Source organism: Coregonus clupeaformis, chromosome 7 (assembly GCF_020615455.1).
Source record: "Coregonus clupeaformis isolate EN_2021a chromosome 7, ASM2061545v1, whole genome shotgun sequence".
Lineage (NCBI taxonomy): Eukaryota > Metazoa > Chordata > Actinopteri > Salmoniformes > Salmonidae > Coregonus > Coregonus clupeaformis.
The window spans coordinates 61,880,630-61,952,718 of record NC_059198.1 but is presented as its reverse complement, the minus strand read 5'-3'; the positions used below and the strand labels follow the sequence as shown (position 1 = coordinate 61,952,718).

Here is a 72,089-nt window from a genome sequence, read left to right as displayed (position 1 = left end):
CAACATGGTCACCCCTAGTTGACTCACACAACTGTATTGACCTATACGACACAATTGTCTGTCCCATGCCCTCCTGCACACTTCCCACATCTTGGAATCTCCCTCCTAAACACTGATGTGACATGACCATAAACGTTGCTTCTGAAACAGTGCAGTGGATTCGGCTCGAACAGGATAACTGATATATCTTAGCATGCCTTTGTCGGGTAGAGACTGACTCAGAAGGACTGACAGTGACTCCTGTTTCACCACGCTCCCCACCGTGTCTGCGTCACACCAAACGGCGGGCGTCACAAACACCAGGAATCTTCAACTTCAATTGCTCCACACTTAACAATAACCCAGAAATCACTATTTTCAATGGTGCCCTGTTCCTAAGAGCAAAGCAAGAAACCGATCTTGACGCAAGTTGCGTAACACGGAGTCAGGAAACAAGTGCAGTGTGAGTTTAATGATATCGAACCTGGAACGAATACAAAACAAGAGAAGCGACTAACAAGGAAATATAAATAATAATAATAATATAACAATACTACCTGATGACTGACAGAACAGAGTGATAAATGGTAAGTAAGGTAGTAATGAAGTCCAGGTGTGACTGATGATAGGGCGCAGGTGTGCATAAAAATGGTTGCCAGACGTGTGTAATGATGGGTTACCAGGTCAGGTGGTTAGTAAACAGGCGTTGTTGAGCGCCGGAGTGAGAGTAGATGTGACAATAGGACCTGTTTCAAATGATCACGTTTACACTCAACATAGACACTTTATATTCACTCCGGAATGGGAAAAATATCCTTTCTATTTTATTCAGCTAAATTCAATTATATTCCTCTTACTATGAAAATAATTTCATATAAAATAACATGACCCTTATAAGTATATTTTGTCAACAGATGCATATCTGTATTCCCAGTCAAGGGAAATCCATAGATTAGGGCCTAATAACTATTTTTTTCAATTGACTGATTTCCTTATATGAACTGTAACTCAGTAAAATCTGTGAAATTGTTGCATGTTGCGTTCATATTTTTGTTCAGTGCAGATGATCAGGACAGTCTAGAATACTATTTGCCCTAAGAGGTGAAGTTTTGCAATGAGCTATATGACTGTACTTCTGATTCTAATTCTCAAGAGAAAAGTTAAAACCCTCAGGCGTGAGGTCACCGAGGAGGATCAACAGTGGTGGGGGGGGGGGGATCGTCTGAAAGGGACTGACATAAAGGGATGGAATTTAAGGATTTTGGGCACTGGCCAGCAGACAACGACTTCTACTAGCCTGGGTAACATTCAGGTCCTAAATCTGTTGCATTCAATGTTTGTAAAGGCAAAAGTTATCTTCTGTGTCAGGCTAGTTTGGCACCTTTTCTACTAGCTCAGTCTGAAAAGTACTAGCCTTGGGATAGCTTATTTCCATCCCTACTGACATGTCTAACTGACTTCACAGGTCATTTGATTAGTAATGTACAGTGGGGGGGAAAAGTATTTAGTCAGCCACCAATTGTGCAAGTTCTCCCACTTAAAAAGATGAGAGAGGCCTGTAATTTTCATCATAGGTACACGTCAACTATGACAGACAAAATGAGATTTTTTTCTCCAGAAAATCACATTGTAGGATTTTTAATGAATTTATTTGCAAATTATGGTGGAAAATAAGTATTTGGTCAATAACAAAAGTTTCTCAATACTTTGTTATATACCCTTTATTGGCAATGACACAGGTCAAACGTTTTCTGTAAGTCTTCACAAGGTTTTCACACACCGTTGCTGGTATTTTGGCCCATTCCTCCATGCAGATCTCCTCTAGAGCAGTGATGTTTTGGGGCTGTCGCTGGGCAACACCGACTTTCAACTCCCTCCAAAGATTTTCTATGGGGTTGAGATCTGGAGACTGGCTAGGCCACTCCAGGACCTTGAAATGCTTCTTACGAAGCCACTCCTTCGTTGCCCGGGCGGTGTGTTTGGGATCATTGTCATGCTGGAAGACCCAGCCAAGTTTCATCTTCAATGCCCTTGCTGATGGAAGGAGGTTTTCACTCAAAATCTCACGATACATGGCCCCATTCATTCTTTCCTTTACACGGATCAGTCGTCCTGGTCCCTTTCCAGAAAAACAGCCCCAAAGCATGATGTTTCCACCCCCATGCTTCACAGTAGGTATGGTGTTCTTTGGATGCAACTCAGCATTCTTTGTTTTCCAAACACGACGAGTTGAGTTTTTACCAAAAAGTTATATTTTGGTTTCATCTGACCATATGACATTCTCCCAATCCTCTTCTGGATCATCCAAATGCACTCTAGCAAACTTCAGACGGGACTGGACATGTACTGGCTTAAGCAGGGGGACACGTCTTGCACTGCAGGATTTGAGTCCCTGGCGGCGTAGTGTGTTACTGATGGTAGGCTTTGTTACTTTGGTCCCAGCTCTCTGCAGGTCATTCACTAGGTCCCCCCGTGTGGTTCTGGGATTTTTGCTCACCGCTCTTGTGATCATTTTGACCCCACGGGGTGAGATCTTGCGTGGAGCCCCAGATCGAGGGAGATTATCAGTGGTCTTGTATGTCTTCCATTTCCTAATAATTGCTCCCACAGTTGATTTCTTCAAACCAAGCTGCTTACCTATTGCAGATTCAGTCTTCCCAGCCTGGTGCAGGTCTACAATTTTGTTTCTGGTGTCCTTTGACAGCTCTTTGGTCTTGGCCATAGTGGAGTTTGGAGTGTGACTGTTTGAGGTTGTGGACAGGTGTCTTTTATACTGATAACAAGTTCAAACAGGTGCCATTAATACAGGTAACGAGTGGAGGACAGAGGAGCCTCTTAAATAAGAAGTTACAGGTCTGTGAGAGCCAGAAATCATGCTTGTTTGTAGGTGACCAAATACTTATTTTCCACCATAATTTGCAAATAAATTCATTAAAAATCCTACAATGTGATTTTCTGGATTTTTTTTCTCATTTTGTATGTCATAGTTGACATGTACCTATGATGAAAATTACAGGCCTCTCTCATCTTCTTAAGTGGGAGAACTTGCACAATTGGTGGCTGACTAAATACTTTTTTCCCCCACTGTACAACAGAAGCACTCTGGAACAAAAAACGTTTCTGTGGTTTGTATGGGGAAAACATTCATCCCACAAGTCCTTTGTGAGCTAGCTATCAAACTAGTTAACGTTAGCTTACCGGTTATGTACAGTCGTGGTCAAAAGTTTTGAGAATGACACAAATATTAATTTTCACAAAGTCTGCTGCCTCAGTTTTTATGATGGCAATTTACATATACTCCAGAATGTTATGAAGAGTGATCAGATGAATTGCAATTAATTGCAAAGTCCCTCTTTGCCATGAAAATGAACTTAATCCCCAAAAAACATTTCCACTGCATTTCAGCCCTGCCACAAAAGGACCAGCTGACATCATGTCAGTGATTCTCTTGTTAACACAGGTGAGTGTGTTGACGAGGACAAGGCTGGAGATCACTCTGTCATGCTGATTGAGTTAGAATAACAGACTGGAAGCTTTAAAAGGAAGGTGATGCTTTAAATCATTGTTCTTCCTCTGGTTTACCATAGTTACCTGCAAGGAAACACGTGCCGTCATCATTGCTTTGCACAAAAAGGTCTTCACAGGCAAGGATATTGCTGCTAGTAAGAGTGCACCTAAATCAACCATTTACTGGATCATCAAGAACTTCAAGGGGAGAGGTTCAATTGTTGTGAAGAAGGCTTCAGGGCGCCCAAGAAAGTCCAGCAAGCGCCAGGACCGTCTCCTAAAGTTGATTCAGCTGCGGGATCGGGGCACCATCAGTGCAGAGCTTGCTCAGGAATGGCAGCAGGCAGGTGTGAGTGCATCTGCACGCACAGTGAGGCGAAGACTTTTGGAGGATGGCCTGGTGTCACGAAGAGCAGCGAGGAAGCCACTTCTCTCCAGGAGAAACATCAGGGACAGACTGATATTCTGCAAAAGGTACAGGGATTGGACAGCTGAGGATTGGGGTAAAGTTATTTTCTCTGATGAATCCCCTTTCCGATTGTTTGGGGCATCTGGAAAAAAGCTTGTCCGGAGAAGACAAGGTGAGCGCTACCATCAGTCCTGTGTCATGCCAACAGTAAAGCATCCTGAGACCATTCATGTGTGGGGTTGCTTCTCAGCCAAGGGAGTGGGCTCACTCACAATTTTGCCTAAGAACACAGCCATGAATAAAGAATGGTACCAACACATCCTCCGAGAGCAACTTCTCTCAAGAACAGTTTGGTGACGAACAATGCCTTTTCCAGCATGATGGAGCACCTTGCCATAAGGCAAAAGTGATAACTAAGTGGCTCGGGGAACAAAACATCGACATTTTGGGTCCATGGCCAGGAAACTCCCCAGACCTTAATCCCATTGAGAAATTGTGGTCAATCCTCAAGAGGCGTGTGGACAAACAAAAACCCACAAATTCGGACAAACTCCAAGCATTGATTATGCAAGAATGGGCTGCCATCAGTCAGGATGTGGCCCAGAAGTTAATTGACAGCATGCCAGGGTGGATTGCAGAGGTCTTGAAAAAGAAGGGTCAACACTGCAAATATTGACTCTTTGCATAAACTTAATGTAATTGTCAATAAAAGCCTTTGACACTTATGGAATGCTTGTAATTATACAGTCTGTCCCTACCATAGTAACATCTGACAAAAATATATCATAACACTTTGTGAAGACCAATACTTGTGTCATTCTCAACTTTTCACCACGACTGTAGTCACACTTGTTGTGACATGCTAACTAACGTTAGCCCACCAGGGCAGGGATATTTAGCTAGCTAGCTAACGTTAGCTCACCGTTTCCTTTGCGACTTGTGGTAACTCTAAATCAATAGTTGTTAAGAAGTCCGAAAACATTAACTTGTGTCGTATATGATGAATGGTGGCAATTATTGCTGTCAACAAAAGGAGTCGGCTCATACTGAACATTGATCATAAGGTTTATTCAGACCACAAGCTTCAGCATGAGTTTACAGACACGCGTGGTCCGGAGAGCAGTGTCGTCCAATTCTAATGTCTGCTCTGTCCTATCTTCTTCGTGTACCCCTATTTATAACCAATGCAACAAGATGGGCTCCCTCTGCTGGCCAGTTTACAATACACTTCCTGTCTATTATATGTTACCTTATACTAAATATTGCCTTTTGATACTAACATAACCAACATTCCATTTCGTCATGAAAAACATTTAACAAAGGCATAATCTTCAGATACGATATTCCCCCTTTCGAGACGAAATAAACGTCTCGAAAACAAACAGAATAAGATTATGACTATTAACCATTTATCTCCTTGAGTATCTTTAACATTAAACCAAACACATTCTCCTCTAGAGTGTAAATACCTTCCTATGAAATACCTGTTTATGAAGTGTGAATACATTACTATGACATATGAAGAAATCTCTATGGAGTGTAAGAGCGAAAAACTGTCCAGCAGCCATCCATCCATATCAATCAAGACAGTAAAATTCTCTCACGGTCCCTCTGCCCCAGGCAACCACCGTCGGTACTCCAGATAACCTCATTAACCATGTAAATGCATTTGAAACTATGATGTAATTAAATACACATGTAAACAAAATCCTATCCATAAATATCCATTGTACGGCTGGTCAACCCATCGAATCGTACAATGAATCTCTCCCTTCCTAGACCTTCTCTGTCCCTAAACATTCACCGAAATAAACAAAAGCATCTAAGATCCTCATCTGCATTCAATAACATCAAACATCATTCTACTAAAATCAATACCTAAGAATATGACACAATTATGTATTACACATCAAATATGTCTATATTTCATTGCAGACACTGGAATGTAGTCCACTACACTTCATCTCCCTGTAGTGTCCTCTTCCAATGGACTTGTTGATGATGGAATCAGCCACACCCTCCTTGTTTCATCTCCTCCAGTCATATTGTCCCTTCATATTGTCTTTGTTTGAGTATTCCAATCTCCACATGTTCTCCCAAATGCTTCTGGAATGACAAGAAAATAAACGACCAAACAGTATCTTTTGCAAAACCACATTTTCAAATTAAACCTCAACATCAATTTAAGACCTATAAATGATGTATGAATCACATTAACCTATCCCCCCCTTGATTCATAAATCATACTAAAATCATACTAAAAAAAATGTTTTCCTTGAAACAATAAAAATAAAATGATCAAATAATCAAAAAGGATATTTATCCATCAGTTCCACTTGTCAATCTTTATCCAGATCAGGAACAGTCAACACCGGCATCTGAGTGTTGTCTCCAGGCACCACTTCTCCAACCTATCTCAATCTCATAACTTTCTCAAAAGTCAGTACAAACATCTTACACAGTGTTATCAAAGCTGAAACTAAAATCTGACCCATCACTGCCCCTACTGGCCTAACTGATCTTGCAACCAAATCCTATCAGATCTCCCAAATGTTACACCATATCATGGAAGAGGTCCCCCCTTCTCCCTTAGACTCATTCTCCAATGGTAGGCTTGAAGACTATGACATGTAGCCATGTCACCCTTTTAACCCTAGATTTAGCTGTGTTCGGTGCTAACTCTCTTTTAATAGTAAAAGCCTCATATGGAAGCTTCAATGTTGACATGTAACCAAATCCTGTCCATCCCTAATGTAAGAATATAGATGCTTTATCACCCCCAAACCCCCTAAATATCTCTAAGATTCCCCATAGTCACATTGTCAGTCAAAAGCTAATCATTTAACCATCAAAGTCCTGCTTTTCTTACTACCTGATATATAAAAAATTACATTATATTTGTCATCTCTAACCTTATGTTAATGCTTATCCAAAGTTATCATATAACATCCCAATATAATATTCCCATAAACATACCCCCTTACCTCATATGTTTTATTATAACAACAATAACTTTTAGCCCTCAATGTTTCACCTGAATACTTCAGGTTTCCATTGTTACCTGACCTTACTTTCCATCTAACAATTCCCATAGGATAATTCATTTACCCAAGAACACTTAAACCCTACTGTTCTGACAACTACATTATTTTATCTGTCAATGACTGTTGCCGATACCACAGTCATGACAAAGCATAACCCTGACCCGCTAGAGGCCGCGCGACCGTCCAACACGTCTTGGGCTGGCATCCCCAACAGACATCAACCTTCAAGATTCCTCACTGATTCTTACCGAATGAGTTAATCTATCTCTAATTTTCACAACAGAGGAACGAGCAGCACTGATCAGATGCCCCCCCTCTGTCATCAAAATCAAAAGACCCCATCCTGCAGCTTCCATGATGAATCTCTCTTCTCCATTTCAGATTAACCTATATTGCTCTCTACTACTATCTGCTCTACTTTTTAACCCTATTCGTAGTAACCTAAACCCCTGAGTCTCTCTTGCTGCCTCCTTTAATTTCAGAAAAGTTGTTGTCATCCTTCCTACATTTGCTATTACCATCGTATCATTAATCCCTTCCCAAAGTTACCATTAACGTTGTTGATTTAGTTGATGAATTAAAACCCTTAATTCCCTCTAGTGGGAAACTACCAACATCCTATTCGATTATTCCCTATTGGAGTGACTACTGTAATAAACTTATCCTTAACTCCCTCTGTGACTGTGGAAAGTTTTACAGACTTCAAATCTTCCATTATAAGCATCACCTTACAAATTACATAGCCCTTTAACCAATAATTCTTAACCGGAACAAATTTCTATGCTTTCACTAGATAAGTACACATATTCTCCCTGATCTTTATCTGTAACCTTACGCAAAATAAGGGAACAGTCACTCCTAACCCTCTTCTAAACTATACCTCCTTTTACTCCTGGTCCTGATAACAACACTTATTCTCCATAATTATCTCTCCATATGAGAGAAACGTCCCCATCCTAAACCCTAATAAGTGTTTTCCCCCTAAAATTGGTGCTGTATTGGTTCCCTTATAATCAAATGCGATATATTTATGACTTTAATACCTATCAATGTTGAAAGAGTTAAATTGCTTCTCTCTGTTGTTCTAATAGACTGAAGTGTTAATGTCCTTATTTACTCCTAGTTTCCCCCCAGTTTTCCCCTAAAACTTTGAACTCTTTCCTTGTACTTCCATCCATCACCACTAGTGTCACTTTTTCCCCAAATCTCAGTCCTATCTCTAAATCCCTGACTTTCAAACTTTTGATTACACAAAGTACACCTATAATGACCTTGATCTCCCTGCTGGAAACTGTAAATATAGATACTCAATCACCCTCAAATCATTCAGCAACACATACTTTCTCAATGCATCTGCTCCTAATCGATTTAAACTCCTACCATATCTTCCCACTAAACTTTAAAATGTCCTTCCTCACTGTTCTCTCTCTGTCTTACTACTAACTTTGAAACTTAGCTCACTGTCTCAGAGTTCCTTCACCCCTAGTTCTCCTAACTTATTTTAATCTAATCTTTTTCTCTCATAACATTTAAAACCTTTTCCCACTGATTTATTGACAAAATTCCTTCCCCACCAATTTTTAGAATACGTGATTGGGAATTCCCCACCTGCTCCTGACTCCTTTACACAGACTTGGCAAAACCGACTAAACACCTTTTAGCCTAACCTCAAATCTCTTAGTGTAAGAATATAACCCAAAATAACAGTCACCCCTATTAAGTTTTTTTTCCCAGACAGATTGTCTAACAGGCAATCTAATACATTATCATCCTTCCTATGATATTATCTTTTAAGCAAATGATTCCCAAAAACCCTACTTCTTAAAATATTCTACCAGACAGTCAGTCATTTAGTGTGCCTCTGATTGAACCCTTCAATTTAAACCATGCATCTCTTCCCACAATATCCTTGATATATTGTCCTAATATTAGTATGTCTATTGTAATTCCTATTTGACTTCTATAACAGAGCTCAATTGATTCCCGAAGAGTAAACTGTTTTACTACTTCAAATCCCTATCCTAACCTAATTAGTTTATTTTACAGAGTGATATGTTTAACCTCTTTAGGCTGAACCCAGATAAGTTTTTCCCCTATTCACTATCACTTCTAATGGTCGGTTGTTTTTACTTCAATTGTTGGCTATTTTCTCTTCTTCTCTAATCGATGCTATCAGCTGATACCCCCCTTCTGGATATTCTAGGCACTCTAGAATATTTAGTGTTCACCTGGAGAACAGGTGATCTTGAATTGCCCCTGTATCTTCCTTAAAAATGTTCTCTTGTTTCCTCCTGACTTGTTGCTGTGGATAAGGAACATCTGGTACCCCCCTTTGGCTGGTACAATTGCATTTGATATTGTTCAGTTGAAGCTGTGACAGTGATTGTTGATTTGGTTCACTCTGATTCTTCATACTTTTCTTCTTCTCCACCACCAGTTATAAGTTGTATTTGATTGAGTTTTCTTCGTCCAGTTCTTCTCGTTGTGGACCTATCAGTATTCTTCAACAGGTTATCTTCTAAGTTCTGTTCTTGAAATATCATCTTCCATCATCTTCTTACTTTTCTTCTGTGCCAGTCCTTGTAGGACAAACTCCTCTTGAAAATAAAGCACCTTTAATCTCCAAATCTTCATCGCTTTCTTCATCTTCAACTTCCATCAGAGATCAAATCTCTAGTATCCATTTCTTCTTTCCTCTCTTGCCACTTCCCTCTGATCACAGAGTCATATCCACCCATGCATAACCTCTTCATCATCACTCATCTTCTTTAACTTCCCCTTCTCCTTCACATTCCAGACATCTCCTATTGTTGGGATCCTTTTCTTCATCATCTTCTCTTCTCTTCATCTTCATCTTTCTGAACCTCCTTCTCTTCGTTTCCAGACATGTCGGTTCTTCTTACTTCTGGAGTTTTGAATTCATCTTCATCGTTGTTTCTGCTGGTACCCTATCTATTATTAATCTATATTTCTGATGCAATAATCACTCCTGGATGATTATTGTAAACTGAGAATAAACCTCCCTAAACTCTACTTTTTAAACCTATCTTATCGCTGACATATTTTATCAATTTCTGTTTGAGAATGAAGGGCAACTTTTGTTTCACTTGCCGGATACCCTAGCAACACTTTAGTTAAAGGATTACCACTATGCACTATATCAACCAATGTACTGACTTTCATAGTCCTGATAATTTTTACCCACTTGTAACAAGCCTTTCTATTCCTTTATTGTGAACTATCCTATTTTAAACTATATAGGTTATGTAGCCTTCTTCCCTGTAATTCTTAATATAACCTAACAACTCCAAATAAATCCCAATAAGTCCATTAAAAATCATGAATAATTAAAACCAATTTTTATTCCTATATCCTATGTCCCCAATTTATCCATTAGTGTTGACTATATTACCACAACCCATCAAATGCAAATAAATTAGTCAACTCCAAAGCAATCCCAACACAAAGCTTTTAACCCTTCAATGAATGATACAATTCCCATCAAATGCCAGTGATACACAGAGCATCCAAAATGCAATTTTTAATGAAATGATATTTGCCAAGCCCATGCAAAATCGTCATAAGCTCACATATCTTGTAACAGTAACCTGTTTGATGACTTGATCCCTCCACCGCGTCACGTGATCACTTCCTGTATCTCCTCGCCCCCCCTCTCTCCTGTCTCTCATGACAAGGGACAAAGACACAGAAACAGCTTTTAATAGTTCATGCCATCACTGAGTATTTCCAACCATTCAAAATTCATTCGTTCTACATTATTCACTCTAAGACTAAACTCAGGACTAATTATAGATCGCCCAAAAACATTTTGCTTTTAATCCGTCATTTAATTATTTAATTCACTCTATTATAATCCGTTACCATATATTTAATTTATAAATTCAATAGGTCCCAAAACAAGTTTCATCTTAACCCACCACCGTTTAAACTAGAATCATCGTGTTAAAATCTCCTTGTGCCTATTTGTTCCGTCTGTCTGTGTTCCTCTGTCTCCCCTGCAGTTTAACCAATGTGTTGTTTTACAGAATTCCACGCATGCGCAAATATCATTTTAAAATTAAACGCATCCCCATACATTTACTACATAGATCGCTCCAAACCATTTCATTTAATTTTAATCGTCTTATTTTAATTAATTATACTCCGTCAACATATATTTGATCTATAAATGTACTACATCTCGCCAAATAGTTTAACGTTCACATAACAGTTACTTTAACGATTTTAAAAGAGTCGTGTTCACCTCTCTTCTCGATAGCTCTTAAACCCCTAAAAGAAACCCCCAAACATAGGACCTTACGCCCCCATTTTGTTTCTTCGACCGCATGTCGTAGATTTAGTGCCGTAAACCAAAAACGTGTCCTAATCTCGTGTCATAAACTCCAACTCCCACGTTTGGTACTGTAGTGTCGCAAAATTAAACGCATGCGCGAAATATCATTCCTCAATACAATTTCACCGTGAAAGGAAGATTCTCTACTCTCTCTCTCCAAACAGAATACCAGTCCAGCTGTAATTCCCCATTTCCCCCTTTATAGTCAAACAACATTTACCAACGCTCACAAAACATATAACCTGACTTACAAACACATAAACAAGTTTAAGAGACTTTCACCCGTCGCAACGGAATCTCTAAGGATACGTTAGCATGTAGCACACAACACAATTAGCCTGTAGCATTAGCATTTAGCTTAGCCTAAGATACACTATAGCATGATTCCCACTTTAGCCTTACAAAGATTAGCCTGAGCAACGATGTACCACGTGGCCCAAAACAATGAAGAATAAGCTGTAGCCTCTAGCTAACTGCGGTATACTACACAAATCAATATCCTGCACCGTGGCCCAATCATTGTCCATGATTATCAATAATATCTCCTTCTAACTTTGTGTTGCCGTAAGTTCTGGATAATCATAGAGAGGTTACCCCAAGCATTATAGTTCGTCAACCATACGATGAGTATATAACATACATATAATTCATCCAGCTTAATAATTCCCAGAATTAACCTTCCACCACATAACGCGTTGAAAGGATTTTATGGCCCATTCCTAAAGAACCGCCTCGATTCGAGGGCTTTTCCAGATCCCCCGGTGCCCTAATTATGCAGACATCTCCCAACATATTCTCTACCAATCCATTTGTACAATCCATTGTTGTAAACAGCGTTTACACATCAACCAAATTTAGACTATTTTCGTTCAGACTCCCAGTTAACAGCCATAACGCCACCCGAAACACGGTCGTAAGGGTACATTCCTCCAGTGTACATAAGCAGTAACAAAACCAACAACTTAGCTGTGTCTAGTCGGGTCATGACTCCAGACCAAAGTCAACCTGAGTTAGCTTGATGACTCCAAATGCAGCAAAGAAGGATTGCATCATCCCTCCTGGCAAGCTCGCCATTCTGTCGTATATGATGAATGGTGGTAATTATTGCTGTCAACAAAAGGAGTCGGCTCATACTGAACATTGATCATAAGGTTTATTCAGACCACAAGCTTCAGCATGAGTTTACAGACACGCGTGGTCCGGAGAGCAGTGTCGTCCAATTCTAATGTCTGCTCTGTCCTATCTTCTTCGTGTACCCCTATTTATAACCAATGCAACAAGATGGGCTCCCTCTGCTGGCCAGTTTACAATACACTTCCTGTCTATTATATGTTACCTTATACTAAATATTGCCTTTTGATACTAACATAACCAACATTCCATTTCGTCATGAAAAACATTTAACAAAGGCATAATCTTCAGATACGATACTTGCTTGACCATTCTGTAGGTCATGTAACTGTTTGTTACATGCAATAACTAATTGTGTATCAGATAATGGATTGCATTTATTGATTAATTGAATACATGAATATGCACATTGTTGAAACATTCTACATAATGACATTTAATAATAATAGTATCATGAGTATATGAAAGATACAATTATCAACATCCCCACCACACACACGGCTTTACTATGACATTTTCTGTGATAACATTTATCCATTTAGATCAATGTGTGATATTACATAGACACAGGGGAGACCTGATCCTAGATCAGAGCTGCATATTATGATCCTCAGAGGTTACCATGGTGATCAGACTAAGTCAACTGTTTAAGAAAGGGAGATGGATATGACTGTTCACTAGATGTTTTCTATTGATCCTTTATTTAGGGATCTGGAACTGGTGCCGGATAGGTGGGAGATGAAATACAGCACATTTTTGCTTTCTGGTGTTTTTTCATTGGCCCTAAATGAGCAAAGCGCTTTCCACATAGACAGACATAGTTCTCTCTAGTGTGTGTTCGCTGGTGTGAATTCAGGTTCCCTGATTGAGCAAAGCTCTTTCCACAATGATCACAGCTATAAGGCTTCACTCCAGTGTGTGTTAGCTGGTGTCTATTCAGGATGGAAGCTACAGCAAAGCTCTTCCCACACTGATCACAGCTGTAAGGTCTCTCTCCAGTGTGTGTTACCTGGTGTCTATTCAGGGTGGAAGCTAAAGCAAAGCTCTTCCCACACTGATCACAGCTAAAAGGCCTCACTCCAGTGTGTGTTAGCTGGTGTGTGGTCAGGTTGCCTGAATGATTGAAGCGCTTTCCACACTGATCACAGCTATAAGGCTTCTCTCCAGTGTGTGTTAGCTGGTGTCTAGTCAATGTGTAAGCTAGAGCAAAGCTTTTGCCACACTGACCACAGCTATAAGGCTTCTCTCCTGTGTGTGTTACCTGGTGTCTAGTCAGGGAGGAAGCTACAGCAAAGCTCTTTCCACACTGATCACAGCTATAAGGGTTCTCTCCTGTATGTATGCGCTGGTGTATGGTTAGGACTTTTGATACAGCAAAGCTCTTTCCACACTGATCACAGCTATAAGGCTTCTCTCCAGTGTGTGTTCGCTGGTGTGTAGTCAGGGTGGAAGCTAGAGCAAAGCTCTTCCCACATAGACAGACATAAGTTCGCTCTCCAGTGTGTGTTCGCTGGTGTGTAGTCAGTGTGGAAGCTACAGCAAAGCTCTTCCCACACTGATCACAGCTATAAGGCTTCTCTCCTGTGTGTGTTCGCTGGTGTGAATTTAGGGTCCCTGATTGATTGAAGCTCTTCCCACACTGATCACAGCTATAAGGCTTCTCTCCTGTGTGTATGCGCTGGTGTCTAGTTAGTTTTTCTGATACAGCAAAGCTCTTCCCACACTGACCACAGCTATAAGGGTTCTCTCCTGTGTGTATGCACTGGTGTATAGTTAGGGCTTTTGATACAGCAAAGCTCTTCCCACACTGATCACAGCTGTAAGGCTTTTCTCCAGTGTGTGTTAGCTTGTGTATGTTTAAGGCTCCCAAATAAGCAAAGCTTTTCCCACATTCAAGGCAGGGGTAAGGCCTCTCCCCTGTGTGAATACGCTGGTGAATAATGAAGCCACTCCGGCTAGTGAAACTCTTCCCACAGTCAGAGCAGCAGTGGTGAGGTTTCTTCCCTATTCGTCTCTGTTGGAGTTTCTTGAGATGTTCTGATCTGGAGAGACTCTTCTCTGTCTCGTCAGCAACATCATGTGGTTGAGGCTTCCCAGATGATAAGCCCCTCCCACTGAGAGAAAGACGGTTAGGGGTGTCCCCTGTGAAACAAAGACATTGAATAACTAGGCTTGGGAAATATGGGTCCATAAACAAATACTATTACAATTTTAAACTTACAGGAGCAATTAGGGTTACGTACCTTGCTCAAGGGCACAATGACAGATTTTCCACCTAGTCAGCTCAGAGATATGAACCAGGAACCTTTTGATTAGTGGCCCAACGCTCTTAACCACTAAGCTACCTGCCGCCTTATCAATATACACTCAGTGGCCCCCTCCATTCACAAAATTGGATCGACAATTAACTGGCCACTGAGTGTATACTGTTTATCAATGAATTAACAGAAGAAGCAGAAGCAAATTGTAGTCTAATCCACACATCCCATTGTTCTTACTTGATGAAATCAAATCTCCACCTCCCTCCTCGTGTCCTTCTCTCACAGTTCCACTCTGCCCTGGTGTTTTCCTGCAGTCGACCAGCCACACAGACACCCTCTTCAGACCCAGCAGTAAGGCGCTACCGGGAGAGTTGTGACCAGGGGACTCCAGCAGGGTGGAGGGGGACGGGCTAGCTCTGTCCTGGTGACCACAGGAAGTATTGTACATAGAATATCATTAGACCAAACATTTGATTACTATATTCTAAATCTCTGATTGGTGCATCCTTATAATATCTCCTTTCTCCTGAAGTGTGTAATTGTTCACTACTTTACTGAAATGTCTTGTTTTTTTCACTTTGGCAAATTTTTCAAATGGAAGTGGTATATTTTTTTCCAAATGTTTTATGTTCAGAACCTTTGATTGAGCATTCATTGGAGTTGAACAAATCAGCCCCTCGATTTAGTTCTGGGTTCATCCGTGTTAGGAGAGCTGAAGAGATGCTGGAAGGAGGAGCTCCACCCTCTCAAGATACGGGCCGAATGTCCCCTCACCTTTCGAAATTTTGGAGGATGCTAACACCTGCGAAATCGTGATTTGTTCAAATAACCAGTGAGGAAAAACCTAAATACCAGAAGTACTGCTGCTAGTTATCCCTCTTTTGGAGCATGTTGAGAAAAAAAGTCACTCTTATAGTTTCAGTATCCTTATACAGTACTTGAAACCATCAGATACAGGGGTTTTGTGGCATGTAGGGTATTGGTGTAGCCTGGTGCAATTTCTGCCCCATGCAACATCGCTCAAGATCCACTTTTCTATGTGACTTGTTACTGTAACAGCATCCTCATCTAAAAGGAGAAATGCTCACTAACAGGGATGTAAACACATTTTTGCAAAACATTTGAGAGATCCGCTTTTTGTGCGTATGGAAAATTTCTGGGAATTTTTATTTCAGCTCATTAAACCAACACTTTACATGTTGCGTTTATATTTTAGTTCAGTGTATATGAAAGCAAGCTTTGCTTTTATCCTTACGAGACCATCATCATTTATTGACCGAGGGGTTTTGTCTTGTAGTAATGTGGTGCCTGCCTGTATTTCCTTAAACCATTGATTTAGCAATACATGTCATTGAGAAAATATATATATAATGAATAACATATTTTCTTGCCCCCATTAGCCCCCACCACTGGAATGGCCGTGCATGACAGAGTTGTTAACAAATATCCAACAGATGGGTTAGTCCAGCATCCAGATCGGAGCTGTAAAAACAATCAAGCCGGTCAATTGGCAGAATTGTTAGTTTGGCACTGTTGATCTAAACAGATTTGGATTTAAAATGTCAAGAAGACAGGAGAAGGCGCATACTTGAATTTATTCCGGATGTTTGAAACTGGTGAGTTTGTCCTGATGCTAGCAGGCATGCATTTGCTCACTGCACTGCACAACGTGCTTTTTACATGTGTGTTTGTTTTCTCAGCTACAGTTTGAGTTGTGTCCTGTCTGACAGTGAAATATACAGTTGAAGTCAGAATTTTACATACACTTAGGTTGGAGTCATTAAAACTTGTTTTTCAACCACTCCACAAAGTTCTTGTTAACAAACTATAGTTTTTGCAAGTTGGTTAAGACATCTACTTTGTGCATGACAAGTAATTTTTCCAACAATTGTTTACAGAAAGATTACTTCACTTATTCACTGTATCACAATTCCAGTGGGTCAGAAGTTTACATACACTAAGTTGACTGTGCCTTTTAAACAGCTTGGAAAATTCCAGAAAATGATAACATGGCTTTAGAAGCTTCTGATAGGCTAATTGACATCATTTGAGTCAATTGGAGGTGTACCTGTGGATGTATTTCAAGGCCTACCTTCAAACTCAGTGCCTCTTTGCTTGACATCATGGGAAAATCTAAAGAAATCAGCCTAGACCTCAGAAAATAAATTGTAGACCTCCACAAGTTTGGTTCATCCTTGGGAGCTATTTCCAAATGCCTGAAGGTACCACGTTCATCTGTACAAACAATAGTACGCAAGTATAAACACCATGGGACCACGCAGCCGTCATACCGCTCAGGAAGGAGACGCGTTCTGTCTCCTAGAGAGGAAACAGGTACAAAAGTATCTATATCCACAGTAAAACAAGTCCTATATCGATATAACCTGAAAGGCCGCTCGGCAAGAAGCCACTGCTCCAAAACCACCATAAAAAAGCCAGACTATGGTTTGCAACTGCACATGGGGACAAAGATCGTACTTTTTGGAGAAATGTCCTCTGGTCTGATGAAACACAAATAGAACTGTTTGGCCATAATGACCATCGTTATGTTTGGAGGAAAAAGGGGAACGCTTGCAAGCCGAAAAACACCATCCCAACTGTGAAGCACGGGGGTGGCAGCATCATGTTGTGGGGGTGCTTTGCTGCAGGAGGGACCGGTGTACTTCACAAAATAGATGTCATCATGAGGAAGGAAAATTATGTGGATATATTGAAGCAACATCTCAAGACATCAGTCAGAAAGTTAAAGCTTGGTCGCAAATGGGTCTTCCAAATGGACAATGACCCCAAAGTTGTGGCAAAATGGCTTAAGGACAACAGTCAATGTATTGGAGTGGCCATCACAAAGCCCTGACCTCAATCCTATAGAAAATGTGTGGGCAGAACTGAAAAAGCGTGTGCGAGCAAGGAGGCCTACAAACCTGACTCAGTTACACCAGCTCTGTCAGGAGGAATGGGCCAAAATTCACCCAACTTATTGTGGGAAGCTTGTGGAAGGCTACCCAAAACGTTTGACCCAAGTTAAACAATTTAAAGGCAATGCTACCAAATACTAATTGAGTGTATGTAAACTTCTGACCCACTGGGAATGTGATGAAAGAAATAAAAGCTTAAATAAATAATTATCTCTACTATTATTTTGACATTTCACATTCTTAAAATAAAGTGGTGATCCTAACTGACCTAAGACAGGGAATTTTTTACTAGGATTAAATGTCAGGAATTGTGAAAAACTGAGTTTAAATATATTTGGCTAAGGTGTATGTAAACTTCCAACTTCAACTATAGCTAGCTCTTAGCATAGCATGTTCTATGGAGTAGATAGCTAGCTAGTGTTGCAAAAGTCCAGTGCATTGCATGCATTGTAAGGTAGCAGCATGACAATTTGGTTTTGAACTGATATACAGTGGGGAGAACAAGTATTTTATACACTGCCGATTTTGCAGGATTTCCTACTTACAAAGCATGTAGAGGTCTGTAATTTTTATCATAGGTGCACTTCAACTGTGAGAGACTGAATCTAAAACAAAAATCCAGAAAATCACATTATGATTTTTAAGTAATTAATTTGCATTTTATTGCATGACATAAGTATTTGATCACCTACCAACCAGTAAGAATTCCGGCTCTCACAGACCTGTACGTTTTTCTTTAAGAAGCCCTCCTGTTCTCCACTCATTACCTTTATTAACTGCACCTGTTTGAACTCGTTACCTGTATAAAAGACACCTGTCCACACACTCAATCAAACAGACTCCAACCTCTCCACAATGGCCAAGACCACAGAGCTGTGTAAGGACATCAGGGATAAAATTGTAGACCTGCACAAGGCTGGGATGGGCTACAGGACAATAGGCAAGCAGCTTGGTGAGAAGGCAACAACTGTTGGCGCAATTATTAGAAAATTGAAGAAGTTCAAGATGACGGTCAATCACCCTCGGTCTGGGGGCTCCATGCAAGATCTCACCTCGTGGGGCATCAATGATCATGAGGAAGGTGAGGGATCAGCCCAGAACTACACGGCAGAACCTGGTCAATGACCTGAAGAGAGCTGGGACCACAGTCTCAAAGAAAACCATTAGTAACATACTACGCCGTCATGGATTAAAATCCTGCAGCGCACGCAAGGTCCCCCTGCTCAAGCCAGCGCATGTCCAGGCCCATCTGAAGTTTGCCAATGACCATCTGGATGATCCAGAGGAGGAATGGGAGAAGGTCATGTGGTCTGATGAGACAAAAATAGAGCTTTTTGGTCTAAACTCCACTCGCTGTGTTTGGAGGAAGAAGAAGGATGAGTACAACCCCAAGAACACCATCCCAACCGTGATGCATGGAGGTGGAAACATCATTCTTTGGGGATGCTTTTCTGCAAAGGGGACAGGACGACTGCACCGTATTGAGGGGAGGATGGATGGGGCCATGTATCGCGAGATCTTGGCCAACAACCTCCTTCCCTGAGTAAGAGCATTGAAGATGGGTCGTGGCTGGGTCTTCCAGCATGACAACGACCCGAAACACACAGCCAGGGTAACTAAGGAGTGACTCCATAAGAAGCATCTCAAGGTCCTGGAGTGGCCTAGCCAGTCTCCAGACCTGAACCCAATAGAACATCTTTGGAGAGAGCTGAAAGTCCGTATTGCCCAGTGACAGCCCCGAAACCTGAAGGATCTGGAGAAGGTCTGTATGGAGGAGTGGGCCAAAATCCCTGCTGCAGTGTGTGCAAACCTGGTCAAGACCTACAAGAAACGTATGATCTCTGTAATTGCAAACAAAGGTTTCTGTACCAAATCTTCAGTTCTGCTTTTCTGATGTATCAAATACTTATGTCATGCAATAAATAATTTGAAAAGAGGCTATTAACTAGCTGGCCTGGTGCATCGTTGCCCATGAATGGAAGTTACTAGGCTATCGTGCAAGCATCTTAGCCAGGTAGCCTAGGACAACAACAAAAAAGCGTGTACTGTAAAAGCGTGTACTGTATAACAGAGGAGAAGGAATTTGCATTTCTCTACAGGTTGGGTGAGTCAACATGTTTTTTTCTACTTGCACGCACACATTGATAGATGCATCATATTAGGTTTAGGTTAATCGGACTAAATCGTTTTTGCAGGGGACAACTTTGGTTTTAGAAGTGGGGGGACATAATTATTACATTTTTTTATTCCAGTCGGATAAACACTCCAAACAGCCTACACGACCGCTCGGAGGCGTCCGCATGGTCCTAAAACACACAGTTGCCTAGTTTTGTATCACATTCCAACGATAAAACTGGGGGGGGTGGGGGGGACAAAAATGCAATTTAAGAAAGTTGGGGGCACATGTCCACCCTGTCCGAAGTGAAAGTTGCACCCCTGGTTTTTGGCATCTTTTAGTTGTCACCGTAGTAGACTAAGCATAGGTGATTAGATGATGATGAAGTTGAAATGGTGCTTGAATAGTGGAGGCAGCACCTGTTTTCTTTGCGACTTGCGGTAACTCTAAATCAATAGTTGTTTAGTAGGCCAAAAACATTAAATTGCTTGACCATTCTGTAGGTCATGTAACTGTTTGTTACATGCAACATGTTTTGTGAACTCAGACAGATGTTCCTCTCCGGTTTTATGATTTAATTTATTCTGCCACACCTTACCAACAATGACGAGACCGCCTACAGGGAGGAGGTGAGGGCTCTGGGAGTGTGGTGCCAGGAAAATAACCTCTCACTCAACATCAACAAAACAAAAGCAGATGATCGTGGACTTCAGGAAACAGCAGAGGGTGCACCCCCCTATCCACATCGACGGGACCGTAGTGGAGAAGGTGGAAAGCTTCATGTTCATTGGCGTACTTATCACGACAAACTGAAATGGTCCACCCACGACAAACTGAAATGGTCCACCCACGGAGACAGTGTGGTGAAGAAGGCGCAACAGAGCCTCTTCAACCTCTGGAGGCGGAATAAATTATGGTATGGGCAGGCCTAAGCTACGGACAACGAACACCATTGCATTTTATCGATTGGCAATTTGAATGCACAAAAATACTGCAACGAGATCTTGAGGCCCATTTTGTTTTATGGTAGCTGTAACCAACAGATGCATATCTGTATTCTCAGTCATGTGAAATCCATAGATTAGGGCCTAATGAAGTTATTTCAATTGAATGATTTCCTAATCTGAAGTAAAATCTTTGAAATTGTTGCATGTTACGTTTTTATATTTTTGTTCAGTATAATAAATAAAATAAAATAAAAGGTAGTGGAATGGGATTAGTGTGGTGTGTGTGTTTAGGATCATTGTATGCATAAAAAAATCACATTGTGGGAGCACCGACAAACTGAAATGGTCACCCCACGCAGACAGTGTGGTGAAGAAGGCGCAACAGAGCCTCTTCAACCTCAGGAGGCTGAAGAAATTCGGCTTAGCACCTAAAACCCTCACAAACTTTTACAGATGCACAATTGAGAGCATCCTGCCGGGTTGTATCACCGCCTGGTACGGCAACTGCACCACCCACAACCGCAGGGCTCTCCAGAGGGTGGTGCGGTCTGCCGAACGCATTACCGGGGGCAAACTACCCGCCCTCCAAGACACATACAACACCCAATGTCACAGGAAGGCCAAAAAGATCATCAAGGACATCAACCACCCGAGCCACTGCCTGTTCACCCCGCTTTCATCCAGAAGGCGAGGTCAGTACAGGTGCATATAAGCTGGGACTGAGAGAATGAAAAACAGCTTCTATCTCAAGGCCATCAGACTGTTAAATAGCCATCACTAGCACATTTGAGGCTGCTGCCTATTGAAATCACTGGCCACTTTAAGAAATGGAACACTAGTCACTTTAATAATGTTTACATATCTTGTACTAATCATCTCATGTGTATTACGCTGCATTCTATTCTATAATATTCTACTGTATCTTAGTCCATGCCGCTCTGTCGTTGGTTTTCCATATATGTATATATTCTTAAATCCCATTTCTACTAGTTTTGTGTGTATTGGGTATATGTTGTGAAATTGTTAGATATTACTTGTTAGATATTACTGCACTGTTGGAGCTAGAAGCACAAGCATTTCGCTACACCCGCTATAACATCTGCTAAACACGTGTATGTGAAAAAAATAACATTTGACTTGATTTGTCTTGTCTCGGCTGTGTCAAGGCATATGAAGTAACAGGTTATAGAACAAAAAACACAATTATCACAACAAAGGTTGTAATATGGTTTTTTTCTGGGTTGGCTTCCCCAGTGATTTTACCCACCACCCCTACTGCAAGGTGTAGACTTGGCCTCATTATTTCTCCATGGTTCTGACTTTACCTCCTCTTTGCGCATTGCCTTGTATCAATCTGTGTGCTTTAGGATAGTAGGCTACTTTGCTGAAGGCCAAAATATACCAAGTGTTTATTACCACCAGATGATGAAAACTAGGCCTAGACATGTTATACACCACAGTAGGCATACTGTTAATAAAAGTAAACCAAACTTACCCGATCCATCTTGTAAGCTATTTTTTCTTCAGCGTTTCTTCAAATAAAAAAACGTCAATAGTAAATCTGAAGCTAGCCTACACTACAGTTACTTTCTTTGTCACAGCTAGACCAGAGCAATCAAACGTCCTTTTAAATATCAAAACTGGATTTAAGTTGTGACAAATAAACGTTTAATTTAGGCTAATCTTACATAAGAAAGATCCTGGATAAGATTTTACCTGATCTATTAGTCAATAAAAAGTTCAACACCCTATTCACCAAGAATCCTGATGTCTGTTATCGTCTACCTCTACCCGAGAGCCACTTGGTACAACATCCACGTCGAGAGTCCAGAAGGCCCAGTAAGGGTAGCCTATAAAATACCAGACTGATTACAGCAGCGCTATCAGTGCAGCGAAGCAGTAAAACCAGATGTATGTTCAATCCGACGTCTGCAGTGGCCATGAAGCATTTACAGCAACGCAACCTCCGCAGTAGTGAGTGGATGTATACTTCTTCCGCTTCACCGAACAAGAACAGACTGAAGGAAGTGGGCTTCTTCTTATTTGTTATTATGGCGGTCCGCAAACAATTGTTATAGGTGTATGCCGCCACCTAGTGAATTGGCTGTGTGTCAGCCTACTTTTCTGTAGTATTAATTAATTACACTTTGTGAAAAACCAACTAACCCTACACCCATTAAAACCTCATCATTATTCCACTACTTTTGCCCTCTGATCCTACACCAGGCCAGCAGCCTGAGAGGACGGATATTATCATTCAAAACAACTTGGAACTCTGCAGTAAAATATTGTACACCCAAGTACTTCTCTGCAGCTGCCACCAAAACATCTATTCACTGTGATTTACGTTCTATTCCTGCGGGTCAGTTGACAACCATGGCATGTTATTCCTATCACTCTCTGTTGACCTCGGCCTAATCACAGGGATCCTCTCAGGATCCCTCACCCTGGAGCCATCTTCCTCTACTACTCTCTTCACTGCCTCAGCATACGACACCTTCTGCACTACTCTGATCCTGGCAACCTCAACCTGTCTTTCTCTCACCGGACACGTCTGATCTCCAGCACCATGGGTACCCCTACAGTTTACACACACAACTTTTTCCATCAACACTACACATTCCTTTGTCTCAGGTCCTCCTGCACAATTCTCACATCTAGGAATCTCCCTGCTACACACCGCTGGAAGGAAGTAGTCTTCTTCTTCTTCAGTGGGGTTTATCGGCGGTTGGCATCCAACGTTATGGTGCATTACCACCACCTACTGTACTGGAGTGTGGGCCAGAGACAGGGAGAAACTAAATCCTACCTGCCAGCCCTGTTACTCTTAAAAAAGATAACTTAATATTTGAGACTATATCTAATGACGTTCTACTCAATATACTCTTTAAACTAATTTCCTGTATCCCCTTCTCCCTCATACTAGATCTCATCCTCTCTCATTCCCTCTGATACTGCCCACACTGTAGCAATACATGCTCCACGGTCTCTGTTTCCTGACAATAATCACACTTTCCTGGTGGATGCTTTCCTATCACATTTAATGTCTTATTCAACTGGCTGTGTCCCACCCTTAATCTTGTAAAAATAGCCTCCTCTCTTCTGTCTGTTCCTGCCGTCCTCCCCTCTCCGACATTCCTCTGTACTTGAAATAAATGCCTTCCCTTATTATCTCTATTCCACTGCTCCTGCCATCTCTGCACCATCACTGTATATATCAGTCTTTTTGCCTCTGCCTTGCTCATTGAAACTTCAACATCAACATTCCCACTACTAAGTGCTTGTTTAGCCTGTTCATCTACTGCCTCGTTCCCTTCCACCCCCACATGGGCTGGGACCCAAGTAAATCTTATCTGAATACCCATCTGTTTAATCCTGCCATTGGTTTGTAGCACCTCATAAAGCAGGTATTGTCTGCTACGTGAGCTAAAGGACAGGAGACTCATTAACACTGCAAATTAATCCGAGCAAATAACTACTCCGTCTTGTTTGGCTTCCTCCACCCACTGCAAGGTCAACAGTTAGGCCATCAGCTCCGCCGTATATACAGCCAGATGATCTGTAATACGTTTCCTTTCTTCCATCCCACATTCCTGCACTAAAAATGCTGACCCACTACGTCCTGTCCTTGGATCTTTTGAACCATCTGTGTAAATGGCCACAAAATCGTTTTGGAATGAACGCCGAAAATAAGGTTAGCACAGGCTTAGGAGATCTTATACGTTTTGTTCTATGAAATAATAGCAGTCTGTTAATATGACCTTTATGAATTATTTATGTGATTTCTATGCTTTTTTTATTACCTAAATTCTTCAAAATTCACAAGAAGTGACGTTAGCTGATAAAGATTATAGAACAAAACGTATAAGATCTCCTAAACCTGTGTTTACAACAGACCTTATCTTCGGCATTTATCCAAACACCCTACAAAAACACCATTAATTTTCCCCATAGGCTTTGTCCAACGAACCATGGCAAAATTAGTGCCTATAAAAAGATGCCATTACTATTTCTCTCTATAGAGCCCCACAGTGGATGAGTCATAATACCCATAAAACCTAGTGGTCAAACAGGGAAATGGTTACATTTGTTTTACACCATTCATTTTTCCCACAGGGGTTTTCCCATAGGCTTACCCTGGCAAGACATTTTGATAACCGTGTAAATCTCTCTCGGACAAGGTGACTTTTATCAATATAGTTGGCTCTATTTACTCTCAAATTTCGCAAATGCAAATTAGCATGAAAGTAGACATCATGAAAGACTACAAATCCCTGCAAGCTCCTGGACATCATCTGTAGCTGACACCTTTGCTAACAGGTAGTGTAATTTTAAAACTTGCTCATGACAGGTCACAGAATTGTCAATTTAAAGAAATGTAGCCAATTTATTCATTACTACATTTACAATGGCTTGCAAAAGTATTCACCCCCTTGGCATTTTTCCTATTTTGTTGCCTTACAACCTGGAATTAAAATGGATTTTTTGGAGATTTGTATCATTTGATTTACAGAACATGCCTACCACTTTGAAGATGCAAAATATTTTTTATTGTGAATCAAACAAGAAATTAGACAAAAAAACTGAAAACTTGAGCGTGCATAACTATTCACCCCCCCAATGTCAATACTTTGTAGAGCCACCTTTTGCAGCAATTACAGCTGCAAGTCTCTTGGTATGTCTCTATAAGCTTGGCACATCTAGCCACTGGGATTTTTGCCAATTCTTCAAGGCAAAACTGCTCCAGCTCCTTCAAGTTGGATAGGTTCTGCTGGTGTACAGCAATCTTTAAGTCATACCACAGATTCTCAATTGGATTGAGGTCTGGGCTTTGACTACGCCATTCCAAGACATTTAAATGTTTCCCCTTAAACCACTTGAGTGTTGCTTTAGCATTATGCTTAGGGTCATTGTCCTGCTGGAAGGTGAACCTCCGTCCCAGTCTCAAATCTCTGGAAGACTGAAACAGGTATCCCTGAACAATTTCCCTGTATTTAGCGCCATCCATCATTCCTTCAATTCTGACCAGTTTCCCTGTCCCTGCCGATGAAAAACATCCCCATAGCATGATGCTGCCACCACCATGGTTCACTGTGGGGATGGTGTTCTCGGGGTGATGAGAGGTGTTGGGTTTGCGCCAGACATAGTGTTTTCGTTGATGGCCAAAAATCTAAATTTTAGTCTCATCTGACCAGAGTACCTTCTTCCATATGTTTGGGGAGTCTGCCACATGGCTTTTGGCGAACACCAAATGTGTTTGCTTCTTTTTTTCTTTAAGCAATGGCTTTTTTCTGGCCACTCTTCCGTAAAGCCCAGCTCTGTGGAGTGTACGGCTTAAAGTGGTCCTATGGACAGATACTTCAATCTCCACTGTTAGCTTTGCAGCTCTTTCAGGGTTATCTTTGGTCTCTTTGTTGCCTCTCTGATTAATGCCCTCCTTGCCTGGTCTGTGAGTTTTGGTGGGCGGCCCTCTCTTGGCAGGTTTGTTGTGGTGCCATATTCTTTCCAGTTTTTAATAATGGATTTAATGGTGCTCCGTGGGATGTTCAAAGTTCCAGATTTTTTTTATAACCCAACCCTGATCTGTACTTCTCCACAACTTTGTCCCTGACCTGTTTGGAGCGCTCCTTGGTCTTCATGGTGCCGCTTGCTTGGTGGTGCCCCTTGTTAAGTGGTGTTGCAGACTCTGAGGCCTTTCAGAACAGGTGTAGATATACTGAGATCATGTGACAGATCATGTGACACTTAAATAAAGTCCACCTGTGTGCAATCTAACTAATTATGTGACTTCTGAAGGTAATTGGTTGCACCAGATCTTATTTAGGGGCTTCATAGCAAAGGGGGTGAATACATATGCACACACCACATTTCCGTAATTTATTTTTTAGAATTTTTTGAAACAAGTTATTTTTTTCCATTTCACTTCACCACTTAGAACTATTTTGTTTTATGTTCAATACATGAAATCCAAATAAAAATCAGTTTAAATTACAGGTTGTAATGCAACAAAATATGAAAAATTCAAGGGGGATGAATACCTTTGCAAGGCACTGTAACTAACATTAGATAGTTAATCCAGAGATTCTTACCTTTAATTCTAGGTAATTGATTGCAAGATATTAGCTCTTGTCCCTTAGTCTTTTAATAAATGGCTAAATAAACGGTAAACCTAGACACTTGCATCTTATAGTATTCTGAGTGATGACGCAAGGCTTGCTTCCTTGGTTAGATTCATTGATACAATTATGGGACTATAGCGTTCACATAATATTGGAGTCAGAGTCAAAATATTATTTATTCTTCACCTTCTTCTGGCAACGGTCCATACTTAATCCCTTACTCTTTAATTTACATGAATGATCTTCACCAAATGTGTATGTTGGTCCTGTTTCATCCAACTGACAATTAATTACATTATCAAAGTTTGTCTATTTTATGTTTCTATCTGAAAATATTTTTCTTCTGACGTTGACATCAGAGTCCTCTGAGACATGTAGTGACCTCTCCGAGCAGTGGTGGTTGTGGGTAATTTTTGGTTAACTACTCTATCTCACTTAGGGGCGGACAACATAAAAACCAACTATATGAATTATGCATGTTGTAGAATGAAATGCCTATATGCCTTAAATGCTTATGGATTAAGAACAATTTGAAGGGTTAAAACAGAGCAGAGACATTTATTTAGTGCAAATGCTGTGCTTCTGATAAATGGATGGTGCCCTTTACCTCCCTGCAGCTGGTTTGGGTATGTCAATGACGTGATGGAGATAAAACTTCTTGTTGCGGCTGTGTGGAGATAGGAGTAACAATGGAACTAATGTTATCACTTGTTTGTGCTTTTGACCTGATACACATAGTCACATGCACATACTCACAAGGAAAAACCATAGTGGCCAGGGAGGATGGCTGTTGGTAAAGGCTTAAATGTACAGTGAGGGGAAAAAAGTATTTGATCCCCAGCTGATTTTGTACGTTTGCCCACTGACAAAGAAATGATCAGTCTATAATTTTAATGGTAGGTTTATTTGAACAGTGAGAGACAGAATAACAACAAAAAAATCCAGAAAAACGTATGTCGAAAATGGTATAAATTGATTTGCATTTTAATGGGGGAAATAAGTATTTGACCCCCTCTCAATCAGAAAGATTTCTGGCTCCCAGGTGTCTTTTATACAGGTAACGAGCTGTCACGCCCTGATCTAGAGAACACTTGTTGGTTGGGTCAGGGTGTGAGTTTCTGTTGAGATCTATGTTATTGTATTTCTATGTTGTAGATCTAGTTTGAGATTTCTATGTTTGGCCGGGTGTGATTCCCAATCAGAGGCAGCTGTCGCTCGTTGTCTCTGATTGGAGATCATACTTAGGTAGCCTGGTTGCCTACCTTAGTTGTGGGATCTTGTTTGTGTTCCTGTAGGCTTGTTATGTGTATAGCCCATAGGACTTCACGTTTTCATGTTTTGTTATTTTGTCAAGTGTTTATTCGTCTTAATAAATATGTACGCATATCACGCTGTACCTTGGTCTGACCCATCTCTCAATGATCGTGACAGAAGATCCCAGCAAACAAGGACCAAGCAGCGTGCCCAGGAGGAGCAAACACCCTGGACACAGGTGGGGAAGATGTGGTTGTGGGAGGAGATTTTCGCTGGAATTGGACCCTGGGTGAAGGTAAAAGCCCAGGTAGGAGAGGATCAACTGCGACATCAACGGTGCCGGCCGAAGAGGAAGCCAGAGAGGCAGCCCCAATAATTTTTTTGGGGGGAGCTAAAGGGGTGGTTGGGGATCGAGAGAGAAGAGCCCCGACCATTGCACCCGTGGGGGTTTCAGGTGGATTCCCTACAACCATGGGAGCAGGAATGGGAGCAGTTTTACACAGAGTCGTCGGAGGAGGAGGACGACGATGAATTTCTGTTCCCTCACTCGTGGGGGCTCCTGGAGGAGTCCTCACTGGAGGGGGATTGGCGGTGGAGAGAGAAGGACTGGAATAGTCGTACATCTCCAACGTCAGTTCCCAGCCCGGTAAGCCCCGTGCCTGCCTCTCGCACCAAGCCAGTGGTGCGTGTTCCCAGTCCGGCACAGCTCGTGCCTGCCTCTCGCACCAAGCCAGTGGTGCGTGTTCCCAGTCCGGCACGGCTCGTGCCTGCCTCTCGCACCAAGCCAGTGATGCGTGTTCCCAGTCCGGCACGGTCCGTACGCCTGCTCCTCGCACCAAGCCAGTGGTGCGTGTTCCCAGTCCGGCACGGCCCGTGCCTGCTCCTCGCACCAAGCCAGTGGTGCGTGTTCCCAGTCCGGCACGGCCCGTGCCTACTCCTCGCACCAAACCAGTGGTGCGTGTTTGATAGATTAATTTGTATTTTAAGAATAATTACTAAATGATTTCACCCCAAATACAGTATAAATGTGTGAACGGTGTTAGAGTTATAATGTAGTGTCAACCCACTAACAGAGGGGGGCGGGACTAAACATTCCATGGTGAAGGGGACTGAGAAAATTGGTTTAAAAAAAGCCTCCTAAAGGTGGGCGGAGCAAAGTGCCTTTGTGTGTCAAGGGGTATAAAGCTGTATGTATGTTTTTTGGCGGCAGAGCTCTCCATGATTAAAAATACAGATCATTCTTGCTGGTTGTGGACCTTGAATCATTTATGATTAAAACCAGAGCCTTACAACCCCTGGTAATGATTCAAGCTTAGGTTGAATTAGAGATAGAAATTCTCATGACAAGTGGTCCTTCGAGCCGGATCTCAAAAATACGTCTTTGTCGTTCTAAGGACACCGAAACCGTGCACGGGCGGATGATAGCATCCGTATAGAATAGACCTGGCCTTCGACGTTAAGGTTATAAACAGGCCGGTGATTAATCTTATGAACGATACTGTCACGGTTTCGGCCGAGGCTGCTCCTCCTCCTGGTTCGGGCAGGCTTCGGCGGTCGTCGTCCCCGGAGTACTAGCTGCCACCGATCTATGTTTCATGTTCGATTGGTTTTGTCTGGATGTTGTACACCTGTGTCTTGTTAGTCCTCGTTAGTGCCCTATTTAGTTCTCGTTGTGTGTGCTTGTCGTTGTGTGTGATTGTACTACTGTTTCGTGTTTTGGAGCTACATTTTCCCTCCAGTGTTTGAGAGGGTTGTTTGCACATGTTTGTGCGTCATTCGTTTTGTCGCCTGTGTGCGTCGTGCATTTTGCCTTCGGGCTTATTTTGCTTCGGTTGGATATATATTTATTGCACTAAAGCCTTTGGACTGAGCCTCTGTGTCCTGCGCATGATTCCTACACCACACCCACCTTCAGCACGCCTTGACAGATGGATTTTGGAGAGATTATTTGAACTTGTATGAGAATAATAATTCTTGTGAAGGGCAGAGAATAGTTACCAAAATCTCATAAGATAATTATAAAGGAAGGAAGGGGGGTCCGAAATTGACCCTAGGTGAATAGCTATTACCAAAATAAACTAGTTAATATTGAGATTTTACGAGATACAGTCTTCACAATATAAACAGGAAGGGGTATAATTATCGTCGTGTGAGATAGATACATTAAACAAGTCGAGAGTCATAATGTCACGTTCGTCGAGGAGTGAAGGAGACCAAGGCGCAGCGAGTGAAAAGAACATGTTGACTTTATTTACTTAAAGCAACCAAAAACAACAAACCAAAGCGACGAATGTGAAGTCCAATAGTGACAAAGACTAAACAGGAACAAAAACCCACAACCCTCATGAGAACACAAACAGTTTAAATATGGCTCCCAATCAGAGATAACGAGCCGACAGCTGACACTCGTTACCTCCGATTGGGAGTCACACGACACTACAAATAACTCACCCAAAGCACAACCAAACGAATACACCCTATACAACAAAACCCCACAACAAAACCCAACAAAACAAATACACCCTGGCTCAAATACAAAAGTCCCGGGAGCCAGAGTGTCACAGTACCCCCCCCTAAAGGTGCGACCTCCGGGCGCACCAGCATACAGTCTAGGGGAGGGTCTGGGTGGGCGTGTGTCCACGGTGGCGGTTCTGGCCCTGGTCGTGGTCCCCACCCCACCTTAGTCACCACCCGCTTCCCTAGCCTCCTCCACATGACCACCCTCCAACTTACCCCACCTGGATTTAGGGGCAGCACCGGGCTAAGAGGCAGCACCAGGATAAGGGGCAGCACCGGGCTAAGGGACAGCATCGGGCTAAGGGACAGCACCGGACTCAATGGCGGATCCTGGCTGGCTGGCTCTGGCGGATCCTGGCTGGACCCGGCTCTGGCGGATCCTGGCTGGACGGCTCATGGCTGGCTGAAAGATCTGGCTGCTCATGGCTGGCTGACGGATCTGGCTGCTCATGGCTGGCTGACGGATCTGGCTGCTCATGGCTGGCTGACGGATCTGGCTGCTCATGGCTGGCTGACGGATCTGGCTGCTCATGGCTGGCTGACGGATCTGGCTGCTCATGGCTGGCCGACGGATCTGGCTGCTCATGGCTGGCTGACGGATCTGGCTGCTCGTGGCTGGCTGACGGATCTGGCTGCTCGTGGCTGGCTGACGGATCTGGCTGCTCATGGCTGGTGGAAGGCTCTGGCTGATCCTGTCTGGCGGAAGGCTCTGGCTGATCCTGTCTGGCGGAAGGCTCTAGCGGCTCCGGTCTGGCGGACGGCTTTGAAGGCTCATGGCAGACGGGCGGCTTTGCAGGCTCAGTACAGATGGCCAGTTCAAGCGCCTTAGGGCAGACGGGCAGTTCAGGCCCCGTTGGGCAGACGGCAGACTCTGGCCGTCTGAGGCGCACCGTAGGCCTGGTGCGTGGTGCCGGAACTGGAGGTACCGGGCTGAGGACACGCATCTCAGGGCTAGTGCGGGGAGAAGCAACAGGGCATGCTGGACCCTGGGGGACGCACATAAGGCCTAGTGCGGAGAGCAGGAACAGGGCATGCTGGACCCTGGGGACGCACATAAGGCCTAGTGCGGAGAGCAGCAACAGGACGCACAGGACTCGGGGAACACACAGGAGGCTTGGTGCGTGGTGTAGGCACTGGTGGGAAAAGGCTGGAGACACGCACCATACAGCTAGTGCGTGGAGGAGACACAGGGCTCTGCAGACGTACAGGAAGCCTAGTGCGTGGTGTAGGCACTGGTGGTACTGGGCTGGAGCGGGGAGGTGGCGCCGGAAATACCGGACCGTGCAGGCTTACTGGCCCCCTTGAGCACTGAGCCTGCCCAACCTTACCCGGGTTGATGCTCCCCGTCGCCCGACCAGTACGGGGAGGTGGAATAACCCGCACCGGCCTATGTGGGCGAACCGGGGACACCATGCGTAAGGCTGGTGCCATGTAAGCCGGCCCGAGGAGACGCACTGGTGGCCAGATGCGTTGGGCCGGCTTCATGACATCCGGCTCAACGCTCAATCTAGCCCGGCCGATACGTGGAGCTGGAATGTACCGAACCGGGCTATGCCTGCGTACAGGAGACACCATGCGCTCTACTGCGTAACACGGTGTCTGCCCGTACTCCGCTCTCCACGGTAAGTCCAGGGAGTAGGCGCAGGTCTCCTACCTGACTTCGCCACACTCCCTTTAAGCCCCCCCCCAAGAAATTTTTGGGTAGTACCCACGGGCTTCCAGCCTTGACTCCGTGCTGCCTCCTCATACCGCCTCCTCTCGGCTTTAGCTGCCTCCAGCTCTTCACGAGGGCGGCGATATTCTCCCCGGTTGTGCCCAAGGACCCTTTCCATCCAGTATCTCCTCCCATGTCCATGAATCCTTGATAGGCGTCCATAAATCCTGTGTAGGTAGGTCCTGTTGCCGCTTGACACGCTGCTTGGTCCTTTTACGGTGGGTTTTTCTGTCACGTTCGTCGAGGAGTGAAGGAGACCAAGGCGCAGCGAGTGAAAAGAACATGTTGACTTTATTTACTTAAAGCAACCAAAAACAACAAACCAAAGCGACGAATGTGAAGTCCAATAGTGACAAAGACTAAACAGGAACAAAAACCCACAATCCTCATGAGAACACAAACAGTTTAAATATGGCTCCCAATCAGAGATAACGAGCCGACAGCTGACACTCGTTACCTCCGATTGGGAGTCACACGACACTACAAATAACTCACCCAAAGCACAACCAAACGAATACACCCTATACAACAAAACCCCACAACAAAACCCAACAAAACAAATACACCCTGGCTCAAATACAAAAGTCCCGGAGCCAGAGTGTCACACATAAACAGCTGGGGATTTGCTCTAACTCTGTCTATTTCATAAAACTGGAGCAGTTACGACCTCTAGGTTACGGATAGTGTTAGCAAAAAATCGTATAAGGTTGTATAAATGTGAGACCTAATGATCCATCGAAATACGTCATAATTGTTTCAAGGAAGGGACGAAAATAAGTCGCGTGAGAAAAAAATTGTTGTCCCATCCGTTTAAAACTGGGGTCTTAAAAAACTCTGGCTTACGGGTTGAATAATTTAAATGGTTGATTACAAAAGCAGATCATAACATTTTTCAAAAGTCGCACTATTAATAAGTCCCAAAGAAAATAATTATTGATTGAATTATTACTAAAGGGGGGGATTTCTTATTTTGCTACCATGGGGAATAAATATTTTAAAGAGGTCCGAGAATTAACGGGGGATGAAAGATATATGTTAGGGAGGGATCGAATAAATATGTTTTATGGATCCATTTGGGAGAAGAGGTATGGATTTATTGGGCATCTCGATGTGGAGAAGTTAGAGGTTATGATTAGGCAGATGCATGTAAACTGTGGAACGGATTTGAAGAAACAGCGAGGGGAGGGGCTAGAGACAGCGAGAGTATGGCTTTTGGAAGCTCGAAGAAGAGAGGAAGGACAGAAAATAAAAAAATTGTTATGCAGAAAGTAAAAATTGAGGTTTCAGTGCCTCCCCCAGAGCAGAGGGCAGAAAAGTTATATCCAGTTTTAGTAGAGCAGGCTTGGAAAGAAAGCCCAGATGATAACGTTGTCATGTGTAGGAGAAAATTAGGACTGGTCCCCGCCCCTCCCCCACCATATGACGGCCAAGCCGGAATGTTGAAAGAGGGGGAGGCTAATAAAGATAAGAAAGAGCGGGAAGTTTTACAGAAAGAACTTACAGGAGCAATTAGGGTTGTGCCCTTGAGCAAGGCACTTAACCCTAATTGCTCCTTTAAGTCGCTCTGGATAAGAGCGTCTGCTAAATGACTAAAATGTAAAATGTAAATGGGTGCCTTGCTCAAGGGCACATCGATAGGCAGGCTAAGAGAAGAACTGGATAGAGAGAAAGAGTTGAAAAAAGCTACAGAATTTAAAAACAGAGAGTTGAAGAGATTAGAGAGCTGTAATAAATTAAGGAGGCAGAATAGGGGAGGAGATAAGAGGAAGTGCTTTAACTGTAACAAAGAGGGACATTTGGCCAGGGGGTGTAAGGCCCCGTGTAAATACTGTAACAGAACAGGTCATAACCATCGCGACTGCAGGGATAAAGGAAAGGGCAGTGTCCGGGATATGACAGTCTATTTTTTGGTTCCACGGGTAAAATGTTTGAAGAAATGATTTGTGTCGATTAAGAATTGGCTAAAAACACCACTAAGCGATTATTTGAGAGGTACCTATACATTTCTAACGATATATACATATGAACTTTGTCTCCCAAACGTAGACGTACGTCATGGGTGAGAAAGTAGAGAATATTTACATTTACAGTCATTTGGCAGACGCTCTGGTCCAGAGCGACTTATGGGAGCGATTGTGGTTGAGTGCCTTGCTCAGGGGCACATCGACAGATTTTTTGCCTGGTCGGCTCGGGGATTGGAACCGGCGACCTCTCGGTTGCTGGCGTGGCGCTCTTAGTCACTAAGCTGCCTGCCGCCCCATATGAGTTTAAGGTTGTGCCGTTGTTTGATCATGTGATAAGGTTTAATGGGTAATCGGACCGTAACTAATGTGGTTATAGAAGTAATGTATAAATAGTAGAGAACAAATAGAGGGTTCCATTGAACTATTATGTTTTGTTGGGCATTTCAATGACAAGGTGAAATCTGTGTGTATGAGTGAATTCAACAGCTGGTATGGGTGGTAACCGGATACTACTGAGTATTTGGTTAGGTGTGTTGCTGAATGAGGTGAGAGCTAGTGTGGTTTTCATTTGGTGACGTCACTTGCTCTATGAACTGGAAGTAGTTGCTTTAAGAGAATCGCAGATTGTGTGGAGTGACTGGCAATGTATGTGGAGGGTCCCTGGTTCGAACCCAGGTAGGGACAGTGGGTAAAGCTTTCGCATTGGGGCTATGGACCTAGATTACTATGTGGATTGAGAAATGTGAGAAGTTGAATTAGATAGCTTTAGAAGTATTCTAGAAAAGTTTATGTAAATATGTTACAGGTCCCCGCGCCTCCCCCGTTGTGTAGGAAGGAGCGGGGGGGGAAGAAGGGGTGAGAGACAGTACATAGTTTAAATGATAGGAATATAATTAAATGTATGCTTATCAACGATAGCAAGTATTTGTTTTATTAATTAGGGCCTAATCAGAGAGAACAGTTAAAGAAATTGAATAGCGAACTGATATGGCGATAGAGCTGTGAAAATTATTTAAGTTGAGGACAAAGGAAAATAATTTATGATTCTAGTTCCCGGGTAAAAGGGTTGTACTTGCTTGACTAGATCGAGCAGAAGTTTTAATAGTTGAATGAAAAGCATTTATTTGACGAAGTCTGGTTATTACTTTATTGTATAGGTTGGGTAACACCAGTGGTGTATGAAAATAATTGGTGAATTCTAAAACGATAATTTGGTTTCGTTACGTGAACAATGGGATATCGTTTTTACTATTAGGATGATGGATTGGATAAACATTGGTTATAAGTATGAAGTTATTAAACAATAGGTTTATATTTTAAAAACATCAATGCAACAGGTTGAGAGGATTACATTAATAGAAAGGGGTTATAGGTTTATATTAGAAGGTGTAGTGAACTTCATGAAATGTGGTATTATATAGCGGCTTCCAGGATTGATGGAAGTCTCCTATAGCATTATGTTAAGGGGATGCCTGGGATCAAATATAATGTCTTATTTATACGGAGTAAGTCATTGTATTGGCTAATGAATGAAATATGACATTTACAGGGGCGAAAGGAACAATAGAAGGGGAAACAGATTTTCCTAGGGGGTTGATCAAATAATTGATAATGGATCATTTGAGATGAGATCACATGTAGCAGATTTAGGGTAATCAATTAAATAATCATTGTATACTCGAGGAATTTTGAGTGGTTTTATGGATTAGTTATGAGGAATTTGATAGTTGTTTTTCAATTGGGTTTTTCAAATAAAAAAACAACACACCCAGTATGATGTTTATAAAGGGTTGTTATGTTGAATTTAGGGGATTTTCAACAGTTCATAGGTGGTGTTTACTATGCTGTGGGATGGAACGGTTTGTTGGGTGATATTTGAAACATTAAAATAACAGAAGAGGGAGAGAGCTTTCCCTGAATAAAAGATACCTGTTGCTTGTCAATTGTACTAATCTTGGATTACTTTTACGGGATAGAAGTAAGTTGAGATATTATCAAATGTTGTCATTTACATTTCATTTTTATTATGCTTTAATAAACAACATGTTGGTATTTGAAACTAAATTAATGCAATGAGCTGCAGTAATCAGAGGAAGGCACAATCTAATGCGAAACAGCTATTGCCTAGATCATTGATTTAGTAATAAGATCAGGAAGATAGTAGTAATAGGAAACTGGATAGGATAATTTAAGATAGGGACTAGCTGTCCAGAAATAGATGAAGAATGATGAGCTTTTTGGGAATGATAGACTGCTGTAAAGCTTGGGTACTCCATTATGTACTGCATACTGGTAAATTCAGTGATCTTACAGTGGGGAAAATAAGTATTTAGTCAGCCACCAATTGTGCAAGTTCTCCCACTTAAAAAGATGAGAGAGGCCTGTAATATTCATCATAGGTACACGTCAACTATGACAGACAAATTGAGAATTTTTTTCTCTAGAAAATCACATTGTAGGATTTTTTATGAATTTATTTGCAAATTATGGTGGAAAATAAGTATTTGGTCACCTACAAACAAGCAAGATTTCTGGCTCTCACAGACCTGTAACTTCTTCTTTAAGAGGCTCCTCTGTCCTCCACTCGTTACCTATATTAATGGCACCTGTTTGAACTTGTTATCAGTATAAAAGACACCTGTCCACAACCTCAAACAGTCACACTCCAAACTCCACTATGGCCAAGACCAAAGAGCTGACAAAGGACACCAGAAACAAAATTGTAGACCTGCACCAGGCTGGGAAGACTGAATCTGCAATAGGTAAGCAGCTTGGTTTGAAGAAATCAACTGTGGGAGCAATTATTATGAAATGGAAGACATACAAGACCACTGATAATCTCCCTCGATCTGGGGCTCCACGCAAGATCTCACCTAGTGAATGACCTGCAGAGAGCTGGGACCAAAGTAACAAAGCCTACCATCAGTAACACACTACGCCGCCAGGGACTGAAATCCTGCAGTGCCAGATGTGTCCCCCTGCTTAAGCCAGTACATGTCCAGGCCCGTCTGAAGTTTGCTAGAGTGCATTTGGATGATCCAGAAGAGGATTGGGAGAATGTCATATGGTCAGATGAAACCAAAATAGAACTTTTTGGTAAAAACTCAACTCGTCGTGTTTGGAGGACAAAGAATGCTGAGTTGCATCCAAAGAACACCATACCTACTGTGAAGCATGGGGGTGGAAACATCATGCTTTGGGGCTGTTTTTCTGCAAAGGGACCAGGACGACTGATCCGTGTAAAGGAAAGAATGAATGGGGCCATGTATCGTGAGATTTTGAGTGAAAACCTCCTTCCATCAGCAAGGGCATTGAAGATGAAACGTGGCTGGGTCTTTCAGCATGACAATGATCCCAAACACACCGCCCGTGCAAGGAAGGAGTGGCTTCGTAAGAAGCATTTCAAGGTCCTGGAGTGGCCTAGCCAGTCTCCAGATCTCAACCCCATAGAAAATCTTTGGAGGGAGTTGAAAGTCCGTGTTGCCCAGCGACAGCCCCAAAACATCACTGCTCTAGAGGAGATCTGCATGGAGCAATGGGCCAAAATACCAGCAACAGTGTGTGAAAACCTTGTGAAGACTTACAGAAAACATTTGACCTGTGTCATTGCCAACAAAGGGTATATAACAAAGTATTGAGAATCTTTTGTTATTGACTAAATACTTGCACCATAATTTGCAAATAAATTCATTAAAAATCCTACAATGTGATTTTCTGGATTTTTTTTTCTCATTTTGTCTGTCATAGTTGATGTGTACCTATGATGAAAATTACAGGCCTCTCTCATCTTTTTAAGTGGGAGAACTTGCACAATTGGTGGTTGACTAAATACTTTTTTCCCCCACTGTATCTATGCGAAGGCAATGGCAGCCCATGGTAAAATCATTTGGAACTCTGAGGAGGAAGAACAATTTATGAATAGGAAAAATTTGCTCACTTCCCAAACAGTCTTAGATTTTCCTATATATAACAGGGATTTTACCCAAATGGTAGAGAGTAAAGAGGGATATGACATTGGTCGTGATTTAAAGATGGTGATGAGGGAGTTTTTTTTGGTGGGCTATTAGATATAACTGGGTTAATCACGAACATATAGTTTTTATTCTTTGTTGCTAGGCAGAAGACTTAGGTGACCTAGGGTCGAAGTGCTTGCTCTTACTTCAATCCATGGCTGTCTTTTGTCTCCCTTCAAACATTGTGAAGGGAGCGGCACCAGGGTTGAGCAGAGTTCAGGCTAAAACCTGTCTCTCCTTTGCTATCTTCTTGATTGATTACAGCATGAAGGGGGGTTTGTGTTAGGTTTGAAATATTTAAGTATGGACCTGTCATGTCCAACCATCAGTCTTCAGGTCAAGCCCGGGAGAGCCGGGGTAGAACAGAGTTTGAACTAAACATGAGTGTTTTTACAAGATAAGAGATTGATTGATTGGATTACTATTGATTCTGAACTGGGTGAAAGTCGAATTTAGCCGCCATAAAAGACAAAGGAAGTGGGAGGAGCAATAAAGAAGCAAGGGACAGTCTCAAAAATAAATAAGGGATGGCAATTGGATGATAAATTACCAATATTACCTAAGTGATTGTTTAGGTAGGTGGTAATATTGACACATGAGCAGAACTATGTGTCAAGAGGGGGGAAGAGGCTAATGGTAGGATTAAATAATATACAAAGGAGAGGACAAAATACTTTTTTTTTAAAACTTTTTTTTAGATACAGTCTAGAAAGAGAATACTGATGTGAGCGGTATGTCAGAGGTTTTGTGCCTCACAGGTGAACTAAAGGAGAAGGTGACCCACTCTATCTAACCAGGTGACTGGTGAGCATCCAGTCCCTAAAGAAGAAAGACTGGGGGGGGGGTTGGGGGGGGGGATAAGAAGGTATAACGACATCCCCACGGAGATGGCAGTAACAATAGTAAAGGTCACTAAAGAGGACATGAAAATAACTTACTGGGCTTGCGCGGACGAATACGGACGCGATACCTGTCTACGATTACATTTGGTGGAGTCGAAAGAGATGGAGGGCCCAGGTCCTGTCATTAATCCATTAATAGTGATTGACCGAGTAAATCAGTCAAAGGATGACGGAGTCAATTCAACTAACCCATCCACGATAAAATATTTTCCCCTCCAAGAATGGAACCAAGGGGAAGTAGAGGGAGTCCCGGATGAAAATCTCTGGTTAAAGTGGATGAAGTACACTGCTAGGGCCTTTTGGGAGACCAATTATTATGCATGCTCCATTGGGCGACCGACAATGTTGACCGCCCCATTGCCAAAGGAAATGTTTACCTGTGTATTAGACCTGGGGTCCAATCAAAAAGAGCACAATTGCACAGGAATTGGGCTAGCAAAGTTGACTTACTCGGCTAGCCCACCTAGGTTCACTTTAACTCCTGGCGAATACCAGTGTTACAGACATAGAAATGGCACCCGTAACTTGGGTGATTTTGATGGCTGTAAGGAGATAATTAATGTGACTGATTTAGATAGGGGAGGGGGAAAAAAATTATGAACCTTACCATCCCTCTGACTGATGTGTGGTGGGCATGTACTAACAAAGGGAGCATTCGACAGACATTACCAGAAGGATGGGTGGGTACTTGTGCCCCAGTATTGTTGGTCCAAACCTGTAAGAATTAGTCATCAAAGACCAGTGACAGGAAGAAGAATCAGGAGGAGAAGAAATATAGGTCAGGAAGGAAATAACCCAATTTGGATAGATGGTATAGGCATCCCCAGGGGTGTTCCAGACGAATACAAAGCTATGAATCAAATATGGGAGGGTTTTACCACAACATTTTTCTTGTGGGTGACAATAAACAAGAATGTGGATTGGATAAATTATATCTATTACAGCCAACAACGATTTATTAACCAGACTAGAGATGCAGTAAAGGGGATCTCCGAGCAATTATCCGCCATCCCACTCATGACTTAGTAAAAGAGGTTGGCTCTAGATCAGGCAGAAAGGGCCGGTGTCTGTAGAATGATAAGCCATTGTTGCACATTTATCCCTAACAACACCACACTGGATGGGACAGTCACCAGAGCTCTTGCAGAATTAACTGCACTAAGTGAAGAATGAACTGAGAACTCAGAAGTTAGTACATCGTGGATAGGGTGGTTTGATGAAATGTTTGGTAAATGGAAACCCATAGCAGCCACCATTTTAGGGGCGGTCAGTGTTTGTATGGGTATTCTTGTATTATGTGGTTGTTGTCTTGTTCCCTGTGTCCGAGGATTGGTGAGTAAGGCATTGGTGAAATGCAGTATCTCAACAATGATGAGAGATGGACCGACTCCGGACTCTGACCAGGGGAATGTGAAAAACGATCCTCCAGGCTTGGTGGATGACGAGGATTTTGACCTTGAAAGACCGCCATTGGATGAAATGTTTATTATTTCTGACGTAATCTCTGAGATTAATCATGCTTGTAAAATACATTTATCCTGAATGTGAAAACATTTAGTCAAAGGGGTGGATTGATAGATTAATTTGTATTTTAAGAATAATGACTAAAGGATTTCACCCCAAATACAGTATAAATGTGTAAACGGTGTTAGAGTTATAATGTAGTGTCAACCCACTAACAGAGGGGGGCGGGACTAAACATTCCAGGGTGAAGGGGACTGAGAAAACTGGTTAAAAAAGCCTCCTAAAGGTGGGCGGAGCAAAGTGCCTTTGTGTGTCAAGGGGTATAAAGCTGTATGTATGTTTTTTGGCGACAGAGCTCTCCATGATTAAAAATACAGATCATTCTTGCTGATTGTGGACCTTGAATCATTTATGATTAAAACCAGAGCCTTACAACCCCTGGTAATGATTCAAGCTTAGGTTGAATTAGAGAGAAATTATCATGACAGTGTTCCCAGTCCGGCACGGCCCGTGCCTGCTCCTCGCACCAAACCAGTGGTGCCTGTCGCCAGCCCGGTACGCCCCGTACCTGCTCCCCGCACCAAACCAGTGGTGCGTGTCGCCAGCCCGGTACGCCCCGTACCTTCTCCTCGCACCAAGCCAGTGGTGCGTGATCCCAGTCTGGCACGGCCCGTGCCTGCTCCTTGCACCCAACCAGTGGTGCGTGTTCCCAGTCCGGCACGGCCCGTGCCTGCTCCACGCACCAAACCAGTGGTGCCCGTCGCCAGCCCGGTACGCCCCGTACCTGCTCCCCGCACCAAACCAGTGGTGCCTGTCGCCAGCCCGGTACGCCCCGTACCTGCTCCCCGCACCAAACCAGTGGTGCGTGTCGCCAGCCTGGTACGCCCCGTACCTGCTCCCTGCACCAAACCAGTGGTGCGCGTATCCAGTCCAGTACGGCCCGTACCTACTCCCCGCACCAAACCGGTGGTGCATGTCGCCAGCCCGGTACGCCCCGTATCTGCTCCCCGCACCAAATCAGTGGTGCGCGTATCCAGTCCAGTACGGCCCGTACCTGATCCCCGCACCAAACCAGTGGTGCGTATCGCCAGCCCGGTACACCCCGTACCTACTCCCCGCACCAAACCAGTGGTGCGCGTATCCAATCCGGTACGGCCCGTACCTGCTCCCCGCACCAAACCAGTGGTGTGTGTCGCCAGCCCGGTACGCCCCGTACCTGCTCCCCACACCAAACCAGTGGTGCGTGTATCCAGTCCGGCTCCGGTCAGCTGCTCCACTCCGGAGCCAGAGCAGTCCGCTCCACCGGTGCCCAGTCCAGCTCCGGTCAGCGGCTCCACTCCGGAGCCAGAGCAGTCCGCTCCACCGGTGCCCAGTCCAGCTCCGGTCAGCAGCTCCACTCCGGAGCAAGAGCAGTCCGCTCCACCGGTGCCAAGTCCAGCTCCGGTCAGCGGATCCACTCCGGTGCCAGAGCAGTCCGCTCCACCGGTGCCTAGTCCAGCTCCGGTCAGCGCATCCACTCCGCCAGCCCGGTACGCCCCGTACCTTCTCCTCGCACCAAGAAAGTGGTGCGTGATCCCAGTCTGGAACGGCCCGTGCCTGCTCCTCGCACCCTACCAGTGGTGCGTGTTCCCAGTCCAGCACAGCCCGTGCCTGCTCCTCGCACCCAACCAGTGGTGCGTGTTCCCAGTCCGGCACGGCCCGTGCCTGCTCCTCGCACCAAACCAGTGGTGCCCGTCGCCAGCCCGGTACGCCCCGTACCTGCTCCCCGCACCAAACCAGTGGTGCCTGTCGCCAGCCCGGTACGCCCTGTACCTGCTCCCCGCACCAAAGCAGTGGTGCCCGTATCCAGTCCAGTATGGCCTGTACCTGCTCCCCTCACCAAACCAGTGGTGCGTGTCGCCAGCCCGGTACGCCCCGTACCTACTCCCCGCACCAAACCAGTGGTGCGCGTATCCAGTCCGGTACGGCCCGTATCTGCTCCCCGCACCAAACCAGTGGTGCGTGTCGCCAGCCCGGTACGCCCCGTACCTGCTCCCCGCACCAAACCAGTGGTGCGTGTATCCAGTCCGGCTCCGGTCAGCTGCTCCACTCCGGAGCCAGAGCAGGCCGCTCCACCGGTGCCCAATCCAGCTCTGGTCAACGGCTCCACTCCGGAGCCAGAGCATCCCGCTCCACCGGTGCCCAGTCCAGCTCCGGTCAGCGGCTCAACTCTGGAGCAAGAGCAGTCAGCTCCACCGGTGCCAAGTCCAGCTCCGGTCAGCGGATCCACTCCGGAGCCAGAGCAGTCCGCTCCACCGGTGCCTAGTCCAGCTCCGGTCAGCGGATCCACTCCGGAGCCAGAGCAGTCCGCTCCACCGGTGCCGCCTCCGAGGCTGAATTCCCACCCGGACCCTCCCCTAATGAGTCAGGTTGATGCGGCCGGAATACGCACCTTTGGGGGTGGGGGGGGGGGGGGGGTGGGGGGGTACTGTCACGCCCTGATCTAGAGAACTCTGGTTGGTTGGGTCAGGGTGTGAGTTTCTGTTGAGATCTATGTTATTTTATTTCTATGTTGTAGATCTAGTTTGAGATTTCTATGTTTGGCCGGGTGTGATTCCCAATCAGAGGCAGCTGTCGCTCGTTGTCTCTGATTGGGGATCATACTTAGGTAGCCTGGTTGCCTACCTTAGTTGTGGGATCTTGTTTGTGTTCCTGTTAGGCTTGTTATGTGTATAGCCCATAGGACTCCACGTCTTCGTTGTTTTGTTATTTTGTCAAGTGTTTATTCGTCTTAATAAATATGTACGCGTATCACGCTGCACCTTGGTCTGACCCGTCTCTCAACGATCGTGACACAAGCTGAGATTAAGAGCACACTCTTAAAGGGAGTGCTCATAATCTCAGCTTGTTACCTGTATAAAAGACACCTGTCCACAGAAGCAATCAATCAATCAGATTCCAAACTCTCCACCATGGCCAAGACCAAAGAGCTCTCCAAAGATGTCAGGGACAAGATTGTAGACCTACACAAGGCTGGAATGGGCTACAAGACCATCGCAAAGCAGCTTGGTGAGAAGGTGACAACAGTTGGTGCGATTATTCACAAATGGAAGAAACACAAAATAACTGTCAATCTCCCTCGGCCTGGGGCTCCATGCAAGATCTCACCTCGTGGAGTTGCAATGATCATGAGAACGGTGAGGAATCAGCCCAGAACTACACAAGAGGATCTTGTCAATGATCTCAAGGCAGCTGGGACCATAGTCACCAAGAAAACAATTGGTAACACACTACGCCGTGAAGGACTGAAATCCTGCTGGCGACACGCACCACTGGTTTGGTGCGGGGAGCAGGTACGGGGCGTACCGGGCTGGTGACAGACACCACTGGTTTGGTACGAGGAACAGGCACGGGCCGTGCCGGACTGGGAACACGCACCACTGGTTGGGTGCGAGGAGCAGTTTCCCTGCTCAAGAAAGCACATATACAGGCCCGTCTGAAGTTTGCCAATGAACATCTGAATGATTCAGAGGAGAACTGGGTGAAAGTGTTGTGGTCAGATGAGACCAAAATCGAGATCTTTGGCATCAACTCAACTCGCCGTGTTTGGAGGAGGAGGAATGCTGCCCCAAGAACACCATCCCCACCGTCAAACATGGAGGTGGAAACATTATGCTTTGGGGGTGTTTTTCTGCTAAGGGGACAGGACAACTTCACCGCATCAAAGGGATGATGGACGGGGCCATGTACCGTCAAATCTTGGGTGAGAACCTCCTTCCCTCAGCCAGGGCATTGAAAATGGGTCGTGGATGGGTATTCCAGCATGACAATGACCCAAAACACACGGCCAAGGCAACAAAGGAGTGGCTCAAGAAGAAGCACATTAAGGTCCTGGAGTGGCCTAGCCAGTCTCCAGACCTTAATCCCATAGAAAATCTGTGGAGGGAGCTGAAGGTTCGAGTTGCCAAACGTCAGCCTCGAAACCATAATGACTTGGAGAAGATCTGCAAAGAGGAGTGGGACAAAATCCCTCCTGAGATGTCTGCAAAGCTGGTGGCCAACTACAAGAAACGTCTGACCTCTGTGATTGCCAACAAAGGTTTTGCCACCAAGTACTAAATCATGTTTTGCAGAGGGGTCAAATACTTATTTCCCTCATTAAAATGCAAATACATTCATAACATTTTTTACATGCGTTTTTCTGGATTTTTTTGTTGTTATTCTGTCTCTCACTGTTGAAATAAACCTACCATTAAAATTATAGACTGATCATGTCTTTGTCAGTGGGCAAACGTACAAAATCAGCAGGGGATCAAATACTTTTTTCCCTCACTGTATGTGGTTGAGAATGGGTTACGGATGACATGTTTAAACCATGTTTAAGTATTAATTGATATGTTTTATAATGTGTTATGAAATGATAAGGATAAAAGAGAATGAATATGATTGATACTTTGTACTCCAGATGCATGCCTGGATAGTGAATATAGTCAATACAGAGTGATGTATTTGATACACTGACGATTTTGCAGGTTTTCCTACTTACAAAGCATGTAGAGGTCTGTAATTTTTGTCATAGGTACACTTTTTTGCATGACATAAGTATTTGATCACCTACCAACCAGTAAGAATTACGGCTCTCACAGACCTGTTAGTTTTTCTTTAAGAAGCCCTCCTGTTCTCCACTCATTACCTGTATTAACTGCACCTATTTGAACTCGTTACCTGTATAAAAGACACGTGTCCACACACTGAAACAGACTCCAACCTCTCCACAATGGCCAAGACCACAGAGCTGTGTAAGGACATCAGGCATAAAATTGTAGACCTGCACAAGGCTGGGATGGGCTACAGGACAATAGGCAAGTAGCTTGGTGAGAAGGCAACAACTGTTGGCGCAATTATTGGAAAATGGAAGAAGTTCAAGATGACGGTCAATCACCCTCGGTCTGGGGCTTCATGCAAGATCTCACCTCGTGGGGCATCAAAGATCATGAGGAAGGTGAGGGATCAGCCCAGAACTACACGGCAGAACCTGGTCAATAACCTGAAGAGAGCTGGGACCACAGTCTCAAAGAAAACCATTAGTAACACACTACGCCGTCATGGATTAAAATCCTGCAGCGCACGCAAGGTCCCCCTGCTCAAGCCAGCGCATGTCCAGGCCCGTCTGAAGTTTGCCAATGACCATCTGGATGATCCAGAGGAGGAATGGGAGAAGGTCATGTGGTCTGATGAGACAAAAATCGAGCTTTTTGGTCTAAACTCCACTTGCCGTGTTTGGAGGAAGAAGAAGGATGAGTACAACCCCAATAACACCATCCCAACCGTGAAGCATGGAGGTGGAAACATCATTCTTTGGGGATGCTTTTCTGCAAAGGGGATAGGACGACTGCACCGTATTGAGGGGAGGATGGATGGGGCCATGTATCGCGAGATCTTGGCCAACAACCTCCTTCCCTGAGTAAGAGCATTGAAGATGGGTCGTGGCTGGGTCTTCCAGCATGACAACGACCCGACACACACAGCCAGGGCAACTAAGGAGTGGCTCCGTAAGAAGCATCTCAAGGTCCTGGAGTGGCCTAGCCAGTCTCCAGACCTGAACCCAATAGAAAATCTTTGGAGGGAGCTGAAAGTCCGTATTGCCCAGTGACAGCCCCGAAACCTGAAGGATCTGGAGAAGGTCTGTATGGAGGAGTGGGCCAAAATCCCTGCTGCAGTGTGTGCAAACCTGGTCAAGACCTACAGGAAACGTATGATCTCTGTAATTGCAAACAAAGGTTTCTGTACCAAATATTAAGTTCTGCTTTTCTGATGTATCAAATACTTATGTCATGCAATAAAATGCAAATTAATTACTTAAAAATCATACAATGTGATTTTCTGGAATTTTGTTTTAAATTCCGTCTCACAGTTGAAGTGTACCTATGATAAAAATTACAGACCTCTACATGCTTTGTAAGTAGTGTGATGTCACGAGAGGCTGTGTCCTGGAGGGACGTTACATCCCCCTGAGGTGGCTGCAAACCCAGACAGCTATGGCTCCATCTGCTGGTATGGTCGGGAACTCCACCCCTCTATGGCCAATCTTCCCACGCAGCTGAAACAAATGAGGAGCTGATGAGCTGAAGGTTTGGGAAGGGAAGAGACACAGTCTCCAACCTGGGCTCTCTGGAGGACAAGAGTGCTGCACGTCCACTTCCATGAGGAATATAAGGATTTGGAGATACTTACCTTTGGGAAATACTCACCTTTGGATATATGCACCTGTGGAAATACGTGAGAGACATTTGGAAGGACTTTTTGCTGGGTTGGCCACTAGCTGCAACGTGGACTACAGTAAGGCTGGGGGAAAAGTTATCTGAGCGAGTGAGAATTATGATTTTGGATGTGGAAGAGACATCCCTGAACTGTTAACCCTTAAAGAGCCACAAGAGAACAGAATTTTGTTATATTTTCGTTAATTTCCCAAGACCTATAATAAAATCCTTGTTTTGTTTGAACCTTGTCTCCTTGCACTACTTGAGCAATCCCGCTGAAAGCTGTGTAGCCTCTCGTGACGTCACAGATGGTGGAGAATACGGGCACGCTCAAGCGTTAATAGTGCATGTCAGAGGAGGATACCGAAGGTTTGATCACCCAGTTTTCCAAGTTGGCCGTAGGCTCCCCGCCGACTGAAATGGAGGACATATTGAAAGCCCTTGTTGCTGGCCAGCAAGCCCAGATGCAAGCAAACGTGGCTCTCTTGGAGGAGCAAAAGAAAGCCAACCTTCTGAAGGCAGAGGAATTGCAGTTGCAGAGACAGAGGGTTGTCCAAAATACCCGCCCAATAAAGGCAAGTGACTTTATATCTAAGATGGGAGCTACCGATGACATTGAGGCATACCTGCATGCATTTGAGGCCACGGCCACTAGGGAAGCCTGGCCCAAGCAACAGTGGGTTGGTCTGTTAGCCCCCCTTTCTAACCGGGGAATCGCTGAATGCTGTCCGGGACCTGGGCCCTGACCAGGTTACTGACTATGATGCCCTGAAGTCTGAGATCCTCAGCAGATATGGACTCACAAAGTTTGGTATGGCCCAGCGCTTTCACGGCTGGACCTTCCAACCAGACCAACCTCCTCGGGCGCAGATGCATGAACTTGTCCGAATCGCAAGGAAATGGCTGGATCCGCAGAGGAATACAGCAGCGGCGGTGGTGGAGGCCGTTGTGGTGGATCGTTACCTACGCGCCCTGCCTTATGAGGCAAAACGGTTCATCAGTCAACAGGCCTTGACCACGGCTGATCTGACCGTGGAAGCTGTGGAAAAGTACCAGGCCACAGCGGAGATGCTGAATGCTTCCCGAAAAGACCCCAGGAGGGCGGCCCCACCACAAATGGGAAGAACCCGTCCAAAGGGACCCCAAGGTCTCGAACCCAGCCACGTCAGGACTTATCCCGGCTCCAGGGGGAGCCAGAAACCAGGCGGGTCCAAGAAGAGTACACCAGGAGGGGGGAAACTCGACAGTGTTACCGGTGTGGGGAGATGGGACATATCTCCTGGCAGTGTGGGAAACCAGCCGATGAACCTATGCCCACTGCGGAGTCCTCCAGCTCAGCACCCACACACCGTTTTGCCTCGCTCTTGGGAGTCGTAGATGGCGGCCCAGATCGACCCCCCACCTGCCCGGTAACTGTGAATCACCATGATGTGGAGGCCTTACTGGATTCTGGTAGCCGGGCCACCCTGGTGCGTAAGGATTTGGTGGGCCCAACGTGTCTGACCCCGGGGAAAGTCCTCCCAGTTTCCTGTGTCCATGGGGACACCAGAGAATACCCCATTACTGAACTTACAATGACCAGCACACGGGGAACCATACACACGACGGCGGGGGGGTGGTTGATTCCCTCCCGTCCCTGTCCTAATTGGACGAGACTGCCCAGCCTTTTACCCACTCTGGAGAGAGTCTCAGGAGAGGATAACCCGAGTACCTCGGAAACGGAGAGGCAAGACTCATCCTGGGAAGGCTCCGGTGCAATCCTCCGAGTTACTCACTCCCGCCCGGGCTCTGATAGGGATGGCAGGTGCCCAGACCGACACAGAGACGGAGCTACAGAATCTGGACAAAGAACTGTCTGGTCTGAAGGGGACCGCTGAGAGGTATCGTTTGTTAAAGCAACAGTTAGACATGAAGACAGAAGAGTTAGATATCCTCCAGGCTAAACTCCAACAGAGCTCCTTCCCTAAGCAACAGGAGGAGCTGGAGAGGCTGCGCAGGACCATCGAGGAGTGTGAGGAGACCCTGCGCAGTAGTAAGGAGGTCCAGAAGAAGGCAGAGGAGAAGTACAAGGTGTTGGAGAACAAGATGAAGAATGCGGAGGCAGAGAGAGAGAAGGAACTGAAAGCTGCTCAACAGAAGCTAAACTCTGCTAAAACCAAGGCTGATGCGTTCAGTAAGAAACTCAAGGAGAGACAACAGGAGGCTGAGTCCCTGGTCCTAGAGTTGGAGGAGTTGAAGAGAGAGCAGTCTGGCAAGCACCACGGCAATGCGGACGCCCTCTCCCGGCGTGATGCCTTCTTCGCTGCCTTTACCCCGACGAGGACGTCGGTCCCGAGGAGGGGGATGTGTGATGTCACGAGAGGCTGTGTCCTGGAGGGACGTTACATCCCCCTGAGGTGGCTGCAAACCCAGACAGCTATGGCTCCATCTGCTGGTATGGTCGGGGAACTCCACCCCCTCTATGGCCAATCTTCCCACGCAGCTGAAACAAATGAGGAGCTGATGAGCTGAAGGTTTGGGAAGGGAAGAGACACAGTCTCCAACCTGGGCTCTCTGGAGGACAAGAGTGCTGCACGTCCACTTCCATGAGGAATATAAGGATTTGGAGATACTTACCTTTGGGAAATACTCACCTTTGGATATATGCACCTGTGGAAATACGTGAGAGACATTTGGAAGGACTTTTTGCTGGGTTGGCCACTAGCTGCAACGTGGACTACAGTAAGGCTGGGGAAAAGTTATCTGAGCGAGTGAGAATTATGATTTTGGATGTGGAAGAGACATCCCTGAACTGTTAACTCTTAAAGAGCCACAAGAGAACAGAATTTTGTTATATTTTCGTTAATTTCCCAAGACCTATAATAAAATCCTTGTTTTGTTTGAACCTTGTCTCCTTGCACTACTTGAGCAATCCCGCTGAAAGCTGTGTAGCCTCTCGTGACGTCACAGTAGGAAAACCTGCAAAATCGGCAGTGTATCAAATACTTGTTCTCCCCACTGTATGTATATAATGTTTTGAGTCACGCCACTAATAACAGACAGAAGCCCCACTTAGAGAAACGCACGTAGCCCTCGTGAGTAACCAACATGTGACACTGAAAGATGTTATTCATTCACATAGAGAGGAGTAATTATGTATGTTGTATAAGCTTGACTATGCATTTGTGTCTGTATAAAAGGAGAGCTCGGAGTCAGGGCAAGCAGTTGCTCCATGGACCAGCTCGGCTTTGTTGCGCTATAATAAAGTATATTCTTGAATTAACAAGGTCCAGTTTTTTGAGAGATACTTTTGAGTTAAATATTTCCACCACATGGTCGGGGTGGAGGTGGTAGCCCATGATGGGGTGGGGGTGGGGGTCCGGTTGGGGTCTGGCCACTTTTTAAAGGTCATTTTTATGACGTTTCAGAACCACTTGTCAAACAAAGTTTAAAATGTATCATTTTCTTTTTAAAGCAATGACAGGCAATTCTGACATGTATCCTAGAGGTCAAAGATCACATTTCTGTTGATCTGAACATTCTGAAAATGTGTCTGGTGGATAGCTATGAATCTAATATTTCCAATGATATATGATTAAAGAGTGTACATGAGCAAAAACATGATGTACTGTATGCTGAAATTGGCATAGGGTAAAACCCCTATGGGAAAACTGAATGGGATGGAGGGATGGATAGAAATAGTGATAACACACAGAAATCTACCATTGCTTCAATGATAGAACACATTTTACACTCTAGGGACATATATCCCAAGTGAGCCCCACCAAGCCCCCTGGCTCATTGACTATAAGGCCTACAGATTAGTTAAGTTTATTTTTTATCAATGTGCGTATCTGTGTGTATATATGATTGTACAGGTGTGTATATTTAAAGAATTCCATTATTTTACTTTTAGATGTGTGTGTATTGTTAGATATTACTGCACTGTTGGAGCTAGGAACACAAGCATTTCTAGACCCACAATAACATCTGCTAAATATGTGTATGCGACCAATACATTTTGATGATTAGATTGATGTGTGTTAGTACAAGTGATTTGTGTGTGTGGGTTTGCAATTGGTGGAGGGTGGTATGTGCATTAAAATTAGCGAAGTAACACATAAAACATTGGTTTAGGTGTTATTACATGATCGGTTGAAGTCATTATGTTATTCATCCAAAATGTTGTTACTCATCTGATAACGTAAGTTATTACATTAAGTGGAAAAAGTTATTACTATAACATTTTATTATATTAACCAACAAGGTATTACATTTACAGGTTTTATTACATTAAATCTAAAAGTTATTACATTAACCGTTGTTACAAGACACAGCATACATAGTTCTTGCCTTTACCTCATGGATATTATTATCCAATGTTTCATTGATTAGTCTTAGGAGCATTTTCATCAATTTAGATATTATTATCATTATAAAAATATACAATTAAAGTGATAACTTCTTGTTGAGAAGATAATGGATTAATTTATTGATCAATTGAATACATGAATATACACCTATTGTTGAAACATTACTCTACATAATGACATTTAATAATAATAGTATCATGAGTATTGAAAGAAGATACAATTATCAACATCCCCCCAACACACACAGGTTCACTATGACATTTTCTATGATAACATTTATCCATTTAGATCACAATGTGTGATATTACATAGACACAGGGGAGACCTGATCCTAGATCAGAGCTGCATATTATGATCCAGAGACGTTACCATGGTGATCAGAATAAGTCAACTGTTTAAGAAAGGGAGATGGATATGACTGTTCACTAGATGTTTTCTATTGATCCTTTATTTAGGGATCTGGAACCGGTGCCGGATAGGAGGGAGATGAAATACGTCATGTTTGTGCTTTTTGGTGTTTTCTCATTGGCCCTAAATGAACAAAGCTCTTCCCACATATCTCTATGTAAGGTTTATCACCAGTGTGTGTTCACTGGTGTCTAGTCAGGGAGGAAGATACAGTAAAGCTCTTCCCACACTGATCACAGCTATAAGGCTTCTCTCCAGTGTGTGTTCACTGGTGTGTAGTCAGGGAGGAAGACAGAGCAAAGCTCTTCCCACATAGACATAAGTTCTCTCTCCAGTGTGTGTTCGATGGTGTCTAATCAGGGAGGAAACCAATGCAATGCTCTTCCCACACTGATCACAGCTACAGTGGGGAAAAAAAGTATTTAGTCAGCCACCAATTGTGCAAGTTCTCCCACTTAAAAAGATGAGAGAGGCCTGTAATTTTCATCATCGGTACACGTCAACTATGACAGAGAAATTGAGAAAAAATAATCCAGAAAATCACATTGTAGGATTTTTAATGAATTTATTTGTAAATTATGGTGGAAAATAAGTATTTGGTCACCTACAAACAAGCAAGATTTCTGGCTCTCACAGACCTGTAACTTCTTCTTTAAGAGGCTCCTCTGTCCTTGACTCGTTACCTTTATTAATGGCACCTGTTTGAACTTGTTATCAGTATAAAAGACACCTGTCCACAACCTCAAACAGTCACACTCCAAACTCCACTATGGCCAAGACCAAAGAGCTGACAAAGGACACCAGAAACAAAATTGTAGACCTGCACCAGGCTGGGAAGATTGAATCTACAATAGGTAAGCAGCTTGGTTTGAGAAATCAACTGTGGGAGCAATTATTAGGAAATGGAAGACATACAAGACCACTGATAATCTCCCTCGATCTGGGGCTCCACGCAAGATCTCACCCCGTGGGGTCAAAATGATCACAAGAACGGTGAGCAAAAATCCCAGAACCACACGGGGGGACCTAGTGAATGACCTGCAGAGAGCTGGGACCAAAGTAACAAAGCCTACCATCAGTAACACACTACGCCGCCAGGGACTCAAATCCTGCAGTGCCAGACGTGTCCCCCTGCTTAAGCCAGAACATGTCCAGGCCCGTCTGAAGTTTGCTAGAGTGCATTTGGATGATCCAGAAGAGGATTGGGAGAATGTCATATGGTCAGATGAAACCAAAATATAACTTTTTGGTAAAAACTCAACTCGTCGTGTTTGGAGGACAAAGAATGCTGAGTTGCATCCAAAGAACACCATACCTACTGTGAAGCATGGGGGTGGAAACATCATGCTTTGGGGCTGTTTTTCTGCAAAGGGACCAGGACGACTGATCCGTGTAAAGGAAAGAATGATTGGAGCCATGTATCGTGAGATTTTGAGTGAAAACCCACATTCCATCAGCAAGGGCATTGAAGATGAAACGTGGCTGGGTCTTTCAGCATGACAATGATCCCAAACACACCGCCCGGGCAACGAAGGAGTGGCTTCGTAAGAAGCATTTCAAGGTCATGGAGTGTGTCACGATCGTCGGTTTATCGTTTGGTTTATCGTTGAAATATAAATATGCACCGACTTTAACTAATTAGGTGGGAATAATTTGATTTAAATAAATAGACTAAAGTACTTTAAATAACGGCAGAATATTGGAAACGCTAAAACAAAAAACAGACAAAGCCTGTTCCCACTGAACACGGAAGGGAGAGTTGCGAGAGGAGGGGCTGGAGACAGCGAGAGTGTGGCTTTTGAAGAGTCAGGAGAGAAAAGGGGGGTGTTTGTGTCGATTGGTAGTTGGCTGGGAACACCACGGGGCGATTGTTTGAGAGGTGCCTGTGGGTTTCTGACAATATATATACGTATGAACTTGCTCACCCGAACGTAGACGTACATCATGAGTGAGAAAGTAGAGAATATTTACATTTGCATTTTTGGTAATTTGGCAGACGCTCTGGTCCAGAGCGACTTGCGGGAGCGATTGGGGTTGAGTGCCTTGCTCGAGGGCACATCGGCAGATTTTTCGCCTGGTCGGCTCAGGGATTGGAACCGGCGACCTCTCGGTTGTTGGCGCGGCACTATTGGTCACTAAGCTGCCTGCCGCCCCATATGAGTTTAAGGTTGTGCCGTTGTTTTATCATGTGTTAAGGTTTAATGGGTAATCAGACCATAACTAATGTGGTTATGGAAGTAATGTATGATAGTGGAGAGCCAATAGGGGGCTCCATTGAACTATTATGGTTTATTTGTCCTTTCGGTGGCATGAGGTGAAGTCTGTGTGTATGAGTGAATTCAACGGCTGGTGTGGGTGGTGACCGGATGCTACTGAGTATTTGGTTTGGTAATGTTGAATGGACTATTTGTAGCGTGTTTTGGGGTTAAATAGAAAAACTATCTTATTCAACAGGGAATGGGTGAAGGGAGAGAGAGTTTTTTGCTGAGGTGAAAGCTAGTGCGATTTTCATTTGGTGACGTCACTTGCTCTAGGAACTGGAAGTAGTTGCTTTAAGAGAATCGCAGATGGTCAAATCAAATCAAATCAAATCGTATTGCCCACATGCGCTGAATACAACAGGTGCAGACATTACAGTGAAATGCTTACTTACAGCCCTTAACCAACAGTGCATTTATTTTTAACTAAAAAGTAAAAATAAAACAACAACAAAAAACGTGTTGAGAAAAAAAAGAGTTCGTTGGTGATGTGGACACCAAGGAACTTGAAGCTCTCAACCTGTTCCACTACAGCCCCGTCGATGAGAATGGGGGCGTGCTCAGTCCTCTTTTTTTTTCCTGTAGTCCACAATTATCTCCTTTGTCTTGGTCACGTTGAGGGAGAGGTTGTTGTCCTGGCACCACACGGCCAGGTCTCTGACCTCCTCCCTATAGGCTGTCTCATCATTGTCGGTGATCAGGCCTACCACTGTTGTGTCGTCGGCAAACTTAATGATGGTGTTGGAGTCGTGCCTGACCATGCAGTCATGGGTGAACAGGGAGTACAGGAGGGGACTGAGCACGCACCCCTGAGGGGCCCCCGTGTTGAGGATCAGTGTGGCAGATGTGTTGTTACCTACCCTTACCACTTGGGGGCGGCCTGTCAGGAAGTCCAGGATCCAGTTGCAGAGGGAGGTGTTTAGTCCCAGGATCCTTAGCTTAGTGATGAGCTTTGAGGGCACTATGGTGTTGAATGCTGAGCTGTAGTCAATGAATAGCATTCTCACGTAGGTGTTCCTCTTGTCCAGGTGGGAAAGGGCAGTGTGGAGTGCAATAGAGATTGCATCATCTGTGGATCTGTTGGGGCGGTATGCAAATTGGAGTGGGTCTAGGGTTTCTGGGATAATGCTGTTGATGTGAGCCATGACCAGCCTTTCGAAGCACTTCATGGCTACAGACGTCAGTGCTACGGGTCGGTAGTCATTTAGGCAGGTTATCTTAGTGTCCTTGGGCATGGGTACTATAGTGGTCTGCTTGAAACATGTTGGTATTACAGACTCAGTCAGGGACATGTTGAAAATGTCAGTGAAGACACTTGCCAGTTGGTCAGCACATGCTCGGAGTACACGTCCTGGTAATCCGTCTGGCCCTGCGGCCTTGTGAATGTTGACCTGCTCAAAAGTCTTACTCACATCGGCTACGGAGAGCGTGATCACATAGTCATCCGGAACAGCTGGTGCTCTCATGCATGCTTCAGTGTTGCTTGCCTCGAAGCGAGCATAGAAGTGGTTTAGCTTGTCTGGAAGTCTTGTGTCACTGGGCAGCTCGCGGCTGTGCTTCCCTTTGTAGTCTGTAATAGTTTGCAAGCCCTGCCACATCCGACGAGCGTCAGAGCCAGTGTAGTACGATTCAATCTTAGTCCTGTATTGACTCTTTGCCTGTTTGATGGTTCGTTGGAGGGCATAGCGGGATTTCTTATAAGCGTCCGGGTTAGAGTCCCGCTCCTTGAAAGCGGCAGCTCTACCCTTTAGCTCAGTGCAGATGTTTCCTGTAATCCATGGCTTCTGGTTGGGGTATGTACGTACGGTCACTGTGGGGACGACATCATCGATGCACTTATTGATGAAGCCAGTGACTGATGTGGTGTACTCCTCAATGCTATCTGAAGAATCCCGGAACATGTTCCAGTCTGTGCTAGCAAAACAGTCCTGTAGCTTAGCATCCGTGTCACTTTTTTATTAACCGATTCACTGGTGCTTCCTGCTTTAGTTTTTGCTTATAAGCAGGAATCAGGAGGATAGAGTTATGGTCAGATTTGCCAAATGGAGGGCGAGGGAGAGCTTTGTATGTGTCTCTGTGTGTGGAGTAAAGGTAGTCTAGAGTTTTTTTTCCTCTGGTTGCACATTTAACATGCTGGTAGAAATTAGGTAGAACGGATTTAAGTTTCCCTGCATTAAAGTCCCCGGCCACTAGGAGCGCTGCATCTGGATGAGCGTTTTCCTGTTGATTTATGGCCTTATACAGCTCATTCAATGCAATCTTAATGCCAGCATTGGTTTGTGGTGGTAAATAGACAACTATGAAAAATATAGATGAAAACTCTCTTGGTAAATAGTGTGGTCTACAGCTTATCATAAGATACTCTACCTCAGGCGAGCAAAACCTCGAGACTTCCTTAGTATTTGATTTTGTGCACCAGCTGTTGTTTACAAATATACACAGACCGCCACCCCTTGTCTTACCGGAGTCAGCCGTTCTATCCTGCCGATGTAGCGTATAGCCCGCTAGCTGTATGTTATCCATGTCGATCGTTCAGCCACGACTCGGTGAAACATAAGATATTACAGTTTCTAATGTCCCGTTGGTAGGATAACCGTAATCTTAGGTCATCCAATTTGTTCTCCAATGATTGAAGATTGGCTAATAGGATTGATGGAAGAGGCAGTTTACTCGCTCGCCGTCGGATCCTTACAAGGCACCCCGACCTACGTCCACGATATCTCTGTCTCTTCCTCACGCGAATGACAGGGATTTGGGCCTTGTCGAGTGTCTGTAGGATATCCTTCGCGGCCGCCTCGTTGAAGAAAAAATCTTCGTCCAATACGAGGTGAGTAATCGCTGTCCTGATATCCAGAAGCTCTTTTTGGTTATAAGAGACGATGGCAGAAACATTATGTACAAAATAAATTACAAATAACGCGGAAAAACACACATAATAGTACATTTGGTTAGAGGGCTGTAAAACGGCAGCCATCTTCTCCGGCGCTGTTATTAGATTGTGAGGAGATGGTGTGGAGTGACTGGCGATGTACAGTGGGGAAAAAAAGTATTTAGTCAGCCACCAATTGTGCAAGTTCTCCCACTTAAAAAGATGAGAGAGGCCTGTAATTTTCATCATAGGTACACGTCAACTATGACAGACAAAATGAGGAAAAAAAATCCAGAAAATCACATTGTAGGATTTTTAATGAATTTATTTGCAAATTATGGTGGAAAATAAGTATTTGGTCAATAACAAAAGTTTCTCAATACTTTGTTATATACCCTTTGTTGGCAATGACACAGGTCAAATGTTTTCTGTAAGTCTTCACAAGGTTTTCACACACTGTTGCTGGTATTTTGGCCCATTCCTCCATGCAGATCTCCTCTAGAGCAGTGATGTTTTGGGGCTGTCGCTGGGCAACACAGACTTTCAACTCCCTCCAAAGATTTTCTATGGGGTTGAGATCTGGAGACTGGCTAGGCCACTCCAGGACCTTGAAATGCTTCTTACGAAGCCACTCCTTCGTTGCCCGGGCGGTGTGTTTGGGATCATTGTCATGCTGAAAGACCCAGCCACGTTTCATCTTCAATGCCCTTGCTGATGGAAGGAGGTTTTCACTCAAAATCTCACGATACGTGGCCCCATTCATTCTTTCCTTTACACGGATCAGTCGTCCTGGTCCCTTTGCAGAAAAACAGCCCCAAAGCATGATGTTTCCACCCCCATGCTTCACAGTAGGTATGGTGTTCTTTGGATGCAACTCAGCATTCTTTGTCCTCCAAATACAACGAGTTGAGTTTTTACCAAAAAGTTATATTTTGGTTTCATCTGACCATATGACATTCTCCCAATCCTCTTCTGGATCATCCAAATGCACTCTAGCAAACATCAGACGGGCCTGGACATGTACTGGCTTAAGCATGGGGACACGTCTTGCACTGCAGGATTTGAGTCCCTGGCGGCGTAGTGTGTTACTGATGGTAGGCTTTGTTACTTTGGTCCCAGCTCTCTGCAGGTCATTCACTAGGTCCCCCCCGTGTGGTTCTGGGATTTTTGCTCACCGTTCTTGTGATCATTTTGACCCCACAGGGTGAGATCTTGCGTGGAGCCCCAGATCGAGGGAGATTTTCAGTGGTCTTGTATGTCTTCCATTTCCTAATAATTGCTCCCACAGTTGATTTCTTCAAACCAAGCTGCTTACCTATTGCAGATTCAGTCTTCCCAGCCTGCTGCAGGTCTACAATTTTGTTTCTGGTGTCCTTTGACAGCTCTTTGGTCTTGGCCATAGTGGAGTTTGGAGTGTGACTGTTTGAGGTTGTGGACAGGTGTCTTTTATACTGATAACAAGTTCAAACAGGTGCCATTAATACAGGTAACGAGTGGAGGACAGAGGAGCCTCTTAAAGAAGAAGTTACAGGTCTGTGAGAGCCAGAAATCTTGCTTGTTTGTAGGTGACCAAATACTTATTTTCCACCATCATTTGCAAATAAATAAATAAAAAATCCTACAATGTAATTTTCTGGATTTTTTTTCCTCAATTTGTCTGTCATAGTTGACGTGTACCTATGATGAAAATTACAGGCCTCTCTCATATTTTTAAGTGGGAGAACTTGCACAATTGGTGGCTGACTAAATACTTTTTTTCCCCACTGTATGTAGAGGGTTCCTGGTTCGAAAACAGGTAGGGGCAGTAGGTAAAGCTTTCGCATTGGGGCTATAGACCTAGATTACTACGTGGATTGAGAAATGTGAAAGGTTGAATTAGATAGCTTAAGTAGAAGTATTCTAGAAAGGTCTATGAAAATATGTTACAAGGTCCCCTTGCGCTTTCCCCGAAGGAGCAGGGGGAGGGGTGAGAGACAGTACATAGTTCAAAAATGATAGGGATGTGAATTAAATGTGTGCTGGTAAATTATAGCAAGTATTTGTTTTATTAATTAGGGCCTAATCAGAGAGAACAGTTAAAGAAATTGAATAGCGAACTGAAATGGGTTAGCGGAAATTACAAATAGTTGGTAAATTTTAGAACGATAATTTATTTTCGTTACGGGGAAGCAAGTGGCATTGGCTGTTGTGCTGGGGGAATAGTGCCAGCCTGTGGTGAGTTCTGGATTTGTTACATAAACAAACTTATATTTTAAACCAAAGTGATGGAATAGGCTACAATTATAACATTATCAGAAAAAGGGCACAACATAATGTGTAATAGTTATTACAATTATTATTGATAGTTATTACAGTTATTATCATTGATCCAGAAATGATAGAAGGATAGTAGAGGAAAGGCAAGGGATTACATCTCATTTAAGAAAATACCATTAACTGAGGGAACATTTGATGTAACCGTGATTGTATTGGCTAAAAACTGAAATATGACATTTACAGGGGGGAAAGGAACAATAGAAGGGGAGACAGATTTTCCTAGGGGGTTGATCAACTAATTGATAATGGATTTTGAGAAGAGATCACATGTAGCAGAGTTAGGGTAATCAATTAAATAATCATTGTATACTCGAGGAATTTTGAGTGGTTTTATGGATTAGTTATGAGGAATTAGATTGATACAAACAATTATTGATGGGTTAGGACTGGGGATATCTGTATCATGTTTTGTGTGTACTACCATTTTTAGATTATAACCAGGAGAAAGAGATTAGCTCATCTCATTGGAATGTTGCCCAGGGCTAGGGGGAGCAGTAGTGAAGTTAGGCAGTATTTAGGTCATAAAAGTGAGCTATCAAATTAAGTGAGGCCTGGCTATTTGTGGTTGTTGTTTTTCAAATTGGGTTTTTCAAACAAAAAACAACACACCTAGTATGATGTTTATAAAGCCCTGTTGTTTCAATTTTGGGGGGTTTTCAGCAGGTCAATGGTGATAGGTTTTAGAGGAGCACACACAGTGAATTTTATGGAGTTTTTTAGGTTTTGGCTGAGTTTGGGGTATATATGATTTCTTATGAGAATGAATGTCATGAGGACTTAATGAACACTTGGGATAACTAACATTTATGAAATATTTAGAATAATGGTTATGTTTGGTATACTATGGGATGGAACAGTTCGTTGAATAATTTCAATTGCCTCTGAACTCTGTTTTAACTTTCTGGTGTTAATTAATCATCCACACTAGTAAATTCTAAAGGCATGAGAGGAGGACTTTAAGATAGTTTATTTTACTAAGTTGAGGGTAATTTATAATACTGTGAACAGTGTGAAGAAGATTATAATTTGGTAATAATATATATGATTTGAACCATAAAATAACAGAAGAGAGAGTGGAGGGATGGTAATTGGATAATGAATTATCAATATTACCTAAGTGATTGTTTAGGTAGGTGGTAATATTGACACATGGGCAAATCATGTGTCAAAAGGGGATGGTAGGATTAAATAATAAATATATACGAAGGAGAGGACAAAATACTTTTAAAAAAACCAACAAGAATAGAAATTGAGAGCTGAACATGTATGTGTGAAGATAGTTTATTAACCACACCCGTATGTCAGAGGTTTTGTGCCCCACAGGTGAACTAAAGGAGAAGGTGACCCACTCTATCTAACCAGGAGACTGGTGAGCATCCAGTCCCTAAAGAAGAAAAACTGGAAGCAGGCCTGTTGGGAAGGGCCCTACCAAGTCCTATTAGATCCACCTGGGTGCATGTCACACACTGCAAAAAGGTAAACCCAGTTACACCTGACGAACAAACACCGAGTTAGGAGAAAGAACCAATCACCACTAGGGCTCGGGGGTTGGCTCCTTAACGAACCCTCCTGATCAGCCAGAAGTAGTAGTTAACCTAACACAAGTTGATAAAATAATACCTGAGCACAGTCTACGAAGGCATAGGAGACAGCTAGACGTAGGGAAAGGGGAAGTACTAGGGACTGTAGGGAAGGGCATCACCATATGTATGTCACCATGTACATCCTGGGACTATGTAGTTGCTCATACCAAGCGGGGGGATATGTCAATCTCCATACACAGTTTAAGGACAGGTGTAGTATTGTGAAAGTAGGGAATTACCAGAAATGGCAGTGTGACCCATATAAGGGTAGGTACTGTCTGAAAGTCTGAATTACGCTAAAACAGGTTACAGACCTGACAAGTGAGATATCCTCTTCAACTGGGGCACCCTATAGAGTAAACCTCTCTGAGGGAGGTAGTGAGACCGGGGCTGTGGTGAAGATAGTGCAAACTGTAGACCTGAAGGAAGTAGTACAGGTGGAGACGGGGTGTGGAGATCTTGACCTGTGGTTGGAATGGATTCAGTATACGGCAAGAACTATGTCTAAAGAGGACTGTTATGCCTGTGGGACAGGCAAACCAAGGTTAACAAATACTCCGTTCCCCTTGACAGGCTTTGACTCTCTGTCAGGTTTATCCTCCATGATTAAATTGTTCAAGCCACCTGGGAATGTGGTGAAGGAGTCTTGTAGTAACTTGCACTATCTGTATCCCAGCTATAAGGCTTTTCTCCAGTGTGTGTTCGCTGGTGTGTAGTCAGGTGGGAAGCTACAGCAAAGCTCTTCCCACATAGACAGACATAAGGTCTCTCCTCAGTGTGTGTTCGCTGGTGTGTAGTCAGGGAGGAAGCTACAGCAAAGCTCTTCCCACACTTATCACAGTTATAAGGCTTTTCTCCTGTGTGTGTTCGCTGGTGTATAGTCAGCTCTCCTGACCGAGCAAAGCTCTTCCCACACTGACCACAGCTACAGTGGGGGAAAAAAGTATTTAGTCAGCCACCAATTGTGCAAGTTCTCCAACTTAAAAAGATGAGAGAGGCCTGTAATTTTCATCATAGGTACACGTCAACTATGACAGACAAAATGAGATATTTTTTTCCAGAAAATCACATTGTAGGATTTTTTATGAATTTATTTGCAAATTATGGTGGAAAATAAGTATTTGGTCAATAACAAAAGTTTCTCAATACTTTGTTATATACCCTTTGTTGGCAATGACACAGGTCAAACGTTTTCTGTAAGTCTTCACAAGGTTTTCACACACTGTTGCTGGTATTTTGGCCCATTCCTCCATGCAGATCTCCTCTAAAGCAGTGATGTTTTGGGGCTGTCGCTGGGCAACACGGACTTTCAACTCCCTCCAAAGATTTTCTATGGGGTTGAGATCTGGAGACTGGCTAGGCCACTCCAGGACCTTGAAATGCTTCTTACGAAGCCACTCCTTCGTTGCCCGGGTGGTGTGTTTGGGATCATTGTCATGCTGAAAGACCCAGCCATGTTTCATATTCAATGCCCTTGCTGATGGAAGGAGGTTTTCACTCAAAATCTCATGATACATGGCCCCATTCATTCTTTCCTTTACACGGATCAGTCGTCCTGGTCCCTTTGCAGAAAAACAGCCCCAAAGCATGATGTTTCCACCCCCATGCTTCACAGTAGGTATGGTGTTCTTTGGATGCAACTCAGCATTCTTTGTCCTCCAAACACGACGAGTTGAGTTTTTACCAAAAAGTTCTATTTTGGTTTCATCTGACCATTTGACATTCTCCCAATCCTCTTCTGGATCATCCAAATGCACTCTAGCAAACTTCAGACGGGCCTGGACATGTACTGGCTTAAGCAGGGGGACACGTCTCATCCTGCAGGATTTGAGTACCTGGCGGCGTAGTGTGTTACTGATGGTAGGCTTTGTTACTTTGGTCCCAGCTCTCTGCAGGTCATTCACTAGGTCCCCCCGTGTGGTTCTGGGATTTTTGCTCACCGTTCTTGTGATCATTTTGACCCCACGGGGTGAGATCTTGCTTGGAGCCCCAGATCGAGGGAGATTTTCAGTGGTCTTATATGTCTTCCATTTCCTAATAATTGCTCCCACAGTTGATTTCTTCAAACCAAGCTGCTTACCTATTGCAGATTCAGTCTTCCCAGCCTGGTGCAGGTCTACAATTTTGTTTCTGGTGTCCTTTGACAGCTCTTTGGTCTTGGCCATAGTAGAGTTTGGAGTGTGACTGTTTGAGGTTGTGGACAGGTGTCTTTTATACTGATAACAAGTTCAAACAGGTGCCATTAATACAGGTAATGAGTGGAGGACAGAGGAGCCTCTTAAAGAAGAAGTTACAGGTCTATGAGAGCCAGAAATCTTGCTTGTTTTTAGGTGACCAAATACTTATTTTCCACCATAATTTGCAAATAAATTCATAAAAAATCCTACAATGTTATGTTCTGGAGAAAAAAAATCTCAATTTGTCTGTCATAGTTGACGTGTACCTATGATGAAAATTACAGGCCTCTCTCATCTTTTTAAGTTGGAGAACTTGCACAATTGGTGGCTGACTAAATACTTTTTTTCCCCACTGTATAAGGCTTCTCTCCTGTGTGTATGCGCTGGTGTATAGTTAGTTTGTCTAATACAGCAAAGCTCTTTCCGCACTGATCACAGCTAAAAGGTTTCTCTCCAGTGTGTGTTAGCTGGTGTGTAGTCAGGTTGCCTGACTGATTGAAGCGTTTCCCACACTGATCACAGCTATAAGGCTTAACTCCAGTGTGTGTTCGCTGGTGTGCAGTCAGGGTGGAAGCTAGAGCAAAGCTCTTCCCACATAGACAGACATAAGTTCTCTCTCCAGTGTGTGTATGATGGTGTCTAGTCAAGGAGGAAGCTACAGCAAAACTCTTTCCACACTGATCACAGCTATAAGGTCTCTCTCCAGTGTGTATTACCTGGTGTCTATTCAGGATGGAAGCTACTGCAAAGCTCTTCCCACACTGATCACAGCTAAAAGGTTTCTCTCCAGTGTGTGTTCGCTGCTGTCTATTCAGAGAGGAAGCTACAGCAAAGCTCTTCCCACACTGATGCTCAGCTGGTAGAGCACGACGCTTGTAACGCCAAGGTAGTGGGTTCGATCCCCGGGACCACCCATACACAAAAAAAATGTATGCACGCATGACTGTAAGTCGCTTTGGATAAAAGCGTCTGCTAAATGGCATATTATTATTATTATTATTATAAGGCTTCTCTCCTGTGTGTACACGCCTGTGTTTGGTTAGAGTTCCCGAATTAGCAAAGCTTTTACCACAATCAAGGCAGGGGTAAGGCTTCTCCCCTGTATGAAATCTCAGATGAAATTTTAAGGTTTGAGAAGCAGTGAAACTGTTTCCACACTGAGAGCAGCAGTGCGGTTTCTCTCCGGTGTGAATCCGCTGGTGAATTATGAAGGACCTCAGTGTAGTGAAACTCTTCCCACAGTCAGAGCAGCAGTGGTGAGATTTATTCCCTGCATGTCTCTGCTGGTGTTTCTTGGGGTGTTTGTTGAGGTGTTCTGATTGGGAGATACTCTTCTCTGTCTTGTTAGCAACATGTTGTTGTTGAGTCTCCACAGATGAAAAGTCCCTCCCACATAGAGAGAGCGACAGTTAGGGGTGTCCCCTGCTAAACAAAGACGTTGAATAACTAGGTTTTGGAAATATGGGTCCATAAAGAAATATCAACAATATATCAACATACACTCAGTGGACAGTTTATTAGGTAAACTACCTCCATGAAAATAGATCGCTATTTGCTACAGTGAGTCAAGTGACCCAAGCGACTGAGCGTGGTATGATTGTCCGTGCCAGGTGCGCCGGATCCAGTATCTCAGAAACGGCGGCCCTCCTAGACTTTTCACGCACAACAGTATCTAGGGTTTACCAAGAATGGTGCAGCAAAAAAACCAACATTCAGTCAACGGCAGTCCTGTTGGTGAAAACAGCTCATTGACGAGAGAGGTCGAAGGAGAATGGCAAGAATCGTGCAAGCTAACAGGCGGGCCACAAACGGCGCAGTACATCCGTGGTGAACAGAGCAGCATCTTGGAACACACAACTCGTCGATCCTTGTCACTGATGGGCTATCGAAGCAGACGACCACACCGGGTTCCACTCCTATCAGCTAAAAACAAGAAGAAGCGGCTCCAGTGGGCACGCGATCACAAACACTTGAAAATTAAGGAGTGGAAAAACATGACCTAGGCCGATGAATCCTGGTTTCTGTTGATACTATGGTTGATTTTCTAGTACATATGTTGTAGAATGAAACACCTATATGCCTTAAATGCTTATGGATTAAGAACCAATTAAAGGGTTAAAACAGAGCAGAGACATTTCTTTAGTGCAAACGCTGTGCTTTTGATAACTCCCTGCAGCTGGTCTGGGTATGTCAATGACGTGATGGAGATACAACTCCTCGTGGTGGCTGTGTGGAGATTGGAGTAACAATGGAACTAGTGTTATCATTTGTTTGTGCTTATGACCTGACACATAGCCACATGCACATAATCTCAAGGGTCCTGGGAGGATGCTTTTTGGGATTGGCTTAAATGTATGTGGTTGAGAATGGGTTATATCCATGACATGTTTAAACCATGTTTAAGTATTAATTGATATGTTTTATAATGTGTTATGAAAGTTTAAGGGTAAAACAGAATGAACATGATTGATACTTTGTACTCCAGATGCATGTCTGGATAGTGAATATAGTCAATACAGAGTGTGATTGTTCTTTAAAGTACGTATGTACATAATCTTTTGAGTCACGCCACTAATAAGAGACAGAGGCCCCATTTAGAGAAGCGCAAGTAGCCCTTGTGAGTAAAACAACATGTGGCACTGAAAGAAGTTAATCATTTGCCTTAAGGGGGTAACTGTATATTCTATGTAAGCATGACTATGCATTTGTATAAAAGGATATCTTTGAGCCAAGGAGAGGCAGGTGTTCCATGGAGAAGCTCGGCTTTGTTACGCAATAATAAAGTCAAATTTTTGGATTCACAAGCTCCAGTTTCTTGAGAGATATTTTTGAGTTGACTACTTTTGAGTCAAATATTTCTACGACAATACATGCTGATGGCAGTCAGGATTTGGCCTAAGCAGCATGAGTCCATGGACCCATCCAGCCTGCTGTCAACGGGACAGGATGTTGGCAGTGGTGTACTGGTGTTGGGAATGTTTTCCTGGCACGTGTTAGGTCCCTTGATACCAATTGAACAACGATTTAGCACCACAGCGTATCTGAACATTGTTGCTGACCAAACCCAATAGAGTATGTTTGAGATGAGATAGAGAGGGCTGTTGGCAGCATGAATATACCGCAGTCCAATTGGCAGCAACTGCGTGATTCCATCGCGTCAGCATGGACCAACATCCCTGTGGAACATTTCCGACACCTTGTAGAATCCATGCCCTGAACAATTCAGGCTGTTCTGGAGGCAAAGGGGGGTCCGACCAGGTACTAGATAATAAACTGGCCACTGAGTGTTTTACCGTTTATCAATTAATTGACAGAAGTTACAGAATCAGATTGTAGTCTAATCCACACACCCCATTGTTCTTACCTGATGAAATCAAATCTCCATCTACCTCCTCGTGTCCGTCTCTCACAGTTCCACTCTGCTCTGGTGTTTTCCTGCAGTCGACCAGCCACACAGACACCCTCTTCAGACCCAGCAGTAAGGCGCTACCGGGAGAGTTGTGACCAGGGGACTCCAGCATGGTGGAGGGAGATGGGCTAGCTCTGTCCTGTTGACCGCAGGAAGTATTGTATATAGAATATCATTAGACTAACCATTTGCTTACTGTAGTCTAAATCTCTGATTGATTGGGTGCATCCTTATAATACCTCCTTTCTCCTAAAGTGTGCAATCGTTCACTACCTTCCACAAAAAAAACTAATAGTACAGATGTCAAAACTGATAATGTAATGATAATGTAAACACTTGTAATGCCCCGTTTTATGTTCAGAACGTTTGATTGAGCATTAATTGGAGTTGAACACATTTTTCACCCCTGAGTTCATCTTAGTTAACCCAGAATTTAAGTGTCACGTAATTGGTCAGCCCCTCGATTAAGTTCTGGGTTCATACGTGTTAGGAGGAGAGCTTAAGAGATTCTGAAACGAGGAGCAGAACCGGAATGAGGAGCTCCTCCGTCTTTCAAGATATGGGCCGAATGTCCCCTCCCCTTCCAAAATGTGAAAGATGCTAACACCTGCTAAATCGTGATTTGTTCAAATAACCAGTGAGGAAAAACCTAAACACCTGAACTACTGCTACTCATTATCCCACTATTGGAGCATGTTGAGAAAAATGTCAGTCTTATAGTTTCAGTATCCTTATACGGTACATACGTAGAATAAATCATCAGATATAGGGGTATTGTGGCATGTAGCAAAAGCCTACAGTAAAAAGTTATTGGTGTAGCCTGGTGCAATTTCTGCCCAATGCAACATTGCTCAAGATCCACTTTTACAAAAGGCTCACATAGTATATTTTCTCAGTACATACAATGCATATGCTCGACTGAGGTCCACATCAGGATCTTGATATACTAAATAAGGTCAATTTCTAATGCTTATTTGAGCTGAGGACATGATTAATAATTGGACAAATATTAACTCAATATCATTATTTTACACTCGCTATCATTGTTGTATTCCCTCTGCATAAAGGCGCGCAAACACTGTAACTGGTAGCCTAGCAACAAGAATCACGTATTTTCAACTGTCATATGTTTTATTTGGGCGCCACAAATGAGTGTGTAAATGGTGTGTGGTCGAACTGGCATCTGGAGAAACGAAGTGAGGAGGTGTTCAGAAAATACCACAAAGTTGTTAACCGGTGGCTTCAAAGCCTCTCAATGGCCAATACATAGCATCAGCAATGCAGGGTTTATATACATCATTGGTGTAGCCTATGCCTAATTATTTATCCCTGGTTCTGACTTTACCTGCTGGTTGCGCATTGCTTGTATCATCAATATGTGTGCGATAGGCTAGTAGGCTACTTGGATGAAATTACCACCATGGTTTATTTTGTCTAGCTGTTCAAATCGAACACATGGATGTGGAAGATTAAAGATGATCAAAACTAGACCTAGACATTTTATACACTACAGTAAGCATACTGTTCATAAAAGTCAACCAAACTTACCCGATCCATCGTGGAAGCTACTGTATTCTTTCTTCGAATAAAAAAACCTGACAGTAAATGTGTATGCTACAGTTACTTTCTTTGTCACAGCATTCAGATAAATAAAAGCTAGAGCACGCCTTTTTAAATATCAAAACTCGATTTAAATTGTGACAAACGTCTCATGTAGACTAATCTTACATCAGAAAGATCCTGCAAAAGCCTGTGGAATTTTATTTGGTTTGAAACTCGATAGAGGATGGTAACAAATAACTTCCTGTTGATGCTTTTCGTCTTCTTCTGTGGTGTTTAAGAGGCGCCACCACCTACTGTACATAGTCATGAACACTTCTCTTCAAGTGGGTGAGGCGGTTTAGGGAGCCATTTATTGTGAGAAAAAAACTTTATATTGCCTCAAATATATAGTATGTATATGTAGACTATTTTTTTGCGTAGTCAATATATCATTAATCTATTTAAACTGTAAATTATTATTTATATCACGTTTTTTGTGTCATCCTCAATTATTGTAAATGCATGATGTCCACGTGTTGTTGTAATGTTTTTCCATTTGCAAATGAAATCAAATTAAAATCACAACAAATCTTAAGGTATTTATAGAACCACAAAAACAGCTTGCTGCCTCTGGCTGGCTGTGGTTTGCTGGAAGGTGACAGGCCGAATTTGAGATTAGAGAATTTCCTTACTATTGTCTTTCAAATTAGCTCATGGATAGATGGCTGGCCTAGGGTTTATAACCTTATAAAGAACAAACGCTACCAGCTGGAGGGAGACAGATTCTCTCTGATAACGTTCTCTTCGAGAGTCCAGATATTGTTATTGGTTGAGGCCCAATAAGAGTATCCTCGTAAATACCAGACTGATTACCGATGCGTTATCAGTGCAGTGAACCAGTAAAGCCCGATTTATGTTAAATCCGTCCTCTGCAGTGGCCATTCACAGTGGCGATTTTAGCATGTAAATCTTGGTGGGGCACACCCTACATTTTTTGGTTAACAATTACAGCTAGCTACCTTTCTTTTCCTTTCTCATTAGCTAGCTACCTACCTTTCAGCTGACTTGTGCTAGCTAGCTACAGAGGCTAGCTGCTGGACTTTGGACAAGCAAGCCAATGTTAGCCATTAGCAGCTGTATTGTTGCCAAGCATCCAAGTTGCTGACCAGGTTAGATAGAACTCTGAGATTTGTCTGAAAAGAAGTTAGCATTGTCAGAAATGCTACAAAAAACTAGCACATTGTTGGTTCTTAAATGGACAGAAATGTGCATGTGAGAGTGTGTGGTGTCAGAGACAACTATGCTGATCTATGCTGTGATGATAAGAAGTCCGCTTACACTGTACTTTGATTATAAAGGTTTATTATTTCAAAGTATTCCAGTATCAATTTACAGACATCTGCAGATATCTGGAGAACAACGGCCCAATCTGTTAATATGTTGTCTCTCCCCGTCCTTTGTTCAAAACATGGTATTTATATCCTATGTAACATAATATGGCGTGATTTTAATAGACCAATCCCCGGGTTCCTACATAGCAGACTCTCCTCTGTTTTAGGGGGCCCCTATAATAATGTTTTCCAGACGTTTCCGCAAGCAGAGCCAAGTTCCTCTAACACACCATTTGAAACGTCAGCAAAATCATAAACTGTTTAGATACTACAAGTGATAAATTATAAATGTAATAAAAACTGTTGCATCTACAAAGTTAGTCCAACATTTAAATCCAATGGTCACTTTATGGAAGCTATAGTGTCGTTTTAATCCGACGCAATAATTTTAGCTACGTAGGCGCAGAAAATACTGAACACTCACGACTAGAATATAATGGAATGTAAAACAATAAAAGAATGATTGTTGTGATGGACATTTTTATCTTAGCCAGGTAGAACTAGGACAACAAAAACTAATCGTGTACTGTATGACAGACTCATAGACCGTTCAAGGAACACGAAAGAGGAGGATGGCATTGGCATTTCTCTACAAATTGGGTGAGTCAACATGTTATTTTCTACTTGCATGCACACACAGATATCAGTACCATGGATACACATATTTAGCTTAGGTTGACAGAACTAAATTGTTTTTGGCAGGGGCACAACTTTGGTTTTAGAAGTTGGGGGGACATAATTATGGTCGTTTTGTATCACATTCCAATGATAAAATGGGTTGCCCCCTGGTTTTTTGTATCTTTTAGTTGTCACTGTAGCAGACTAAGCATAGGTGATTAGATGATGTTGAAATGGTCCTTGAATAGTGGAGGCAACGCCTGTTTTCTTTGGGACTTGCGGTAACTCTAAATCAATAGTTGTTTAGTAGTCCGAAAACTTTGGAAACATTAACTTGCTTGACCATTCCGTAGGTTATGTAACTGTTTGTTACATGTAAAACAATTTTTTTTTAATTTAACCAGACAGATTTTGTTCTCCGGTTTTATGATTTAACAAAGGTGTGGTTGAATTTATTCTGCAACTGTCTTCTTGTCTCGGCTGTGTCAAGTCATATGAACTAACAGGTTATAGCGCATACAACGCCGTTATCACAACACATAGGTTGTAATATGGCATTTTTTTCTGGCTTACCCTGTCATTTTACCCACACACCGCTACAGCAAGGTGTAGCCTTGGCCTAATTATTTCTCCATGGTTCTGACTTTAGCTGCTCGTTGCGCATTGCCTTGTATCAATCTGTGTGCTTTATGCTAGTAGGCTACTTTGCTGAAGGACAAAATATCCCAAGACTTTATTACTACCATTGTTTATTTTGTCCAGCTGTTGAAATGGAACTAAGGGATAAGGAAGATCAAAGATGATGAAAACTAGGCCTAGACATGTTATACACCACAGTAAGCATACTGTTAATAAAAGTAAACCAAACTTACCCGATCCATCTTGGAAGCTATTCTTTCTTCAGCGTTTCTTCAACTAAAAAAAACATGACAGTAAATCTGAAGCTAGCCTACACTAGTTACTTTCTTTGTCACAGCGTTCAGATAAAGAACAGCTAGACCAGAGCAATCAAACGGCCTTTTAAAAATCAAAACTCGATTGAAGTTGTGACAAATAAATGTCTGATGTAGGCTAATCTTACTTCAGAAAGATCCTGGATAAGATTTTACCTGATCTATTAAAGTCAAGAAAACGTTCAACACCGTATTCACCAAGAATCCTGTTGTTTGTTTTTGTCTAACTAACTCTACCCCAGAGTCTGTTGGAACAACGTCCTCATCGAGAGTCCAGATACTTTTATTGGCTGAGGCCCAGTTAGGGTAGCCTCGTAAATATCAGACTGATTACCGCTGCTATAGATTTGTGTGTGTGGGTTTGCAATTGGTGGAGGTTGGTATGTGCATTAACATAGGGAGGTAACACATAAAACATTCGTTTAGGTGTTATTACATGATTGGTTTAAGTTATGTTATTCATCAAAAACGTTGTTACTCACCTGATAACATAACTTATTACATTAAGTGGAAAAAGTTATTACTATAACAATTCAACATTTTATCATATTAACCAACAAGATATTACATTTATCGGTTTTATTACATTACAAATCTAAAAGTTATTACATTAACCGTTGTTATAAGACACAGCATGCATAGTTCTTGCCTTGACCTCATGGATATTATTATCCAGTGTATTATTGATTAGTTTTAGGATATTGTAATCAATTTAGATAAATATAAAAAATAAATAACAAATAAAATTAGTGATAACTTCTTGTTCAGAAGATAATGGATTGGATTTATTGTTCAATTGAATACATGAATATACACCTATTGTTGAAACATTATCCTACATAATGACATTTTATTTTTATTTTGTATTATTCTTTATTTAACTAGGCAAGGCAGTTCAGAACAAATTCTTATTTACAATGACGGCCTACACCGGCCAAACTGGGACGACGCTGGGCTAATTGTGCGCCGCCCTATGGGACTCCCAATCACGGTCGGTTGTGATACAGCCTGAAATCGAACCAGGGTGTCTGTAGTGACGCCTCTAGCACTGAGATGCAGTGCCTTAGACTGGTGTGCCACTTGGGAGCCCAACATTTAATAATAATGGTATCATGAGTATATGAAAGAAGATACAGTCCAACAGGAGTGCATTCCTCAGACCATCCTGTGCATGGACATCCTGTGCCAGTGTGATCCGGTTGTGGAGACTACAGCAGATCGAGTCTGTGGATGAACAGGTCAGTAACTCAAATATTGAATTTGTAGATGCATCGACATTTTTACTTTATGTCCCCTTTTCCCGATGTTTTAGACATGAGGCGCGACATGCGGAGCATCAGGCTCAACCCACGAGAAGCACTGCA

At 43.4% G+C, this 72,089-nt stretch overlaps 1 protein-coding gene across 5 annotated transcripts; it reads right to left on the bottom strand.

Moving 5' to 3' along the window:
- Window positions 1-12,781: 12,781 nt before the first annotated feature.
- On the bottom strand, window positions 12,782-67,799 carry LOC123491243 (zinc finger protein 883-like). Of its 5 annotated transcripts, none has more exons than XM_045221458.1 (3): window positions 67,770-67,799; window positions 14,923-15,106; window positions 12,782-14,566 (listed from the first exon to the last, which is right to left on the bottom strand). In XM_045221458.1, the coding sequence occupies exons 1-3, from the start codon at window positions 67,776-67,778 to the stop codon at window positions 13,128-13,130; spliced, it is 1,632 nt and encodes a 543-aa protein (XP_045077393.1). In that variant the 5' UTR covers window positions 67,779-67,799; the 3' UTR covers window positions 12,782-13,127. The 5 variants fall into 5 exon arrangements, with proteins under 5 accessions (XP_045077393.1, XP_045077390.1, XP_045077392.1 ...); XM_045221455.1 differs by lacking the exon at window positions 67,770-67,799 and adding an exon at window positions 22,159-22,660 and having other exon boundaries at window positions 14,923-15,487; XM_045221457.1 differs by lacking the exon at window positions 67,770-67,799 and adding an exon at window positions 22,159-22,660.
- Between the last annotated feature and the right edge of the window lie 4,290 nt (window positions 67,800-72,089).

Coding starts and splice junctions, on each gene's coding strand:
- LOC123491243 (XM_045221455.1), bottom strand. CDS start 15,133: ATGTACAATACTTCCTGTGGTCACCAGGACAGAGCTAGCCCGTCCCCC. Junction 14,567..14,922: donor TGGAGATTTGATTTCATCAA/GTAAGAACAATG, acceptor TTTGTTTCACAG/GGGACACCCCTAACCGTCTT.